At 38.8% G+C, this 72089-nt stretch overlaps 2 pseudogenes; both read left to right on the forward strand.

Moving 5' to 3' along the window:
- Positions 1 to 18921: 18921 nt before the first annotated feature.
- Positions 18922 to 24102, forward strand: LOC149748622 (protein TASOR 2 pseudogene; annotated as a pseudogene).
- A 3656-nt stretch (positions 24103 to 27758) lies between these two features.
- Positions 27759 to 57099, forward strand: LOC149748623 (protein TASOR 2 pseudogene; annotated as a pseudogene).
- Positions 57100 to 72089: the final 14990 nt, after the last annotated feature.

Below are 72089 nucleotides of genomic sequence, written 5' to 3' on the forward strand. Positions count from 1 at the left end.
ACTACTGATTTTTTTAAGAGTGTGAACTCTTCATATTCCAAAACTTGTCCCCAAGAACTGGAGGGAAAGTAGCATTGCATTGGCTCATAGTCACTGCTTCCCTCCCTTACTCTTCCCTCTCCTGCTCTGTGATAAGTGCTGTAGTTCTGCCGCAGACAACGTGCCTGTCAGCTCAGGTAACAAACATTTTTTGCTTATGTCAGATTGTGCCTCGCCATTGGTTTCGTGCCCCCATATCCCACCCTGTCTGGTGGATACTGCTGTTTAGTTTTTGCCTATGTGCTCTCAGTCTTCCTTACTTTACTGCTTAGAAGCCAGCCCTGCCCAACATCATAAGCTGTTTGATGGGGAGAGAATACAGGTTTTGATTGCTCACTGAAGTACCATTTATATTATTTGTCTTCTTAGTATTGCCTTTGGTGGTCCTGTTGATGAAGAGGCGGGACCTTGACAGCAAACATGTGTATATGTTCTTTATTAGGCTACTTTTAAATAAATCCTAGAGTCAGATTATTGCTATTTGAAAACATTTGATTAGTCTTAATATTTACATTCTAGGGAAGAGTCAAGTTTGTGTCTGAGAATTATACAACTAACTATACCAGCCCATCTTCTGGCTATGATTGCCACGTGGCTGTAAGTACTAACAAGTTTTCTCACAAGACAAGTCAGTTTCGCACCTTTGAACTGAATCAGGTATAGTCACCTGGGAATAAATCATTTCTAAATCTAAGGAGTTAAATTTTGGGGTTGGGTAGGGTTGAAATAAACTTGATGCACGTGGAATTCTGTAGTATTACCCTGATAATACTTATTTTGCTTCTTTCAGTATTACCTCTATGAACTTTCAGGCAGCACTGTTATTGAGCGACCCAGACAGATCTGTCCTTATGTGATTGTAGCTTTTCAGTACAGGGAACCTAAAAAGATGGCAGCACCAGCTCATAATCATAAAAGCAAGTAAGTAATTATGTACATACTTTGTTTTACTGGATTTCTTTCCTTTGCTCTTATAAAATATGCTTCTTTTTTTTCCCCCTAGACTTGAACTCAAAGAAGATGGTAAGAAATTATTTAATTGGTTCTTTTAGCTGTTTCTTTAAGTAAATGTTTTGTTCATAAATAAAATAATCAGTTTCTTTCTTACCCTCATTTCTCACAGTTCTCATCTATCCATGGAAAGGGAAATTAATTATTCAAGGCTGTCTGATGTGTGATATAACTCTTTGGTCCTCTTACGGCACATTGGTTCCAAAACAACTGTAAGTATTGAATAAGTGCCTTTACTGATGCTTGTATAATTTTTTGATTCTCATTTTGAGGTCTTGCTTGTTGGCACTGGTGTGAAATACAGCAACTGTACTTGGTTTTAGATTACTCCTGGGGAGATGTATAGAGCACAGGGCCATGACACAGGAGACCTAAATTCAGATATAAATCTGACCGTTGCCTTGAAATAAGTTAGTTTTATAATCTTTGACAAATCACTTTTTATATTTTAGTATCTTAATCTATTTATGGGAAAATGATCTCTCAGGCTAAATTAATTTACTTGATGCTAGAAGTTTGACTTTCCCCAAGAAACAACTTGGACTTGCCTAGATAACAGATGCAACAGATTCTAGCCACTGAATTCTATTAGAATCTTTATAAGGTTTGCAGTATCTAGCTTTTTAATTTTCACACGATTTTCCTAGACTAGTATTAGAGTAGCCTTTACATGTATTTACATTATGATGAATTACAGTACTTGCTTCTGCAGAGAGAACTGTGAAGGGCATCTTGTGATATCTTTTTGTTTAATCTATTCTTAGTTTGCACCCAAAACTGTTGAAAGTTAGACATGCTTTAATTGAAAAATAAAATGAAAACTGGTGTGCTATTAGAAATCATTTACTTTCTACTGGCCTTTTTTAAGAAGAGAGAGGGAATTTATAGCCCATAGAATAAATTAAGGATTCTGTGAATAAATAAATGGGAGAGAAGGGAAAGTTCTTTCTCACTGTAGAGTGCAACTAATAGGTATAGAAAGAGCGATGGAATTTGGAAATCACATTTTGGCAACATCATAATAATCAGTGGAGGCTTGATGTAGTAGGTGAAAGTTTGATGGTATTTACATATCTCGCAAAGGAAAAAATAAAGACTTTACAATGGAAGAAGCTACAGAGACCATCTTAACTAAGTGGTTAAGTTAATGTCACCAGGAGAGGAATAAACATCATGTGCTTCCTGATACGATGCACAGAGAATAACACGATATCAGTCTGTGGTGCTCCTGCCAATCTAATCAGGAAGAAAGGTTAGACATGCCCAGATTGAGGGACATTCTGCAAAATAAATGGTCTATATTATTCAAAAATATCAAGGTCACTGAAGATAAAGACTCAGAGATTGTTGCAGACTGAAGGAGACTAAAGAGACATACGTAAATGCAATGTGGCATCCTGGATTGGATCCTGAACCAGAAAAAAGTACCTTCTTTTGTTACAAGGGACCTTAGTGAGACAGTTGGCAACATTTGAATGAGGTCTGTAGGTTAAAAAATTGTCCTGTATCATTGTTAATTTGTTGATTTTTGCTAATTGTTTTGTGGTTATATAAGGAAATATTTTTCTTAAGGGTACACATTAAGAAGTATTTGGGGGGAAAGGAGGCATCTGTAAGTCTGCAAGTATTCAAAAATGAGTTTTAAAGAAGGAAAAGGTAGTCAGGGGAAATGATGCAAGTCTGGCTGCGGTTCATCCTGTGGCACTGCATGGTCGGCAGTCCCATATTATCAAAAGTTCTTACGTAGTGTAATTTCTAGAAGATTCTCGTTCCAATATGCATAATTCTTCCACATGTCTGGATATTTTGGTTATAACAGAAATGCATGCATTCAGAAAATGGGAACACATTTGCAGACCATGGTTTATGAGGTCACATACTCAAAAATCTATAATATTTATGAATATGTACATTATTTGATCTGGCGTTTATAGATTTAAGAATTTTTTGTGGTTATAATATTTTTGTTTGCTTTATATTCGAAAGCCAAAACTTATGAAGCTGTAGTTTCAGTGTTTATTACATCACATGATATTGTTATTTTGTTTTTTAGACCACACGAACTAGAGTTTAAGTATGTAATGAAAGTGTCGTCTTTGAAAAACAGACTACCAGAAGCTGCTTTTAGAAAACAGAATTACGTGGAGCACAAAGGTCTGTTCAGATGTCATGGTACACTGCATGTCCTGAGCTCTGTTCCAGTTCTTTTCCACCCTCTCTTTCATACACACATGCACGCGTGCATGTGCACTCTCTCTCTCGCCCTCTTACTTCTGTTTTCCCTTAAGTACTTCTTAAAAGGGTCTTTTGTGAAAGGTGTAGAGTAGCTCTGTGATTCAGTTCTTGGGAGGTTCCGCCTCTACCTACTTTCTGGAGAGTTTATATCGTAAATGGGTGCTGAATTTTCTCAAAAGCTTTTTCTGCATCCATTGAGATCATCATATGGTTTTTATCCTCCAATTTGTTAATATGGTGTATCACATTGATTGATTTGCGTATATTGAAGAATCCTTGCATTCCTGGGATAAACCCCACTTGATCATGGTGTATGATCCTTTTAATGTGTTCTTGGATTCTGTTTGCTAGTATTTTGTTGAGGATTTTTGCATCTATGTTCATTAGTGATATTGGCCTGTGGTTTTCTTTCTTTGTGACATCTTTGTCTGGTTTTGGGATCAGGATGGTGGTGGCCTCGTAGAATGAGGTTGGCAGTGTTCCTCCCTCTGCTATAATTTGGAAGAGTTTGAGAAGGATAGGTGTTAGCTCTTCTCTAAATGTTTGATAGAATTTGCCTGTGAAGCCATCCGGTCCTGGCCTTTTGTTTGTTGGAAGAATTTTAATCACAGTTTCAATTTCACTGCTTGTGATTGGTCTGTTTATATTTTCTGTTTCTTCCTGGTTCAGTCTCGGAAGGTTGTGCTTTTCTGAGAACTTGTCCATTTCTTCCAGGTTGTCCATTTTATTGGCATATAGTTGCTTGCAGTAGTCTCTTATGATCCTTTGTATTTCTGCAGTGTCAGTTGTTACTTCTCCTTCTTTCATTTCTAATTCTGTTGATTTGAGTCTTCTCCCTTTTTTTCTTGATGAGTCTGGCTAATGGTTTATCAACTTTGTTTATCTTCTCAAAGAACCAGCTTTTAGTTTGATTGATCTTTGCTATTGTTTCCTTCATTTCTTTTTCATTTATTTCTGATCTGATCTTTATGATTTCTTTCCACCTGCTAACTTTGGGGTTTTTTTTGTTCTTCTTTCTCTAATTGCTTTAGGTGTAAGGTTAGGTTGTTTATTTGAGATTTGTCTTGTCTCTTGAGGTAGGATTGTAGTGCTGTAAACTTCCCTCTTAGAACTTTTGCTGCATCCCATAGGTTTTGGGTCGTGTTTTCATTGTCATTTGTCTCTAGGTATTTTTTGATTTCCTCTTTGATTTCTTCAGTGATTTCTTGGTTATTTAGTAGCGTGTTGTTTAGCCTCCATGTGTTTGTATTTTTTACAGTTTTTTTCCCTGTAATTGATATCTAGTCTCATAAAGTTGTGGTCAGAAAAGATACTGGATACGATTTCAATTTTCTTCAATTTCCCAAGGCTTGATTTGTGACCCAAGATATGATGTATCCTGGGGAATGTTCCATGAGCACTTGAGAAGAAAGTGTATTCTGTTGTTGTTGGATGGAATGTCCTATAAATATCAGTGAAGTCCATCTTGTTTAAGGTGTTATTTAAAGCTTGTGTTTCCTCATTTATTTTCATTTTAGATGATTTGTCTGTTGGTGAAAGTGGAGTGTTAAAGTCCCCTACTATTATTGTGTTACTATGGATTTCCCTTTTTATGGCTGTTAGCATTTGTCTTGTGTATTGAGGTGCTCCTATGTCAGATGCATAATATTTACAGTTGTTATATCTTCTTGGATTGATCCCTTGATCATTATGTGGTGTCCTTCTTTGTCTCTTGTAATAGTCTTTATTTTAAAGTTTATTTTGTCTGATATGAGAATTGCTGCTCCAGCTTTCTTTCAATTTCCATTTGCATGGAGTATCTTTTTCCATCCCCTCACTTTCAGTCTGTATGTGTCCCTGGGTCTGAAGTGGGTCTCTTGTAGACAGCATGTACACAGGTCTTGTTTTTGTATCCCTTCAGCCAGGCTATGTCTTTTTGTTGGAGCATTTAATCCATTTACAGTTAAGGTAATTATCGCTATGTATGTTCCTAGTACCATTTTCTTAATTGTTTTGGGTTTGTTTTTGTAGGTGTTTTCCTTCTCTTGTGTTCCCTGCCTAGAGAAGTTCCTTTAGCATTTGTTGTAAAGCTGGTTTGGTGGTGCTGAATTCTCTTAGCTTTTGCTTGTCTGTAAAGGTTTTAATTTCTCCATCGAACCTGAATGAGATCCTTGCTGGTAGAGTAATCTTGGTTGTAGGTTTTTCCCTTTCATCACTTTAAATATGTCCTGCCACTCCCTTCTGGCCTGCAGAGTTTCTGCTGAATGATCAGCTGTTAACCTTACGGGGATTCCCTTGTGTGTTATTTGTTGCTTTTCCCTTGCTGCTTTTAGGATTTTTTTCTTTGTATTTAATTTTTGATAGTTTGAGTAATATGTGTCTTGGCATGTTTCTCCTTGGATTTATCCTGTATGGGACTCTCTGCACTTCCTGGACCTGACTGGCTGTTTCTTTTCCCATGTTAGGGAAGTTTTCAACTATAATCTCTTCAGATATTTTCTCAGACCCTTTCTTTTTCTCTTCTTCTTCTGGGATCCTTATAATTCAAACATTGGTGCTTTTAATATTGTCCCAGAGGTCTCTGAGACTGTCCTCAGTTCTTTTCATTCTTTTTTCTCTATTTTGCTCTGCGGTAGTTACTTCCACTGTTTTATCTTCCCGGTCACTTATCCATTCTTCTGCCTCAGTTATTCTGCTATTGCTTCCTTCCTGAGAATTTTTATTTTCATTTATTGTGTTGTTCGTCATTGTTTGTTTGCTCTTTAGTTCTTCTAGGTCCTTGTTAAACGTTTCTTGTATTTTCTCCATCCTATTTCCAAGATTTTGGATCATCTTTCCTATCATTACTCTGAATTCTTTTTCAGGTAGACTGCCTATTTCCTCTTCGTTTGGTCTGATGGTTTGTTACCTTGCTCCTTCATCTGCTACATATTTCTCTGTTTTCCCATTGTGCTTAACTTACTGTGTTTGGGATCTCCTTTTCGCAGGCTGCAGGTTCGTAGTTCCCTTTGTTTTTGGTGTCTGCCCCCAGTGGGTAAGGTTGGTTCAGTGGCTTGTGTAGCCTTCCTGGCGGAGAGGACTGATGCCTGTGTTCTGGTGGGTGGGGCTGGATCTTGTCTTTCTGGTGGGCAGGGCTGCGTCCAGTGGTGTGTTTTGGGGTGTCTCTGAATTTAGTATGATTTTAGGTAGCCTCTCTGCTAATGGGTGGGGTTGTGTTCCTGTCTTGCTGGTTGTTTGGCGTGGGGCGTCCAGCCCTGGAGTTTGCTGGCCATTGGGTGGAGCTGGATCTTAGCGTTGAGACAGAGATCTCTGGGAGAGCTCTTGCCGGTTGATGTTACATGGAGCCGGGTGGTCTCTGGTGGTCCAGTGTCCTGAACTCGGCTCTCCCACCTCAGAGGCTCAGGCCTGACACCAGGCCGGAGCACCAAGACCAACCATGTCAGCCACACGGTGGGTCTAGGGAGAAACGGAATTTTTCACAATAGCATTTTAAAATAGGAAATGTTCTGTGTTTCTGATTTTCTCCACAGTCTGTTGCCAAGATATGTGCTTCAATATGTATGAGGTGAAACTGTCCAACAAACAAGGGGAAAAAGTAGATAAACTAACAGAGTACATTAAAAGGGAGCAATTGGTAAGAATCATCAGTTTAAAATATTATTATTATGTTTTCCTTAAATTGAGAAATTGATATCTGTTTATTAGTTGGCTCTGCCTAGATTGAATTGTTTTAGCTTGCTCAAAAGGATTTTTTTTTTTTTTTGGTCACGCCACACAGCTTGTAGGATCTTAGTTCCCTGACCAGGGGTCAAACCCGGGCCCACAACAATGAAAGTGCCAAGTCCTAACCACTGGACCGCCAGGAAATTCCCTTAAGAGGATATTTATCATTTAATATTTATTGACATGATATTTATTGGCTAACATGTTCATCCCCTTTGTATCTTAGTTTACTTTTTCTGTGTCTCACTAGTCAGTTCATACTCCTGGTTTTAAGTATAGGAGGACAGTTTTTCTCAAATCCTTTTTTGTTGTTGTTTTTGTTTTATGATGGAAGAATTGAGTAGATCCCTGGTATTTCTGCATTAATCAAAGGAGATTGATTTGTGGGATATTTCTTTAAAAGTGACCCTTGTCAACACATAGGTGTATAAAGAAGAAAAAGTTGCTGCTTCTATTGTTTTCATAGCGTAGAAAAGCACGATTCTACTGAGAAATATGTAACATCCAAAGACCTCTCCACTGTGTTAACCAGGGCTCCTCGGTCTGAGGATAGGAGTAGATGCTGACCTTATAGTGAGTGATTCCCAAACATCCCAAAGGAAACAGTGTGCATGGTGGAAGTGAGCAAACAAGTCTGCTCAGCCCTTTAGTGGCACAACGGACTTATCCCCATAGTAGACAGTATGAAACCGGTAAATTAACAGAATAGATAGGTGAGCTGCCTTGGGGGAAGTGTCAGGTAAGATGCTTGAGTTGCACGTAACAGAAATTCAGACTGGCTTAAACAATAAAGAGTTTTGATAGGCTTACTTTTGAGTTTTAGATGGTAAAGCAAGTTCAAGTGCTGTTTGCTCAGGACTCTTTTTCTTTCAGCTTCTCCCTCCTCTGTGCAATAGTTCTGTCCTAGGCTGCCAGTCAGGGCTGCGTGCTTCCTTTTTGCATGCAGAGAGAACCCGTCCTCCAAACCATGGCTTCTGTCCTTAGACCAGTTCCATCATCTGCATGTCTCTCAGCAGCAACTAGAAAGGGAATGGCCCACACTGATTAGTTCAGGCCACTCAGAGCCCACCTTCCAGAACTGGGTGCGAGGTCAGGGCCCCCATTCTGCAGTAAGGAGGTGCAGTGGCTGACACAGGATGCTGAGCAGGTGACCACCGAGTATCGACGGGGACTACAGGCTATGTGTTTTCGAAGTAGTGTAGTTCATTTTATATTTGGAAATTCAAAGGAAGGAAGGTCAAAGATACTTTGAGAAAATGCATTAGTGAAGGGTCTACTTGTGAGTGCTTCTGGTATTGAACTCAGGAGACTCGGTGCCCAGCTTTACTTCACAGTTTGTGTGTTAATTACTTAACAGAAATTACTTATCACATAAGGTCCTTCGCTCTCAGTGCTCCAGGCTGCTTTTCCTGCCTCATTTTATAATGAATAATCTTTACATATCGGTCTCCCTACCTAGACATCGAGCTCCTTGAGGGTAGGTATCATGTCTTAAGCATCTTTGACACCTTGGTGCCTGGTGTATAGTGGACGAGCAGTAAATGTCCCTTGTACCTAAAACACTGGACTTCAAGAACAGTACTGAGGAAGGTCTCTTCTTTAAAAGGTGGTAAAGACATGTATGGCTGGATTTTTCTGTGTGTGAATGGAAAAGGCTAGAAGTAGATATTTCAAAGATTCTATGATTTTTTTCCCCACAGAGGTTAAAATAGGAATTTTATATAGCCCTTTCAGCGCATAATTTGAGAGACTAATAAGATACACTACATATTTGTTTTACGTGCACATATTTTGGAATAAAGAAATGTACAGTTTTAAGCAGATATAGGATTTTACTTTCATCTATATTACAAAACTAAAATTCAGAATAATGTAGCTAATTATTGTCACTTTTACTCTTTACACCGATAAAAAGATAAAACAAGAATTACATCTGTTTGCTGATAAATACCAAAGATATGGGTATATATAACTGTTGATACATTTATTCAGTAATTCTCTCTTGAGTGCTTACTGTGTGCCAGAAGCAAAAAGACAAATTGTCCCTGCCATCAAGGAACTTACAAGACTATAGGAGACAAAAATGTAAACCAACCAATGCATAGGGGCTGTGATAGAAATGTTTGGAGACTCACAATAGTGATTGTTCCTGTGGGTGAAGTTTCAGTCTCATAATTAGTTCCAATAAATAATTAGAAAAGAAGTCTTTTTTTCATACTTGAGTTGTTGAATAATTTATTGATTTATCATATTTGTAGGCTTATGACCTGTCAATTTTTGAAGTATGTTTTATCACTTTATAAAGTGGTATCTTTTATTCTGATTTTTTAACTGAGAAATTATTGTATGACATTGAATTTTATCTTCGTTAAGGGTATATAGGCTTTTGAAATGGTGACTAATGGGGAAGAAGAGCTGTTATCTCTGTGATTTAGAATGACAGAAGATGCCACTGAAGACTGTGGTAGAGGGAAAATAGAAGTATTTATTTTCATCTGCATTTCTTATAACCAGGGGACCTAATGATGTTATTTCCTTTTATTACTCATCTCTTAGGAAGCTGTAGAAAGGATTCTTTTAATGGATGGTATCTTCCAGTTTTTCTAGTCCCAGGATTCTGTGATATGTTTTGTATTAAAATGAGCTTAACATGTTAATCATAGGTCTGATTGACCTTGAATTTGTAGTGGCTAAATGGGAACAGAGCGGCTACTTAGCAGTATGAAATGTCCAACATGTCAATGAAAAAAAATGAAAGACGTTGTTTCTGATTGATTTGTTATGTAATTGAACACTATCCTAAAACTAACCCATGATGTTCTAGTTATTTATTATATGTAGCCATAACAAGGCCAAGATTACTTGAATGCTAAGGAGCTTGCAGTTTCTGATACTGGGGACAAAATTGTCCTGATTCCCATAAATACTGACATTTCAAGAATTTTTTTCTTTAACTTTTCATGAGCTTAAAAATCACTGAAGAATGTGGTAGAGGGAGAAGGAGAGAGGAATTGAATCTTCTTTCTTGCTCTTTTATGTTTAAGGCAATCGTCAAATGCTTAGAAGATCGAGAATTTTTCATTTTACTTACGTCGTCAGCCTTAATGTCAGAAACAAGTAAGAACAACTTTTTGAATAAATGTTTTTCAGTATGTTTACTTTTATTGTATAAGATCAGCAACCTCACGTTTCTTCTGATTCTCATTCTGTGTAGGTTTTGGAGAGGAGCAGATGGGTCTTCACGGGTTGCATTTATTCCATTCATCCCCGTCAGCAGGTAAGGACCAGGACTGGCAGTTCACTGCACCTGTGGGCCATTTTTCAGTCCTCATCTTAAACTCTCAGCAGCATATGACCCTGGTAACTCTTTTCTTCTCTTAAATAACTTTCTTCCTTTACTCTCCCTGGTTAATCCTTCATCTCCTTTCTTTGTAGGCTTATCCTTTCCTGTCTGCTCCATGCTCAGATATCCACCTGCCTATGGACATTTCTTTCTACTTAAATGTCTCAGATGGTCCTCACATTCAGCATGTCCAAAACTGGATTCATTTGTTATTGAACAACAAGAGCTGGGAGTTGGTTTTATCATAGTCTCCCCGTCAGTAGGACTTAAGGTCCTCACAGAAGCACTTCCCTCTGTCTGGACTACTTGTCTCCTTCCCCCTGATCAGATGATGTTGATCGCCCCCCAAGCCAGAACCAGGAATTGCCTGCTGGGGCAAAAAATATTGCTCCTGCAGTCTGTAAATAGATATACAGTATATCTGTGGTATTAGAATTTCAGAGGGCAGTTAGGAAACAAAGTCTAGAAAGGCTGTCTTTGGTGGGGGTAGATAATGAATAAAATTGGAGGAGAAGTGCTGGTCTAGCCACTTACCCATAGCTGTCAGGTGTCAGTTTAAATATCACTTTATTTATTCCCATCACCACTCTTCTTCCTTCAATGAGGACCCCTAGGCTTTTCACCAATATAATTTAAATATTTATTTTTATAATTATTTAATGCCTGCCTTTCTTGTATTCTACTGCATCCCTACTGCTTAACAATGTCAGGCACCTAAAAAATAATAAATGCTTGCTGAGCAAATAAATAAATTAAAGTAAATGAGTCATTTCTTTTTGTCACATGAGGAAATTTTCCTCATTGTTTTATAATCACACTGTGTATGTTTAAATATGATTTGTATATAGTATTTATAAAGCTACAACCAATCCAAAAAAATTTTTTAATTGATGTTTTTAAATTGTATTCAGCTACTCAAAGCAGAGAACTACTGGCATTACCTGTTTGGAATAAGCAAAATATTACCAGTTATAATAACATAATGGCGATAGCTGCTTGCATTTTTCAAGCATTTACTACATTGATATTCTGCTAGGCACAATTGATTTCACAGCCCTTAATAGGTATTTTTATTGTGACCATTTCAAAGATGAGGAAACTGAAACTTAAACTTGCCCAAGGTCAAACAGCTGAGTCTGAGCTGGCTTCCAGCTCTGTTCCCACACTGCCTCCCTCCGTATGCAGGAGCTCTGCCTTTATTCTTATTTTTAGGTGTACACTACCACCTGAATAAGAAACATTAGTTCCTGTACCATTTGGGGCTGAACAGCACAGGATTTCTTTTTGAGTAAACATTGGATTGTTGTGTTCAATGCTCACAGCCTCCTCTAGTTCGTTAAGACACTTTTCTATTTCTGGTCACTCAGAAATGTTCAGTGCTGTGGTTATTTGTTTTAAATTGAGTGACTCTTCGCTTAGCAGACTTAAAAAGTTCTTTTTCTTAGATTTCATAATAGCCTGTTACAAATCGTTCTGACTTCTGCCTTTCCAAATTCTTGAAATAATGAAGTTGTCTAGAAAACTGCTGCTTTATCGTGAACTGTTAGCAGTACATAAGAACTTTGTCATGTTTTATTTTTCCTTTTACTATCTAAATGAACTGCAGAGAAAGGAATTTTTATTTTAATGGCTAGCCACATTTTCCCATTTATTTTTATTTGCCATTCTTTTCCTGATACCTGCTCAAGTATAAACGTATTCAGCTAGGTGTTTCTTAATTTTGCAGTTACTTTTTCGTTAAAAAGAATGGTATACTTCAGTTTAGTAGGCACCAAAGGTCTTTATTATCTGTGGGTTTTTTATTACTGATAAATTACATTTTCTAGGATTTTATTACCTATTTCTCAGTGACCTGACCTTTTCTCTTTTTTCCTGTACTCTTTTCCTTTAGGTTATTGAGTTGCTGAAAAATTAGCATTTCAGTCAGAGAGTGAACCAGGGAGAGGAAGTAAAATACAGACTAGTCAGTCTAGTTACATAATATTAAAAAATTGCATTTGCTAGAGAAGGTGATGAAATATATAGCAGTAGTTACCATGAGAGTTGGGGGTTACTTAGGGTTTACTTTCTTTTAGTTCAACTGGTTTGTGTTGTAACTCTAGTTTCTTCCAGTTTTATTGAGATATTATATAATTGACATACAGCACTATATAAGTTTAGGGTTTACCAGCATAAAGATTTGACTTACATACATTATGAAACAACTACCACAGTAATTCTAGTGAACATCCATCATATCATATAGATACAAAATTAAAGAAAATAGAAAAAACATTTTTTCCCTTGTGATGAGAACTATTAGTATTTCCCTTCTTTTTCCTTCTTTGGCTGCGTTGGGTCCTCGTTGCTGCAGGCTTTCTCTAGTTGCGGCTAGCGGGGGCTACTCTTCATTGCAGTGCACGTGCTTCTCATTGTGGTAGCTTCTATTGTTGCAGAGCACTGGCTCTAGGCACGCGGGCTTCGGTAGTTGTGGCATGCAAGCTCAGTAGTTGTGGCTCGCAGTCTCTAGAGCGCAGACTCAGTAGTTGTGGTGCACGGGCTTTGTTGCTCCATGGCATGTGGGATCTTCCCAGACCAGAGCTCGAACCCGTGTACCCTGCAAAGGCAGGTGGATTCTCAACCACTGCGCCACCAGGGAAGTCCCAGTATTTACTTTCTTAACTTTCATATGTAACGTCAGCAGTGTTAATTATTTTTTATTATGTTGTACATTACATCTTTAGTACTTATTTATCCTATAACTGAAAGTTTGCACCTGTGACTACCTTCTTAAGAGAATTTGAAGTAGGTCATATAAGGTACAGATTAGATACATTTTAAAAGCAGAAGATGAGAATAGAAAAGTAATTCTGCCAACTCTAAATGCCGGTGCATTGAGCCCACGCTGGGCTCCTGGTCAGATGAGATGGAGCTGCAGGCGGGCCTGCCTTCTTCATTCTCACCTGGTGATCCCATCTGAGTGACTCTTTTTTGGTTCTGTGTGTGCGTGTTTTCATATATATGGAGATAATATATGTTCATTAAGTGCATCCATAAGTCTTCTATTAATTGCTATTTAGATTACCATTTGAAACACTGTATCATATTTAACCATCCTGTAATTTTGTAATCTAAAGCGTTTTTTCCTGCATGTTTTTGAAAAAACAAGAACTTTGGGTTTTTAATACATGTGTATATATTTTAGGGCTGAAAGACTTGAAAGTTGAAGATGACATCTCATTGAAGGTGGTACCTATTTTACCTGCCCTTAATTGTGCCCTGCTGGAAGCAAAGAAATCATTTTCTGAAAAAGGAATCTGTCCAAACACATTAGTAAAGCATAATCTCCAAGAACTGTACAAGGTGGACAAAAGTCCTTCATTGACTGCTGCTTCTCAGGATGGAATTAAAGAGACTGCATTCTTTGGCAAAGTGTCCAGTGGTTTTGACTTGACTCCTCCAGCTGAAAAGTGCCCTTTACAGTCTTTAACTCAGTTGAGATCTTATTCTTCAAATCCTAATGGGTACATTTTGGAAGTATCTACTGCACTAGACTTATTGGCAGGCTGTCCTCAGTCTCCATGTATTTCAGATGGAATTTGTGACGCTGGATTTTCTTTAGTTATGACTCCAAATGCTGAATTTCACGACTCAGCGACAGAAGTAAGAAAAGAAACAGAAACACAAAAGAATTCTGAAGAGATGTTTAAAGCAAGGCAGGGAGCTCTGGTCCCATTAAGTCCCGCATCAAATCTGAGAGTTCAGCGTAAGAGAAAAGCAGGCACGCTGCCCGTGGTACAGAGTAAAAGGGTGAAGTTGTGCCATCCCTTTCCCAGAAGAACTCGTGGTGGAGCAAAGAAGCGTCCAGACTCTCGCACAACTCTCAAGTTCCGTCAGAAAAGAGAAAACGGTAAGCATGGTCTGTATGGATTTTCAGCTGAGCAATTAGTAATAACTGTTGTGTGTTAACCCTGTTCCTGTGTGACCATCCTGGACTGTAGCTTGACAGTGTCCGTTAGCTCTCTCCAGGTGATCTGTGTGCATGCTAAAGTTGGAGAAGCGCTAATCTAGATAACATGAAAATCAAGAAATAGGACAAAAGCCCACCCACCAAAAGCTTGTATTTCACTTGTAAAACTGCTCAAATCATCACTCAGTTATTTACTTACCTGTCTAAGAAGTACGGTATTTCAGATGGAATTTATTGATGCTGGATTTTCTTTAGTTATGACTCCAGGTGCTGAATTTCACGACTCAGCGGCAGAAGTAAGAAAAGAAACAGAAACACAAAAGAATTCTGAAGAGATGTTTAAAGCAAGGCAGGGAGCTCTGGTCCCATTAAGTCCGGCATCAAATCTGAGAGTTCAGCGTAAGAGAAAAGCAGGCACGCTGCCCGTGGTACAGAGTAAAAGGGTGAAGTTGTGCCGTCCCTTTCCCAGAAGAACTCGTGGTGGAGCAAAGAAGCGTCCAGACTCTCGCACAACTCTCAAGTTCCGTCAGAAAAGAGAAAACGGTAAGCATGGTCTGTATGGATTTTCAGATGAGCAATTAGTAATAACTGTTGTGTGTTAACCCTGTTCCTGTGTGACCATCCTGGACTGTAGCTTGACAGTGTCCGTTAGCTCTCTCCAGGTGATCTGTGTGCATGCTAAAGTTGGAGAAGCGCTAATCTAGATAACATGAAAATCAAGAAATAGGACAAAAGCCCACCCACCAAAAGCTTGTATTTCACTTGTAAAACTGCTCAGATCATCACTCAGTTATTTACTTACCTGTCCAAGAAATAAGGTATTTCAGATGGAATTTGTGATGCTGGATTTTCTTTAGTTATGACTCCAGGTGCTGAATTTCACAACTCAGCGGCAGAAGTAAGAAAAGAAACAGAAACACAAAAGAATTCTGAAGAGATGTTTAAAACAAGGCAGGGAACTCTGGTCCCATTAAGTCCCGCATCAAATCTGAGAGTTCAGCGTAAGAGAAAAGCAGGCACGCTGCCCGTGGTACAGAGTAAAAGGGTGAAGTTGTGCCGTCCCTTTCCCAGAAGAACTCGTGGTGGAGCAAAGAAGCGTCCAGACTCTCGCACAACTCTCAAGTTCCGTCAGAAAAGAGAAAACGGTAAGCATGGTCTGTATGGATTTTCAGCTGAGCAATTAGTAATAACTGTTGTGTGTTAACCCTGTTCCTGTGTGACCATCCTGGACTGTAGCTTGACAGTGTCCGTTAGCTCTCTCCAGGTGATCTGTGTGCATGCTAAAGTTGGAGAAGCGCTAATCTAGATGACATGAAAATCAAGAAATAGGACAAAAGCCCACCCACCAAAAGCTTGTATTTCACTTGTAAAACTGCTCAAATCATCACTCAGTTATTTACTTACCTGTCCAAGAAATAAGGTATTTCAGATGGAATTTGTGATGCTGGATTTTCTTTAGTTATGACTCCAGGTGCTGAATTTCACAACTCAGCGGCAGAAGTAAGAAAAGAAACAGAAACACAAAAGAATTCTGAAGAGATGTTTAAAACAAGGCAGGGAACTCTGGTCCCATTAAGTCCCGCATCAAATCTGAGAGTTCAGCGTAAGAGAAAAGCAGGCACGCTGCCCGTGGTACAGAGTAAAAGGGTGAAGTTGTGCCGTCCCTTTCCCAGAAGAACTCGTGGTGGAGCAAAGAAGCGTCCAGACTCTCGCACAACTCTCAAGTTCCGTCAGAAAAGAGAAAACGGTAAGCATGGTCTGTATGGATTTTCAGATGAGCAATTAGTAATAACTGTTGTGTGTTAACCCTGTTCCTGTGTGACCATCCTGGACTGTAGCTTGACAGTGTCCGTTAGCTCTCTCCAGGTGATCTGTGTGCATGCTAAAGTTGGAGAAGCGCTAATCTAGATGACATGAAAATCAAGAAATAGGACAAAAGCCCACCCACCAAAAGCTTGTATTTCACTTGTAAAACTGCTCAAATCATCACTCAGTTATTTACTTACCTGTCTAAGAAATAAGGTCATTCATTTTCTGAACTGTCCTCGGACAAATTCGAGTGGAAGAAGAGGATCTGCTAAAATCAGGCACACTAAGAACAGATGGCAAAAACTGATAAGTGATAGCCTGAACATGTTTAAAGAGGGGGGAAAGTGCCTGGACTCTCCCAGAACTAGAGCATCCTGGGGCAGAATTTCTAATCCTTTGTGTGTTTTAAAAGTGGTCGTCTGGATCCTACTACAGACCTACTGAAACAAGGTCCAGTGGCCTCGAGACATATATATTGAAACAGTTCCTCAAGTGGTTTTGTTGCCCCCTGAAAACTGAGAGAGAATCAGCGTCCAGAGCCATTTAATGTTAGTCAAATGCACTTCAGTGAACAGAGCACGACAAATAACACAATTTTGGCTTAGAGTCATCTCAGATTATGTGTGGTGTATTTTGTTTAAAACTAGGGAACTTATGCTCTATGACCCCTTAGCGAAGAGGTGAGCAGACTTGGGCCAAAGGGTCCCTCAGGCATTACCTGTTGTCTCTGTACTTCACTGTGCTGGCACAGGTGGGCGGCTGTGACTGAGGTCTGGCCCTTCACAGAAAAAATTTGCCAACCCTATCTATAGTATTTTGAATTTTAAAATTCTGATGCCTAAAGAAGAAACACTGGAGGTGTGTGGATCCCCAGGATCCTAGATAATTAAGATTTTACCCTGTGGTTTAACAAGTAGTTATTTCTGGCCAATTATAGTTTGAGAAATTGTGTGTGTGTGTGTGTGTTTAGGAGGGTGGTAGAAAGAACGGCAGTATGAAGCAGCAACTCACACTTTACATTTCCTCACAAATTCCAGGCCAACCATATTGGGTTTCTCTCTATATGAACCATTTTAAAGGTATTAAATAAATTACCTATAATTCAACATATATGTTGTCACTGTTTCTCAAGTGTGCTAATTTCATCCACTATAAGAAATATGTTTTAGGGATGTCCCTGGCAGTACAGTGGTTACAACTCCACACTTCCAGTGCACAGGGCACGGGTTTGATCCCTGGTCAGGGAACTAAGACACAACATGCCACAGAGTGTGGCCAAAAAATGAACAACAACAACGATGTGATTAAACCAGCCAAGATGACTAAATATAATACCACAAAAGCTCAAAAAAAAATAGAAAAGAAATACATTGTATATTGTAGTCCAGTACACACAAATTCATACATTACTGAAACAGAAATTTCAGGAAGCATTTACCCTAACTATGTGTAATACAATCTGATATCTTCTGTTTCATTTAACAAAGAATTCTGGTTGCAGCCCATTAAGTTTATTTTATAATACACCCATGGGTTATTGCATGCAGCTTGAGAAACATGTCATTGAGTGATGCAAATAAGCAGGGCAGTCCGTGCAGGGTCACCTGTTTCGTGTTTCTCCTTTTCCTCGCAGGACCTAGGTTGTGAGAGATGTTCCCCTCCCGCCCGTGCAGATGTTACGCTTCCCCTAGTCTTGATCATCTCATCTTATTTTCTTTCTCTTCTTAATTTAGTCTTAACAGTTTTCCTGCTTGACTTATATTTTGCCTTTTTTTATGCTAAAAATTTTAGAAATTGTAACCAGTATAAAATCAGAAGTCTTACTCTAAAAACAAAACTGCTGCTTTATTGCCTTTGATAGTTTAGTAGGGAAGAAAATAATTAGACCCAGGGAAATGTACAACATTAAGAGAGTCTAAAAGCTTTTTTAAAAAACCGTTTATTTTTCTAACCTTCAAAAGAATAAAATGAAACTGGTCTCTTTTCTACATTTCACTAATAACCATCACATTCTGAAACTGTTTAATATGTTTTCTGTTCTCAATCAATTAGAAATAGTATTTTCCATATAACGTGATTTTAAAATATTTGCAAACATTCACACGTGTGATTATTTTATATCGTCAATGGGGAAAACGTTTTCACAGGGAACATTTATTAACATTTTTTTTAAACTCTTAAAGGATTGAAACACTTTCTGCGTGTGATACAAGCAGGTTGTTAATAGTTTTTTCTCCTCATGTGCCCCCACCTTTAGTTCTTTCCTTCCTTCCCTGCGAGAAGTAAAGCTGAGCATTTTGTAAGAGAAATGAGCAATTATAATAGATTTATAGGAAGTTAAATCAGAAGAGGACTTTCTTCAATGTACCTTCCTCTGTCTTCTCTTAAGAGATGATTTTTCAGGCAGTGTTAAAGCTTTGATATTTAGGTGTAGTGAAGGAAAATATGTAAGATGGCTCTTTGTGAACCTACAGTCTCTTCTCTACAGTGTGATCATGGTTTTAACCATATGGCTTTATGGGAGCTGTGTCGCTTTTGTGTAAATTGAATTATCCGTCACCCTGTGCTGTGAACTAGCATGTTCAGCCTTACCTGCCACATCAGTCAGCAAAGATTATGGAATCTTTTTTAAAAATTAAGTCATGCCTTGTTTCTATAAAGTTATTACTCTGATATTTTTCTCCTAATCCTAATTAGGGATATAGACCAACACTTAGCAAGTTCAAAAATCTTTTAATGAAATACCCCAAATTTTATATTTTATTCCCCATTATTAAAGTTTCCCCCCAAAACAAATCAAAGGAAAGCTATGCTGATAAATATGTGCGCCCCCTACCCCTTAGAAAACGGTGTCTTTTCTGCATAAGGTGCTGAAGTGCTGACTGCACAGTTTGTACAGACAACCAAATTGGATTGGAAAAACCAAGAAGCTCCTATTTCTAAAGATGTTCCAGGGTCAACGAATGCTAAAAGGGCAAGGAAACGAGAGACATCTCCAGTCAAAACTGTTCCAAGGGCTGAGCCACCTGTGAAGAATTCTCCACAAAAACAGAGGGAAAATATAGTAAAAGGCAATCAGAATCCCAGAATCAGAAAGCAGCCACAACCTGGTAAGAAGTCCTCTTCCTGTAAATTTCAGCACCGTAATACAGACTAATCGAGATTATAAAGTAGTATATTGAAACAGTATAAGATCAGTTGAAATCTGTCACGTTCTTGTGGTCTTCTTTAGTTCAGACACTGACAGGACAAGTAACTTGGTTTCCCATTGTGAATAAATAAGAAAGTGCCAAGATTCATACCTTCACTAAATAGACCCTACTTTTCATTCTGCAGAAAGCCTGAACATGAACTGTTTAGCAGAGTTAAAGTATAAATGGCCTTTTTTAATGACTAAATTCACAAGCAGGTAGCATCTGGCAGTATTTTTCTGGACCATAATCAGTTATAGAAGATATTATAAGTTTGTCCAGAGGGAACTGTAAAGACATGGTTCAAAGCAGTCAGTAATCTCGAATCCTGTATTTCACTTGTATTTTTTCTTGTTTTTTTTCGGTACGTGGGCCTCTCACTGCTGTGGCCTCTCCCGTTGCGGAGCACAGGCTCCAGACGCGCAGGCTCAGCAGCCGTGGCTCACGGGCCCAGCCGCTCCGCGGCATGTGGGATCTTCCCGGACCGGGCCACGAACCCGTGTCCCCTGCATCGGCAGGCGGACTCTCAACCACTGCGCCACCAGGGAAGCCCCTGTACTTGGTTTCAAAAGGCATTAAATTAATTTTAAAAGCAGTTTTACTTTTCTACTTCTACTTGTGCGGAAGTGAATAACCAAGTCTCCTTCTGTGAGCCAGCAGCTGACTGCTGGTTCCGTGTTCCACCTGCTGGAACCTCCTCGTTGCTGGCACGTTCCCTCATCACCGCGGACCTCACTTTTCTCCCAGCTCCATGTCCCTCTTCATACCCGTCTCTCTGAGTAGAGTGCAGCTCCACCAAGCTGCAAAATCTATACATTTTACAGTATCTTCGGTATTGAGTCCTACTGTGTTGTATGTGTGGTGGTGTTTTTTGTTTAGAAAAACCTTCATTTCCTCATATCTCTGTATTTCCATCAGTTTTCTGTCTAATCTCATGATTCTACTTTCTCTCATCTACCTTTAGGTTTTTTAAAAGCCTCAAATTTAGTGGAATTCAGGGAAAGAAACTCTTGTTTTGTTGGGGTGATGGTATTATGGATGAGCTTGGTTTTTTCTTTCCTCATTGTTTAAAAAAATTTTTTCGGCCACACCTTGCAGCATGTGGGATCTCGGTTCCCTGACCAGGGATCGAACCCACACTGCCTGCATTGGAAGCGCAGAGTCTTAACCACTGGACCACAGGGAAGTCCCTTTCCTCAGTTTCGCTAATGTTGTTTATGGCTGAAGATTTTTCTGAAAGCTCCTCAGTCATATCACCGTACAGCCTGTAGAGAGTCATACCCAACACAGCCTCTCTGCTTGTCTCCCCAGGCAGTTACGAGGTGGTCTTACCCACGGGTGCACATTTCTCTCCTGCCGTTTCCCAATGCGTGCCTTCCCTGCCAGGCACATGGTGCCACCCACACGAACCACGCCTGTTGTCACTCCTGTGCAGTCCCCTCTGCTCAGCTAAGTCCACCCGGAGTCATTTCCTGATGCTCTGATCTGCACTCATTTCTCCTTTTTTTTCCATTTCTTTTTTGGGTTTTTGAGAACGTTAAAGAGTTAATTCATACTATTTTCCAATCATCTGGTGTGTCTTGGTCCTGTCTTTCCAATTAGTTTGTAAACAGGATGAGTATAGATACATACATAATGCATTGTATTCCCAGCCTTGTCATTAGAATTCCTTGTGCTGAATTGGCTTCTATATACTTGTAGGCTAATCGATTAGTGGGAGGAGGTGTGCAACTGGGCATTGGCAGAAAAGTGAGCCCAGAAAATGAAAAGTTTCCAGAATGGGTATTCAGAAATAGGGCGATTTGTATTGCAAGTGTCTGTATATATTGTGCAGCCACATTCCAAGTTAAAATTTTAAGATTACCACCTTTTAAATAATGTGTTAATTTTTTCTTTTATTTCTTAATCACCCATGCTAATCCACTTCATTTCTTTTACTTGAAATATCAGAGTTTAAGAAGGCTCAATCATTTTGTTACTGAAACTAATGGTTTTCTGTCCTTTTTAAAGTTTTCAATATAGTTTTTATTTACTGAACTCTTTAATTTTTTATAATTTATTTGGCATCATTTTATCTATATTTCTTAAAAGAGATAGATGATCAGTATTGTATTTTTAATTAATTGAAAACCTCTAGCAAGTCAGTTATTAAATGATTTACCTGAAATGACACATATGAAAATGAACCCTTTTTCTTGACTCAATACAGTGTTCTCTAGATTCGACCTTCCTCATAGTGATACTCAGTGTAAGAACCATAGTATTTAAGGATAGAATGAACTTAGTGTCAGTAAACACATCAGATCCTAAAATGAATGTGTTTCCAGTACACCCGGAGGGTTCACGAGACAGCCCTCTTTGGGCCACTTTCTCGTACCTCACCCCGTTGGGCTTTGATATTTTAAATAAAAACTGGGCAGTGGTTGATTAATTTTACCCTCCTCACCATACACACACTCTTGTCATTCTGTTTGATGACCTCATAGGCCAGAGTTTTCTCTGTAAATGTACTGTCATTGGGCTTTGCAGACAGGTTAGTAATTTATTTCAGACCTGCTACTGCTAATTATAAAGAGGAGCACAGTTGGCTTTTCTGTCCATCCAGCCACCTGCTACAGGGACTCACTGCCCAGTATTGTTGAGAACTTTGTCCTTCATGATAATCACATTTTAAAAGGCTGAATCAAAGTCCTGAGAAGGCAAGTAAACCACCTGAGAATGTTAGTTTTCTGACCGAATGCCAGTGGGTAGATTTGAGTACCTGCTGTAAGGAGAATTATCAGTAGATGAGGAGATTTGCTTTTTTGCAGATAGAATAGAGAGGAAATGTTTTTAATGCAGAAACTGAAGTTTTAAAACTTGAAATTAATTGGCGATTCTGAATATTCTTACTTTTCTCATTTTTTATTTGTATCGTAACGTATTATAATTAAACATCAGTACGGTTAAAAATCATCTCTATTTTGAACTTAGGTGGTTTCTCTAATAACTTGCCAAGGGAAATGATTTCTAAGAAAGTACATTAACCTTCTATGATATACACTTTAAACTTAGAAATTCTTAGATTCTCACTAGATTGTAAGCTCTCTGAGGGCAGGAGTCTTGTTTTCTTGTTTTTGTTTTTTTCTCTTTGTATATTTCTTTAGCTGAGCAGTATGCCTTGTGTGTAGGTCAGTACATGCAGGTTTTTTTTTTGTTTTTTTTTTTTTTTTTTTGCGGTACGCGGGCCTCTCACTGTTGTGGCCTCTTCCGTTGCGGAGCACAGGCTCCGGACGCGCAGGCTCAGCGGCCACGGCTCACGGGCCCAGCCGCTCCGTGGCATGTGGGATCTTCCTGGACCGGGGCACGAACCCGTATGTCCTGCATCGGCAGGCAGACTCTTAACCACTGCGCCACCAGGGAAGCCTGAGTACATGCAGTTTTGAAGGGTGATTTCTTTTTAAATTAATATGCACATTCCTTAAGACTTGTTCCTTGGTAAATACATTATAATACATCAGGAAGTTGGACAAGACCTCACTCTGGTAATAAAAATTTAACATACAATTTATGCAACATATCAAGAGGTTTTTCTTGAATATGTTGACTTAACTGTTGATTTTCACTGAACCATAGGAATATGACAAAGAATTAATTCTATGGAAATCAAGTGTTATGTGTCTTTTTTTCTTTTATGCTGAAGCCAAAGGAAAAACTTCTTCACAGCTTCAATCAGAAATTTCAGATGGTCGAGAAGATGTTATTAGCATAAGTACAGCTCAACCAGAAAATATCACAGTGGCTCCAGAAGACCCACCTGAAAACTCCATTGTCAACTGTGACTCCCAGGCCCTAAATATGTTGGCTGATCTTGCATTAAGCGCTGCTACCTCTACCACACCATCCTCTGAGCCCAGAAACTTGCCCTGCTCCTCTGAATTGCCACAGAACGATGTTTTGCTTTCTAAAGAACATTCTTTGCGTGGTACATCAGACCATGAATATCATAGAAGAGTTAAAAGTCAAAAAGGTGGACCGTCATCCAAGCCCTCCTCTGATAAGAGTAATCTGACATCAGACCCCACGGTCAGCCAGGAGGAAGAAAGCTTGGTTGCTGGCATTCAGGCCCCTGCAGAAGCCCAGTCAGCACTGCCCGAGGAAACCCTAGAAAGTTCCGACGCAAGCCAAAGCTCTGTCATTGCTGTGGAGCGTTCCTATGCCCTGCTCCTTGCAGAACATTCAAAGAAGCATCTACAGCAGAGAGGGGCCCCAGGCCCTGCGTTTGCCAAGAATGGCACAAAAGGCCCTGAAGCGGGAACCCCAGTGGGGGAAGTGATGCCATTTCGGCATCAGCAGGTCACCTCCCCACTGCAGCAGCTTTCCGAGGCCCCAGCGCTCAGGCGCAGGAGCGGGGTGCTGCCCTCCAGCCTGCAGGACTTCTGCCGCTCTCGTACCGTATTCAGCTGTGACGGCTCCTTTAAGGTCACTTTCGTATGGGAAGCAGATTACGTGTTCAGCTTAGACGGCAAGTAAGTATACCAACAACCCCCTGGAGAAGACTGTAGTCAGAGCACTACACGGGTGAGTGGGAGTGACCCTGGATGAAAGTGGATGAACTTTTCTGTTGAGATAAATGTAGCGAGAAGGGATACTTGTGCTAAACTCTGGGGAGGGAGAAGGAAGTGTGTAAAATCCAGTAACTTGGGAATAATACCAAGCAGATTCACTGTAATTATTTGTTATATCAACTTCATTTTTATTTTACTCATTGTTTCATGTTCATGTAATTTTTAAAATAAAAATGAACACAAAAACTAAGGTTAATAATTAAGGCACTTACTTATAAGATAATCAACTAAAACAGTCATTTTCAATGATTTTGGTTTCTTCTTTCTTTAAAATCTCAGGCCTTGGAATACTGATTTACCAGATACCATGGAAGAAGTGAAGCTTTTACTTCATATGTGGGTAGCTCTGTTTTATAGCAATCAAAACAAAGTCATACAATCATCCCGAAAAGTAGTAGAACACAGCAACCCAGCAAAATACGTGTGCATAAATAGCACGTTAGAATCGTTTGAATTCAGTGAAATTGAAGAGTCCTCTGGTGTGGAAAGGTGCTCCGTAGACCCTCTGTTGGAGACTAATGAGGCTCCCAGAGGTCCTACTGCCAAAGTGTCCTTCCCAATCACTGACCCCCTGCTTCCTTTCATGAAACCACCGCCTGTGAGAGGCTTGGAGCTTTGGGTGCAGAATGAACAGAAAGAAATGTTTGCAACAGCAGGTCATCCAGAGACCCCAGAAAGCCAGAATTTCATCTATTCCTGTAATAATGAGGTAGGTAAAGCTGAATACTGTAAATGCTGGTGTTATTTTTGAAGAAATATTTTTTGTACGTAAAATCACATTCATAACAAGGCATTGGTTTCTTTTAGGAAAGTGGATTCTCTAGCTATGTAAAGGATTAGAATGCCAGAAACTTAGTTTACAAAGTCTGGATTGTCTGCAGGTGGAGCTTATCTACCATCCTGATTGAAGAAACAAAAGGAGGAAAAAAATCGTAGGCCTCAGATGATCTGGGAGCCAACCATAATTATGTAGCTTTTTAGTTGTATGATTTGGGGCAAATTACTTGTTCTCTGAGCTTATTATCTTTTAAAAGAGGTGAATAATACTTATTCTGTTTACCTATAATAGTGTTTATGGATCAAATGCAGTAATAATAAATATAAAAAATCTTTGATAAACCTTAAAGGAAACTAAAATTGAATATATTAAAAAATATTTTTAAAAACAAATCCTGAGGGCTTCCCTGGTGGCGCAGTGGTTGAGAGTCCGCCTGCCGATGCAGGGGACACGGGTTCGTGCCCCGGTCTGGGAAGATCCCACATGCCGCGGAGCGGCTGGGCCCGTGAGCCGTGGCCGCTGAGGCTGCGCGTCCGGAGCCTGTGCTCCGCAACGGGAGAGGCCACAACAGTGACAGGCCCGCGTACCACCAAAACAGAAAACAAATCCTGAGACAGTAAATAAAATGCCAGACCTCTCATAGTCTGCAGATAACTGTTTGTAAATATGAAAAATACACTTTGTTTCATTTCACTGTTCTCAACTGATAGGACGGATAATCGAATTTTTTTTTTTTTTTTTTTTTTTTTTTTTTTTGCGGTATGCGGGCCTCTCACTGTTGTGGCCTCTTCCTTTGCGGAGCACAGGCTCCAGATGCGCGGGTTCAGCGGCCACGGCTCACGGGCCCAGCCGCTCCGTGGCATGTGGGATCTTCCCGTACTGGGGCACGAACCTATATTCCCTGCATCGGCAGGCAGGCTCTTAACCACTGCGCCACCAGGGAAGCCTGATAATCGAATTTTAATTGGAGCAAATTAAAAAGTTGTATCAAGATTCTAAGTAAATGGATTGACAAAATACCTGCCTTTTTAAGCTTTCAGAGCAGATTTATTACAGAATAATTTTACATGGGTTTGGGCACCTTCAGTGCCTGTGTTAACATTGAGTTTCTGTACCTGGGCTTCCGTGGGGATTTGCAGGTCCAGGGGTGAGCCTCAGAGGGTCTGTGAGTGTCTGCAGATGCTCATCTTCATCAGAATGAAGACTGGTGGAACGCTGTGGGCCAGAGACTGGTCTGAGCCCTTCACTCGCATTAGCTCAGTTAATTCTCACACGGCCGGGTGAGGTAAGGACCGTGCCACCCATCTTATAGGTGAGAAGACTGAGGATGGAGAAGTACAGAATGGCCTGGAGGCACATAGTAAATTGTCCGGCCAAGACTCAGATCTGGACACTCTAGCTGTTTCTCAGTGTCTAATTCTGTGGATGTATTTATGTATATATATGCACATATGTGTGTTTATATGTGTACACATAAAATATATGTTACGTGTGTATGCGTTCTTTTTCTGAGGATGGGGTTCATAAATTTCATCTTATTCTCAAAGAGATACATAAAATCACTACCTTAGAATAAGAAAGTATTTATGTTTAGTCAGGCAGATTTTAATTATTACATATATATTTATACACACACTAGTTTCTTATAAAGTATTTTCGGTCGTGGTAATATATATTAACTTACTTTAGTAATGTCCAATTAGGAATGATTTTCTTGCAAACATGAAAGAGTATTAAGTAGAAAGTAGAATGTTAAAATTAACGATTCCTAACACTTTCTATAGCATATACTTAGAAATATGTTTCCGTCATCTTCTTGAATACTGTACCCATACTTTAAAGGTGCACACACCTTTAAATCCTGTACCACTCCCTATTCTAGGGCAAACTAGGATTATCAAAGTTTTCATTTCACTAAGAGCACAGGCATGGTGAGATTCTCGACTATGGCCCAACATTATCAGCCACAGTACGATTGGGAGGGTCATAGAACTGTTCTCAGAATGAGTGTGCCATCAAGAGTTTTCTACGCTTTGTATCTGGCCAGTCGTGTCCCCTTAAAACCAAGTCTCAGCTCCTCCCTGCCAATTGCTCAGGTCAGTGTCTTTCTTTGACTAAGGCAGAAATGTTTTTAACAAGAGATTTGAAACACAGGTCCTGACTTACAACACGACTGCTTCAAAATCTGGCAGGAAATCTGTGGCCGTAGTGTTCCAGAGCTACAGGTGTAGGTCAACTGTATGGTCAATCCACTTTACCATATTCTGAACAAGACCATTCTTCAGCCTTTAAAAAAAAGAAGAAAAGAAACAGCCTTTTTATGAGGTTATCAAAATTGTCCAGAGGTATTTCTGTTACTGTTTATGCTAAATCCTTTCTGGTACTGTTTAAATCAGTCCTTTTAGTTGAGTTTATTAATGCAAGCTGCACTGTGTTTTCTGCTGCTTTGTTGAATAGGGAGGTATTAAAATGAGAGAGAGATTATGTCCAGTTATAAGCTAAGAAGACAGCTAAGGGGTAAGGGACTTTTATTTAACAGGATAGAGATTGATACCTTGGGAAAGCTGCTTATCAGTGTATTCTGAGTACAAGAGATAATAATTAGTGTTTCCTCATGGGAACATTCCAGATGACAGTGCATTTATAGTCTAATTGAAAGCTGGTGTTTAAAATAAGTTATTCTTTGCTTTAAAGATTATCTTTTAATCTTACTAAAAATAATTTAAATTAATTGAGCACTTTTTCCTCTACTGCTGCATTTCTGAATTAAGTGATGCTATTTAGCAAACAGTCTGCATTTTCAAGTCTTTAAATTGCCAGTGGTCTAGCCACTTTTCTTCCCAAAAGTCCATTAAAAATAAAACAAAAAAAACAAGGCTGTGCAACTAAGAAAGTTTTGGAGTTCTCGTGTGTGTGTATTTAGATAAAACAAATTCCTATTTGGGGGGTATTTTAAGCCTAAGAAGAGAGGGATTTGCTTGATCTCTACCCTATGAAGATTCAAAAGAACAGAGCAAACTAAAATTGATCTTTGTCTGTTCTGTTCTTCACATATGTAAATGCTTGAAAAAAAGATCTATTTGGCCCTTGATTTTTTAAATTAATTTATTTCTTTTGCTTTTATCATTTCAGATAATTGGGGGGAAAGCCGAACAAGAGTCATCAGATAAACTAGAGACCTCTAATCTGGTGCTTTCTAGCATTGGAAGTACCCAAACTAATGGATCTTCTATTCCTGCTGAAGATAAAACCTTTGAGCCACTTGATGGCACACAGGTGACATCTTATAATGATACTGTCACACAGTCCACATTCGCCAGGACTTACGATGGGATCAGCAATCCGTCAATGATTTTTCAAAAGTCTGTGTACAGCACCCTTGAAAGCAAAGTTGATGTTTTTCATGCAAAAATGCAAACAAAAACAGGTGCTTTGCAGGGCTTTATCCAGCATAGCAGCCTTATAATCAAAGAATGTCAGTCATCCTTGGAAGGGGAGGATGATACGGAGTATGTAGTGATTAATCTGGAACGAGTTACATTCAGTTTTGAAAAAAATGCCTATGCACCGATACAGACAGAAGTTGTAAACAGAGCTGATAAACCTACACCCTTTAATGTGGAGTTGATTAAACAAGTATCACCTGCTACAAGCCTTAGACATCCTGTGTCCGCATTTGAAAAGACACAGGGTCTTAGGGACGTTCCCTCTCTGGCAATGTCAGGACAACAAGGCGCTAAGTACCTTTGTGCCTTCTCAGTGAGTAGAGAGATACTTGCTAAAGAAATGTGTTCATTACAGAAAGGGCAGGCTGTTGCAGGCTCACCATCGCCGTCTGATAATTGCCTTGTAACAGAGGCATTATCACTAGTTAAAAGTTCTAGTTATTTGTTACCCAGAGAAGAAATGAAGCTCTCTCAAGAATGTTTTCCGTCGACCCAGAGTCTCTTCAGCATCTCTTCGGAAGACACTGTAGAGTCGTCCCAGCTTGAAGAAGTAGTCTCATCGTCAGCTTCTGATCCCTTGGAAGAAAAAGATTCACTTGACTGCATCCCATCAGTGAGGAATGCTTCGGATGGCTCTTCAGAACTAAAGAATGACAAGAGTGGTCTAAACAGTGAACACATGAGTTTTGAAACATTTAATTCTGCATTTACCAAACAAACCAGCCTATCTGTGAATAGAGAGGAAGTCAGCCTCGAGTTATCAGAGGAGGATTCTGACCTTGACCTCACTCTCACCATATCACCGCCCACGAGTCCCTGGGAAGAAGCATCCGCTGGTGAGATGGAGCAGCAGCAGGAGGCCCCGTTACCCTGCTTAGAGCTTCAGGAGACAGCGGAAGAAATAATTGAGCCTGAAGAGGTGCCTGATGTGAACTCTGCTGATCACACGTCAATGAAACCACGAGAAAGTGAGAGAAAAGGTGATAACTTACAGACAGTGGCTTTCATACTTTCGAAAGAAACCTGTGCCCTTGAGGTTGCAGAGGAAGTTCAAGTTGGTTCAGACTTCTCCTTCAGTTGTTTTTTTTTGTTTGTTTGTTTTTTGTTTGTTTTTGTTTTTGTTTTTGTTTTTTCCCTCCTTCAGTTCTTTAATTAAAGAAGTGTCACCAGCTTCTAGTCCTGACTGCCAGGTACCAGGTGAAGAAGCACAGCCAGCTTGGGCTGTATTTCCAAGTAGTTTTAAACTCTGTGATGCACACTATGAGAAAACTGACAGATCCTCCCAGGTTGAAACAGTAGATTTGGCCATAACAGAAAAAGAAAATTCTTTTGTTGGTCCCACCCATCCAGTGGGACAAGATAACTTAACTCAGATATAGAAGGAAAAATACCAAAATTTAATAACGATGATATTTTGTGGGATTTTAATTTTATTCTTTATGTTTTCCCTGTATTTTCTACAGTCGGAATGACTACTTTTACAGGCAGAAAAAAATAATAATGATTAGTTTTGTTTTTTTTTTAAATCAAAGTAAGAAATCAGCCAGGTTATTACAATTCATTGTCCAACTTCTTACCTCGCCTCAGCCATGTAAAACGGGGGTTGACCGAGACTTGGAAGAACCACCCAGACTGGCAGTGGCAGCATGGCTGTGTGAATGAAATGCAATGACTTTTCTCCGGTAACTTGCGGAGAAGACCTAATAAAAGCATCTTGAATAAGGTCATTACCCCTTCAAAGGAGGAGGAAGGCTGTGTCATAGCCTGACATGCCTATTTCTAGTACTCGCCTTTGTGTGAGAACAGCATGACTGGATTATCAGCAAAAGAATCTTAGGAAAAGGCCCTGCCAATAAGGAGTCAAAGTCATGTGAAAGGGTCAGAGGAAGAAAGACCAAGGACTCAGTGTGGGAGGGACTTCCCAGACATACTGTACAACAGACAGAAAATAGGCACCTTCCTCACCGTCATGAGGAGTAATTCACATCCTGTGACATTGCTTTCTGTCCTTGATTATCTCAAATACAAGAAAATATTATCAATCAGCCTTTCTGAAAAGTACCAATACCAATGATCCACATTTCCTTTTCCTTCATTTGTCTGTTAACAGTGTTGATGTAAACCTTCCTGAAATAGAAGCCAGCACATTTCTTAAAATATTTTTTTGATGAGTGGTGCTCCCCACTTTCCCTTTCCTATTATTTCCCATGCCTCTCACAAGAAAAAGAAAAGAATTCAAAATTTTTTCCCCAATTGATCATGCTTTGGTTAGCGGGGGAGTTTTAAAGCTACCTTTCCCAATTTGGGTTATTTCCATAACAAACAAAAAGAACTATATTGCCAGTATTACTAAGAACATGCATAAAAGGATGCTTAATCCGTTTCGATAAGCTATTCACAGGCATAAAGAAACATTCAGAGAGGTTAGTCATTGTCATGAGAAGCTCAGGAAAACTATCACTTTCAAATGCAGTATTTAGGACACACTCCCGTGCATTGAGTCATCCCTCCAGCATTTGCAGAGCTGCCACTGACTAAGCAGAGGGGGTTGGCCGAAGGAGCTAGCCTTGTGTGACATGCCAGCCCAGGCCTGCCGATGAAAAGCATGTAGAAGGACATCGTGGAAAATTCCTAGGTCCTGAAATCCCAGCGCCAAGTAAGGGGAAGTTGCAGAGGTTGCAGTGCGGGTGCACAAGAAGGAAGGCTACAGAAGTACAGCACAGAAAGACTTCCAGGGCCCACGCTGCCAAAATGAGGCGTGGAGAACATTGATTTGCAGAGCAGCAGGACCGATGCCTTTCGAGATAGGGTACAGTGTTTCTGGATGCTGATGGAGCCTCTTGAAAGGTAGATCAATTTCTGGGGTCCCTTTTAGGGAGACTCTCACCCCGGGCAGGCTGCTGACCATCACCGCTGACCTGAGCACAGCTATATACAGAAGGATGACACCAGGAAGCCTAGGTCTGTGCCTTTGGAAAGAAAAGCATCACACTCAGAGAGTCTGGGGAGCTTTTATTGATATTAAGCAACAGATTCACAGGTGTCAATATAATATAGAAGCCAAACTTCATTTAAAGTCTATAACTGTAGGAAAGCTTATATATGACTTCCAGATCCTCACAAATCCATTTGTTTCAGAAAAGATTCTAAAGAAGAAGTCTGGAAAATCCTTAATTAAATTTTGGGATTTAGATGATGATGGGATACAGAATAAAGGAGGTCTCACAGATCTTTGGGGTTGATCGGAGGAAGGCCACATGGAGGAAGTGACTTAGGAATTTTCTTGTGAAAGTGTTGGAAACATACCAGCAGAGAGGTCTGAAGACAGTGAGGCTGTCCACAGCAGGCACGGGCTGGAATGCCCACAGGCGGCAGGTCAGTCTGCTTCATGCGCGGGTCTGGAGAAGAGCAGATCTGCTCAGAGCCAACCTTGGAATGAAGACCCCTGGCTGCTCTGGGTTGGCCTAGGGGATGTTCTGAGTATGACTACATTTCCTTTCTGAAGCAGAATCTGCCCTATTCCAGGAACCTAGGGTCTCTCAGAGATAAGGTTGTTCAAGAGAGACAGTAGCCTCCTGGGGATGCCTGGGATTAGGGAGTTCGGTCAGTGTGCCTCAATCTTTAAACTCATATTTGCATGGGTATTAAGTTTGTCCAAAAGGTGGGGATCAGAAGTTGTACAAAATGAATGATCTGCAATGCTCATTAAAAGGTACAGAGAGATGGAATTCCCTGGCAGTCCAGTGGTTAGGACTCTGCAATTTCACTGCTGAGGGACCGGGTTCAATCCCTGGTCGGGGAACTAAGGTCCCACAAGCCACGCGGCATGGCCAAAAAATAGGTAAATAAATAAATAAATAATTTTAAAATAATAATAATAAAATCATTGAAGAGCAATCCGCCTCTTCTTTGGTGGAGTCTGAGAGCACACAGGAATGCTGGTCAAGCCTGGAGGTTGTGCTGAGAACTTAAAAAAAAAGAAAAATGATACAGGGAGAAAAAGGAAAGATATGACAGAGGAAAGCATCTGAAAGAATAGATAAAATAGATTGAGCTAGAATAACAGGATTTAGTTTACTCTTTAAATTGAAGGCAAGCAATTAGCAATGAAGGGTAAATTTTCTAGTCCTTTCTACTCATACATTCAAAAGATGTAGAGTAATCAAAAATGCATGATATGTTCTCTGTTGTAGTTATCAGAGAGAACCAACCCCCGCACACACATTAAATCAGAATAAAGAAAAAAATGCTTCTGTGTGCAGGGAAAAAGAAAAAAAGGTCAATGCCAAGCAGAACAGGGTTACCTGGTGGTCCCAGAGGGGAACCTTTACCATGGCCCATAATTCAAGGTGGCTGATACAGACTAAAGGGGTTTAATTCCAGTGGACCAACATTTAGTGAGCACCTACTAAGCCTAAGGGCTGGAGACTGTGGAAACACAAAGATGAATAAGAAGACACTCCTCCCTTCTCAAGTTCACAGCCATCTTTTGGGAACCAGATCAGAACAGGAATAAGAAAGATATAAGTGAATCCAGTCTTTAGACATGTAATAAACCAACCTTAAAAATGCCAAACCGTTTGTTCAGAAGAACAGCAGTCTGTTCAAATGTAAGCCAAAGGCCGTAAGCTCTAAGGCCTGGCCAGTCTGCCAAATAGACATCACTTGTGATTTTAGGGATTCTGTGTTAAAAACATCAAATCACAACCCCTCTTAGTCCCCTGGAAACTCATAATCCACTGTTCAGCCTCGCTGAAGGTTTTCAGTATCTTGAGCAAGTCGTAATGTCTGAGTGCAGGCTCTGGAGTAAAGCCTGGATTCAAACTATGGCTCCCCTATCTGTTAACTGTGTCCTTGAGTAAGCATCTTCCCCTCTCAGTGCCTCAGTTACCTTATCTGTAAAATGGATACCTTCATCACAATATTGTTGAGAGAATTAAGTGACCGAACACTTGGAAAGCATTTAGAAGCATTTCTGGCACATAGTTAGCACTGAATAAATGTTAGCAACTTTTACTGTAGAGGCCCCTGACTAGGAAGTTCTCACTAATCCTTATCAACCAACACCCAAATAGGAAAGAGCAAGAAGAGCTATAGGTTTAGGAGGCTGGAGGTGAAGAGAAGCGGGGTTAAAAGAGTAGCAGGCTTCCCTGGTGGCGCAGTGGTTGAGAGTCCGCCTGCCGATGCAGGGGACACGGGTTCGTGCCCTGGTCCGGGAAGATCCCACATGCCGCAGAGCGGCTAGGCCCGTAAGCCATGGCCGCTGAGCCTGTGCGTCCGGAGCCTGTGCTCCGCGGTATTATTCATCATAGCCAAGAACTGGAAATAATGCAAATGTCTATCAACAGTAAAATGGATAAAGAAAATGTGCTACACCCACCCCTACATATATAGCAATGAAAATGAAAGAATTGTGTACACAGAAACATGAGTCTCACAGTGTTACTCCAAAGAAACCAGGCACAAACCCATTCAGTTTATATAAAGTTCAAACCACAAGCAAAACTAAATGATAAAGTTTAGGGATGCATATTTAGGCAGCAAACCTACTAAGAAAGGAAAGGAAGAGATTACCATGGAAGTTAGATTCGTTGTTAGGTTTGATGGTAGGTAAGGGGAGTGGGTATTGATCCATAGGTGGCGCAAGAAGGAACTTCTGGGTTTTTGGCAATGTTCTATTTCTTTTTTTTTTTTTTTTTTTTTTGGTATGCGGGCCTCTCACCGTTGTGGCCTCTCCCGCTGCGGAGCACAGGCTCTAGTTTTAATGTTCTATTTCTTGACCAGGGTGGTGGTTTCATGAATATTTGCTTTGTGATAAGCCAGGGAGTTGTACATACTGGTTTTATGTACTTTGAAAACATCGGCTGTACCTCAGTCTCTGCTTCTACAGCCAACCTTCCTCAGTTCTTGAACACAATTTCATGTCTAGGACTTTTGTACTTACTTTGTCTTCTGCTTGGAAAGTTCTTCCTCCTCATCTTCCAAGAACTAATTTGGTCTGTTTTTATCACTGAGGTTTGACCTCAATGTCCCTTATTCAGTGAGACGTTGTAGCTCTGCCTTTTCTGCTCTGGCCTCCAGCCTCCAACCCCATCCTCAGCATTTCTGGCTTGTTTTCACTGCAGTTATTATTAAGTTCTGTTCTGGTGGTGGTGGTGGTGGTGTTACTTGTTACTGTTTGTCATCCACCTCTAGAATAAGCTCCACTCTGTGCAGGGTCCTTATCTGGCTTATTCATGACTGTAATCTTAGTGCCTAATTCAGCACCTGGCCACAGTAAACAATAAAAGATGCTACTGAATGAGTAAATTATTCTATTCCCATAGTGTGGCCCAGTGTCTGGCTCACGGTTAAGTGCATCACCTAGTATCTCTGATTGGTATAAGTAATGCTATTTGTGGTAACAGCATTGCTATAGTAATGCTATTCCCTTAACTCTGCATGGAATAGAAGCTTCTAGCGGTGTTTTCCTAGGGAACCCACCACATAAACAAATGTTACATGGATCAACGTGATTTCGTAAACGTCGCTTTTGGGCAAGACAAGACAAGCGACGCTGCGGCAGCTGTAGCAGGAGACTCAAGGAGGTAAATACTCCCAACGGTGAGGCGAAAGACGCGCGCCAACACATTCAACGCCGTCGTGGCCGCGCCTCCGCGGTTCTCCTTGCGCGCCTTCCGCTTCCGGTGACGCGTCAGCCCCGCGAGACGCCCAGCTCCGCCCGCCGGGCAACCGCGCCCGCCAGAATCCTTTGTCCAATCCCGGGCCCCGCCGCGGCCTCGCGCCTGCGTAGAGGAGAGAGGTGAGCGCCGCGTGGACGAGGGCCGCAGCTCGCGCCTGCGCGTCGGCTTCTCCCCAGCGATTGGCTCCTGCCTCCTAGGGACGCCACAGTTCAGTTTTCACTTTCTCTTCCCCCCACCTCCGCTTCCTGTGGGCGTGGGGTTTTACTTCCGGGTTCCAGCGTCAGTCACTGAGAAAGTCGACTTGTTACCTCAGGTGGAGCGGAGTTTCAGCGTTCGTGCCTTCCTATGACCCTCTGGGGCAGGAGCAGCGTTTGTTTGGCTGACGAGCGCGGCGAGGCCTGCAGGCTCCGAGCCTGGACGCCGGGTCCGCGTCACTCCCGCCAGCGCCTCGGAGCCGCCCCGCGACGCCCGGGCGGCTTTCTTGGCACAAGGGCGGAGAGGAAGGACTGTTTGCGACGTGGAGGGTCCCGCGCGCCGCTGACGAGCCTGTGCGAACGCGGGCCCTATGGAACCGGGAGGAGGGGAGTCGCTGCAAGGGGCGGCCCGAAGGCTCCCCGGCCCGGGGAGTTGGCCCGGGCGCGGCTGGTTGGCAGGGTCCGACGGGATCTGTCACGCTTGGCCTCGAGGGCCTGAGGGGAGGAAGCGCGTGTGGAGGCGCGGACAGCATTTTAGCATGGAGAGGAAACTGAACGCTTATCTTCGGTCCGCGGGGGCGGCGGCGGCGCACAGGACAGGTGAGACTGCCTCTCGTGGACGCCCACCCAGAGGGCAGGCGAGAGGAGCCCGTCCTCCGGGGCCGAGTGCCCGGCGTGGCCGCTCGGGTTGTGCGGGGTTCGTTGTTGTCATTTTATTTTTTAATGAAAAATTGAGTTCCAGTCGACTTTGCATGCTTCTCCTGGATGCTGAGTTGACTCACGCGTTCTTGCCTGGTAGCGCTGCTCTGGGTGGGAGGGGCGGGGGTCGGAGATTTTCAGAATCGCTTTTGCTTTGCTGCTTCGGCTCTGACTCCACCTGTGGCCGCTCTCAGCTGCTAACACACCGATCTGCACCTGTTTCTAGTCAGTCAGCGTCTTCCAGGTGTGTAAGGCGTCAGAATTCCTGTTTCCCCTTTCGGAGGCGGGAAGTGTAGGGCGGTTCAGCACTTCCTTTGAGTTGCCTGTGAGAGGACCGCTGCATCCTCGTGGACGTTGTTAAGAAGTGGCCAGCTGAAGCTTTCTTTGCTCCTTGGGTTGGGACTGGCAGTGAAGTACTTTTCTAAGGATTCTTGGTTAAGGCCGCACCTCCGCTTTCCTTCTGCATAGACTTCATTGGCCGTGTGTGACCTTTTCTTTTTTAAAGTAGGCATAGAAGAGGTCTTTCCCCAGGGAGGGTCATTTAGCTGAAAACAGAAGTAGCGCGTCATCGTAGGTTGGTCCATTCAACCCAGCAGTTTGTCTGAAGGTGGCACCAAGCAGCATTTGTGGGAGAACGTGGCACATTAACCTCAAAATTGGGGGGAAGATCCTTTGAAAATCCTCAAGTTTCTCTTAATCACCACTTGTCTATTTGAAATCCATATATTTAAATACACCTCTTTTACCCTTTATTCTCCCTGTAAGGTAAAATTAGAACAGTTAGGTTTTTGAAAATATATTCCAGACGTTAAGTGCTGTGCAAGCGTACGGTGTTATTGCAGTAACGTTGGTGATCCAAGGGCCCACGGTGTTCCCCTGAAAAAGCATTAGAAGGGGAAAGGGGTTTGGATATATTTAATAGTATAGGCTCTGAGATTGGTAGTAAGCTTACTCAGGAGGTTTATAACAAAGCTGCTATTCCTTAATAGTGTAAAAATACTTTTCTGTTGAAAAACTGCCTTCTAGAACCAGATAGCTCTATACAGTATACTCAGTACAACAGTAAATAACTCAGACTGGAGAAAAATTAAAAGTGACACAGTGTTCACAACTATTTTAAGGAAGACAAAGAACAGTGTTTGAAATTTTGTGTTTTCAGGACATTTGTCCAAGTGTAACCAGTTCTTTTTTAAAAAGAGCTGTATCAGGAGCATCTCCTGTAATCCAGACATAGTTGCTTAAGTGAATTAAAATCTGCAAAGTGTCTAAAAACTTAACTGAGACGTAGTGTTTGTTAAATAAATGCAGTGTGATATATCTATTTAGTGTAATTAAATAGATATGACATCTGTTTGTCAAATGAGTCTTTCATTCCTCTACTGATGGACGTTTAAATTATTTTCAAGTTTTCCCTTATAACTAAAATGCTGCAGTGATTTTTTTGCCATTATAAGCAGTGTTTCATGCGCTCATCATAGTATTTCTATGAATCGTAGACTTGATTGCTTCTGAGAGTGATGGATAATAACGCTATTAAATTACCCTCAAATGATTGTACCTTTTTATATTCACTTTCTCAAAAGATGTGTTTTGTCTCCCCACTAGCCAGCACCGGATGGTAATATTTTACTAATTTTCTAATAGTTGAAATAACATCTCATTTAAATGTTTATCTTCCTTGGATAGTAGGAAAATTAAGCATTTTTGGCCAGGTCATATACTTTGCTGATTTTTTTTTTTAATTGAGTTCTGAATTTTCTTCTTTTCTTTGACCCATTTATCTACTACCACACTGTTTTAATTATTGTAGCTTTATAATATAGTTTGGTACTTTCTTTTGAAAAAAGTTTTGGGCTCTTCTTTTGCATTTTTCTTCCAGATGAAATTTAAAATCATCTTTTCAAGTTCTGTAGAAAATCTTGCTGGGATAGATATTGTTTGTGATTGCATTGAATTTATAGATTAATTTGAGAAGAGACATTCTTTTGAGTTTTTTCTTCTAAGAGGATAGGTATGCCTCCTTGTTTCTTCTGTTAAAATTTTTGTTGTGAAATATACCATTTGTATATACTGTTTTAAAAAACAAAAACAAAAAACTGTATCTGTGTACTCTGCTTAATAGACCATCACAAGTACCTTAGAAGCCTTTGGTGTGTGCCTTTCTCCAGAAACAAAGGATTCTCTGCCCCCATCACCATGGTCGTCCTGAATTTTGTGTTAATTATCCCTTTGCTTTTCTTTACAGTTTTATCAACCATATATGTATCCTTACCCAACATATTGTTTCCTTTCACCTGTTTTTGAACTTTAAGTAGAATCATATTGTGTACTCTGTGAATTACTTTCGTTAAACGTTATGTTTCTGAGATCCATCCCTGTTGAAGCATGTACCTATAGCTCAATTCAGAAACTTGAGGACTCCTTCACAGTTCTAGGAAGTATTGAGGACCACAAAGATCCTTTGTGGATCATATTGTGGATCAATATTATATTAGATATTGAAACCAACCAATTTTAAACGTAGATATTGGTATATTTACATATACCATTAAGTATATGGTGTATTGCTTATAGAGGTGTATACCTCTAAAAAATACTACTACTAATAATAGTAAACCTACTACATCTTAAACAGCATTTTTAATGAAAAATAACTGTGTTCCAAAACCCAGAATAAGTTAGTGGCAAGAGTGTTTTTGTTTTACGTTTTCGCAAATATATTTAATGACTAGAGTCTCATGTTTGCTTCTGCACTCAGTTAGTTGCAATATACTGTTTTAGTTGAAGTATATGAAAAAATCCGGCCTCACTGAGCTGTATGTTTAGAAGAGGGAGGAATATTTTAATATTCTTTTAAATAGTTATATTTTTCTTTAATACTCATCAAAACCTAATAGTTTCTTAAAGGTTAGCTGAAGTATAGAGTTTGGAATCAATGAACTTCTCAAACTATGCGATATTAAAACCTATTGGTCTAGCTTGCATTTTTTTAAACATCTTTATTGGAGTATAATTGCTTTACAATGGTGTGTTCGTTTCTTCTTTATAACAGAGTGAACCAGCTATACATATACATATATCCCCATATCGCCTCCCTCTTGCATCTCCCTCCCACACTCCCTATCCCACCCCTCTAGGTGGTCACAAAGCACCGAGCTGATCTCCCTGTGCTATGCAGCTGCTTCCCACTAGCTATCTGTGTTACATTTGGTAGTATATATAAGTCCATGCCACTCTTTCACTTCATCCCAGCTTACCCTTTCCCCTCCCCGTGTCCTCAAGTCCATTCTCTACGTCTGCATCTTTATTCCTGTCTTGCCCCTAGGTTCTTCAGAACTTTTTTTTTTTAAAGACTCCATATATATGTGTTATTGCACGGTATTTGTTTTTCTCTTTCTGACTTACTTCACTCTGTATGACAGACTCTAGGTCCATCCACCTCACTACAAATAACTCAGTTTTGTTTCCTTTTAGGGCTAAGTAATATTCCATTGTATATATGTGCCACTTCTTTATCCATTCATCTGTCAGTGGACACTTAGGTTGCTTCCATGTCCTGGCTATTGTAAACAGAGCTGCAGTGAACATTGTGGTACATGACTCTTTTTGAATTATGGTTTTCTCAGGTATATGCCCAGTAGTGGGATTGCTGGGTCGTATGGTAGTTCTAATTTTAGCTTTTGAAGGAACCTCCATACTGTTCTCCATAGTGGCTGTATCAATTTACATTTCCACCAACAGTGCAAGAGGCTTCCCTTTTCTCCACACCCTCTCCAGCATTTATTGTTTGTAGATTCTTTGATGATGGCCATTCTGACTGGTGTGAGGTGATACCTTATTGTAGTTTTGATTTGTATTTCTCTAATGATTAATGATGTTGAGCATCCTTTCATGTGTTTGTTGGCAATCTGTATATCTTCTTTGAGAAATGTCTATTTAGGTCTCGTGTCCACTTTTGGATTGGGTTGTTTGTTTTTTTGATACTGAGCTGCATGAGCTGCTTGTAAATTTTGGAGATTAATCCTTTGTCAGTTGCTTCATTTGCAAATATTTTCTCCCATTCTGAGGGTTGTCTTTTCATCTTGTTTGTGTTTTCCTTTGCTGTGTAAAAGCTTTTAAGTTTCATCAGGTCCCATTTGTTTATTTTTGTTTTTATTTCCATTACTCTAGGAGGTGGGTCAAAAAGGATCTTGCTGTGATGTATGTCATAGAGTGTTCTGCCTATGTTTTCCTCTAAGAGTTTTATAGTGTATGACCTTACATTTAGGTCTTTAATCCATTTTGAGTTTATTTTTGTTTATGTTGTTAGGGAGTGTTCTAATTTCCTTCTTTTACATGTAGCTGTCCAGTTTTTCCCAGCACCACTTATTGAAGAGGCTGTCTTTTCTCCATTGTATATTCTTGCCTCCTTTATCAAAAATAAGGTGACCATATGTGCGTGGGTTTATCTCTGGGCTTTCTGTCCTGTTCCATTGATCTATATTTCTGTTTTTGTGCCAGTACCATACTGTCTTGATTACTGTAGCTTTGTAGTATAGTCTGAAGTCACGGAGCCTGATTCCTCGAGCTCCGTTTTTCTTTCTCAAGATTGCTTTGGCTATTCGGGGTCTTTTGTGTTTCCATACAAATTGTGAAATTTTATGTTCTAGTTCTGTGAAGAATGCCATTGGTAGTTTGATAAGGATTGCATTGAATCTGTAGATTGCTTTGGGTAGTAGAGTCATTTTCACAATGTTGATTCTCCCAATCCAAGAACGTGGTATATCTCTCCATCTGTTGGTATCATCTTTAATTTCTTTCATCAGTGCCTTATAGTTTTCTGCATACAGGTCTTTTGTGTCCTTAGGTAGGTTTATTCCTAGGTATTTTATTCTTTTTGTTGCAGTGGTAAATGTGAGTGTTTCCTTAATTTCTCTTTCAGATTTTTTATCATTAGTTTATAGGAATGCAAGAGATTTCTGTGCATAAATTTTGTATCCTGCTACATTGCCAGATTCACTGATTAGCTCTAGTAGTTTTCTGGTAGAGTGTTTAGGATTCTCTATAGTATTATGTCATCAGCAGACAGTGACAGCTTTGCTTCTACTTTTCTGGTTTGGATTCCTTTTATTTCTTCTTCTTCTCTGATTGCTGTGGCTAAAACTTCCAAAACTGTGTTGAATAATAGTGGTGAGAGTGGGCAACCTTGTTTTGTTACTGATCTTAGAGGAAATGGTTTCAGTTTTTCACCATTGAGAATGATGCTGTCTGTGGGTTTGTCATATATGGCCTTTATTATGTTGAGGTAAGCTCTCTCTGTGCCTACTTTCTGGAGGGTTTTTATCATAAATGGGTGTTGAATTTTTTCAGAAGCTTTTTCTGCATCTCTTGAGATGGTCATATGCTCTTTCTCCTTCAGTTTGTTAATATGGTGTATCACATTGATTGACTTTTGTATATTGAAGAATCCTTGCATTCCTGGGATAAACCCCAGTTGATCATGGTGTATGATCCTTTTAATGTGCTGTTGGATTCTGTTTGCTAGTATTTTGTTGAGGATTTTTGCATCTATGTTCATCAGTGATATTGGCCTGTAGTTTTCTTCCTTTGTGACATGTTTGTCTGGTAGCTTGCACTTTAAAGGGATCTTTCACCCATGCATTGGTCATGAGGAAGATACTAGTTCACTGAATTATGTAGATTTCCCAAATGATGGCACATTTCAATATATAATACCAAAAACTCACTTACATTATCATCACCACTTTGAGAACCACACCTGTGATTCATTCGTTTTTGTTGAAGTATAATAATCTACTCTAAGAATATATTATACGTTGATCCATTTTATTCTTTATGAACATATTGGTTATTACCAACATTTGGGCCATTATAATTAGTGGAGCCATAAATGCTCTCAGTCATCTCCAAGTGCATATACACAGTACTGTTGATCGGGCATATTTGTAGTGGAAGTGCTAGATCCATTGGGAGGATATTTGCATGTTCAATTTCATTAGATAATATCTAACTTTCCCCAGATGGTGATTCTGATTTATACTCCACCAGTTGTGAATGAAACCTCCCTTTGCTCACCATTCTCTCTACATATGGCATTGTCCAACTTTTAAAATCTTTGCTGGTCTGGTAGAAGTGAAATGATATATTACTGTGGTTTTAAACTGCATTTCTCTGATTACTTAAAAGAAACGCAGGGCTGTTTTCTACAGGCTGCTTGTTTTTTCTTACTAATATCTACGAATTAAAATGAAATATGTTATATGTACTAGTTGATGAACTCTTCCTGTTGCTAAAAAAGTTACTAGGATCATTTATTTAAACAATTTAAAAACATGTAAAGGCATACGTTGAAGAAAGTCTTTCTTCCCTGTACCTGTCCAGCTCATTCCCCCAGTGTATTTTTTGATATTCCTCCTTCTTACTGTAATTTCTGCTATTATGCTCCTTTATTTTGCTCCACTTTTCAGCATATTCTAGAAGTCTTCACAAATCAGTATAGAGGAAGCATACTCATTCTATAGAGTAGGAAAAGCAGTTTTCTACTTTGTGGCTGTACCAGTTTTACCTAATCTGTAGTAGATAGAGTATTTGATATTTTTCTAATCTTTTGCTATTAAAAAAAACAAAACAGTGGTGCATGGAGTAACTTTGTAGAGTTGTCATTTTGTATGTGAGATTTCTATACAGTTAATTTCCAAAACTGATTGTTGGGTCAATATGTAAATGCTTTTGAAATTTTGGTAAATATTGCCAAATTGCTTTTCCTTGGATTCTGCACTCTTACCTGCAGTATACCTAAGTGACTATTTTTCCTAAAACCTCGCCTCACGGAATATGCTTATACATTTATAGGTTTTGATAGTGTGATCAGTGAAAAGTGGTATCAGTTTATTTGAATTTACATTTTCTTGGACTGTTTGAGCATCTTTATATATGCTTAAAGGTCTTTCCCCCCTCTTTTTTTGTACTAACTGCTCATATTCTTTGTCCATTTTTCTGTTTTTTATTGGGTTGTTGAACTTTGGGACTTCTTTACATACTCTAGGTACTAATCTTTTGACAGTTAAGTAGGTTGCAAATTCTTTTTCTCTTTGTGGTGCTAGTAATTCTTAATTTTAAACATTCTTATTTCATGTCTGTATATTTAGAATTGTTATTTGTGGGTAGTTTGGAGTATAGCTGTAATTTTAACTTTATTCACATATGGATAACCAGTTGTGGTAGAAATTACCATTGAATCCACTTGGGTTTGAAGTTTTGGTGGTGGCAGATTCTTGACTAGTGATTTAATTTTTTTAATAGTAGCAGGATTACTTAGATTCTTAAAGAAAATTATGTCAGTTTTGGTAGATTAGATTTTTTCTAGGACTCTGTCCATTTTGTCTAAATTTGTAATATTTATTGGTACAGAGTTGTTAAAAGTGCCCTCTTCCTATTTTTAATGTCTGAAGAATGTGTAATTATGTCTCCTTTTTTCATTTCTGATAATGCATATTTCTGTTCCCAACTCCCCTCCTCCTTTTCTATTAATTCATCTTGCCTGTAGTTTATCATCGATCTTAGTCTTTTTAGTGAATCCTGTTTTAGCTTTGTGATTATCTCTATCATGTCTTTGTTTTTATTTTTTAATTCTTTTTTTATTTATTTGTTTATATTTTATACTCAGCTGCGTCGGGTCTTTGTTGCTGTGTGCGGGCTGTCTCTAGTTGCGGTGAGATGGGACTACTCTTCGTTGTGGTGTGCAGGCTTCTCGTTGCGGTGGCTTCTCTTGTTGCGGAGCACAGGCTCTAGGCTCGCAGGCTTCAGTAGTTGTGGCACGTGGGCTCAGTAGTTTGGCTTGCAGACTCAGTAGTTGTGGCACATGGGCTTAGTTGCTCTGCAGCATGTGGGATCTTCCCAGACCAAGGCTTGAACCTGTGTCCCCTGCGTTGGCAGGTAGATTCTTAAGCACTGAGCTACCAGGGAAGTCTTATCATATATTTCTTTTTGTGTTTATTTTTTGTTTTTTCATTTATTAAACTATTTTTGAGATAGCTATAGATTTGTATGCATGTGTATGCTTTAGATATGCTTATTTTAAAGAGCATCAGTTGGAATTTTAATGCAATTTTCAAACATGTTTAGCTGGGATATAGCCTATTTACATTTGCTACAGTTGCTCTTATTTTTGCTTTCTATTTGTCCTGGCTGTTTTATATTTCTTTTTTCTCCTTTTTTGTTATTTTTTTAAAATAGCTATTTAATATCTTATATCATTTCATTTTCCCCGTATATTATTTCAGAAGTTTTATACTTTTTTCTCTTTTTATAGTTATCCTAGAAATATCATGCATCCTTGACTTTTCAAAATCTAAAAATAACCAGTAGGGCTTCCCTGGTGGCGCAGGGGTTGGGGGTCCGCCTGCTGATGCAGGGGACACGGGTTCGTGCGCCGGTCCGGGAGGATCCCACGTGCCGCAGAGCGGCTGGGCCCGTGGGCCATGGCCGCTGGGCCTGCGCGTCCGGGGCCTGTGCTCCGCAACAGTAGAGGCCGCGGTGGTGAGAGGCCCGTGTACCGCAAAAAAAAAATTTTTTTAAATAATAAAAATAACCAATATCTTTACCTTCCTCTTAGATAATACAAGAACCTTAGTAGTTTAATTTTATTCAGCTCCTCATGACTTAACATGTTATTATTATGTAGTTTAATTTTTTTTTAATATTCTTACAAGACAGAAGGAGACCTGTTTAGAATGGTTATTGTGTTTTGCCGTCAGTCCTTTTTTATATTTCCCACATTTTTGCTACTTTCTCTATTATTCATTGATTGTTTTATCTTTTAGACCATCCACCTAGGGCCATTTTCCTTCTGCTTAAAGTCTATCCTTTAGAATAGATGAACTCTCTTAGTTTGTGTTTACCTGAAAGTGTCTTTGTTTCACCATCACTTAAGGGAGATGTTTTTGCTGAATATGGCAGTTTAGGTTGGCAGTTATTTTCTTGTAGCAATTTGAAGATCTCATTCCTCTGTCTTTTGGTTTCCATTATTGCTATTGAAAAGTCACCTGTCAGTCTTTCAGTTCCTTGTCTCTGGCTGCTTTAATATTTTTCCCTTTGTCTTTAGCTTTCTGCTGTTTCACTGTATCTATATTTATCTTGCTTGGGTTTATTTGGCTTTTTTAAGTCTGTAAATTGGAGGTGTTTTGAAATGTGTTTATTGACTTATTCATAATTCCTAAACTGTGAATTTCCATTTTTATGTTCTGTTGATCTGTTTGTCTTAATGTATAAATAAATCTTTTATAACCTTCATAGTAAATATTTTCTCCTGGTCTTTTGCTTTTCTTTTCCTTTGTTTCCCACAGTTTCCCCAACAGACTGCATTGCCAAACTCGTGGATTTTTGATAATCTGATAAGTGAAAAGTGAACCTTGACAATAAAACTCTGGAACTGGTCTTTTGAGAGGAGTAGGACTGCAACTACTCTTTCAGTTTTTTCATCGTAATTGGTCTATTCAGATGTTTCTTCCACTTAGACCAATGTTAGTAAATTATATTTTTATAACTTTCAAATTTATTGGTATAGTGTGTGATAATTTATTATTTTAGAAATTTTTCCCTGTATTTGTGGTTAGCCTCCTTTTGTTGATATTTAATTTTTTCTCTTTATTGATTATATTTGCTAAAGGTTACTTATTCCAAAAGAACCAGTTTGGGGACTTCCCTGGCGGTCCAGTGGTTAGGGCTTCACCTTCCAATGCAGGGGGTGTGGGTTCAACCCCTGGTGGGGGAGCTAAGATCCCACATGCCTCATGGCTGGCGGGGGTGGGGGGGGACAAAAACCATAAAACAGAAGCAATATTGTAACAAATTCAGTAAAGAGTTTTTTAAAGAAATGGTCCACATTAAAAAAAATCTTTTTTTTAAAAAAAAGAACTAGGTTTTGGTTTTTATTGTTTAACTCAATTGGCCTTTTGTTTTTAAATTTGGCCTCTCTTTTTATTTATGAATTTTCTAAGAAGTGTCTGGGGCATACTTTCTGTTTTCTCTTAAGAATTGAGTAACACTTAATTGGATAACTAAATCCCTTGGTAATATTCTGTGTTAAAGACTCTGCCCTCCTTGGTACGGTGAAATAGACCCTGTTTAGAACCTTTGGGTACACCTGCTTCCTCATTAACTATTCAAGACCCCAACTCCTGAGGCCTGTTTTGACCAGTTGAAGCACCTGCTTCACCCTGTGGTTATCCTCCACTTCTCTATGAGCCACCTTTAGTAAATAGGCCTATTCTCTGCCCAGGGCATTTGTGATGGGATATATCTAGGGGTGGTGGTGATTAAAAAAAAATCATTGTTATGGTATGGATTAGATGTCACTTTCCCTTTTGTTATATGTGATAATCAAAATAATCTAAAGCAGGTCTTAAAATGTAATTGACCCTGAGAGAAATTTAGTCTTAGGATTTTCTTGGAAGAAGGACAAAACTACTTAACAGTATCTTTGTAGTGTATAAATACAGTAATGAGTTTAATGCAGCCATTCATTGCAGGCTGATAGTTTAATGCTGAAGCACAAATTAGTAAACGTGGTTTGATGAGCCAGAGCAAAGGCCGGTTCCTTTATACAGATGTCTGAAAATGGCACCATATCAACTTCGAAGTGATTCTAATAAAAAGTGCATAATCTTGAATATGGAAAGTATGTTCTCCAAAGAATCTGTTGACTTTTTACACAGCATAGCAAGAAAGAAAACAAAATATGATATGAGATTATAAGCATCTGTCTGATATATAGAAATCTTTTTTATAGTAGAAATGGATTTTGAAAATGTTCAAACAGTCTTCAAAAATTGAATATTAAGTCTAAAAGTAAGCCACAGTTAAATGAAACAATCATAGTACAAAGGGATTTTTAGCAATGGAAATAATTTTTTTTTACTTTTGAATTTTCTTTATATTTTTATATAGCAGGTTCTTATTAGTTATCCATTTTATACATATTAGTGTATACATGTCAATCCCAATCTCCCAATTCATCACACCACTACCACCCGCAGCCAATTTTCCCCCTAGCAGTGGAAATAATTTTTTAAAGTTTTTAAGAAGAAGGCAGTTGCTCTCCCATTGCATATGTTAAATATGCAAAGTGATTTTGCTATTTTCAATAGTAATTAATCTACGTGATTCTTTATGAATTTAAGTAATTTCCTTTGTGAGTTAAGGTCTTCCTGTATGTTTTCTATTTGTACAATACCATAGCGGCAATGATTCTCTAGGAGCTCCTGATTAGTTTTCCGCTAGCAAGTGCAGATACGGTCCAGGAAATGCATATGGATGTCTTAGATTACTTGGTTAAAACATAAGCCAAAAGGAAAGACGTCCTTAGATCAGGCCAAACACCACACACACACACACACACACACACACACGCACACACACGCACACACGCACACACGCACACACACACTCCAACTTTATTTTTCATGAGTTTTGTTAGGGCTGTGTGGCTTAGTGGGAGGGACAAGCACCCCATCCCAACCCTGGGTGCTGGTATCAGCATCTCCTGGGCATATATGGAGTATCCAAAACCATATTCAGTAGACCTTTCATTTTTGTAAATTACAGAGCAAAGCCCCATGAAACTATAATCAGCGAGTTTACTAGACAATAATGGGAAAGCTTTATAGCAGCGGTGAGTTAGAATAACTTGGGGTCACTGTGGTAAAAAGACATGGATTTCGGTTTAGGTCTAGGATTTGCAATCCAGAATGGTTACTGAATAACCTGCAGGCAAGACCTTCGAGGGAATTGAAGCTTGGAGCGATCGTTGTAAAATAACAATAAAACTGTCCACCTAAGAGTATTGGGAGACGTCAGAAACAGGGAACTGAGGACACTCTGCTTGTCCAGCCCTCGGACCAGACTGCGGCTCCCCGAGCCGGCGCACGGCCAGGTAGCCTGGCTGTGCGCGTGTGCGCGGCTCGCGGTTCGCCACCCGCCCTCGTTGACTTTTAAAGGCACAACCCGCGCCGCCCCCGCCACACTGGCTTTCGCTGGCAGGAGGGGGCCGGAGGGGCCAGCTGGGCAGAGGGACAGCCCCCTCCGCCACACGCCATGAGGTGAGGAGGAGGGGCCGGCCCTAACCCCCACCCAGCCAGGGGCTCCTGGAGACACCTGCGTCTGGGGCCTCCCACCTGGCCGGTGAGCTGCCTGCCAGACAACTGGGTGACGAGGAGACTGGGAGAAGGGACGGACTAGGTGTCCCACCTTCAGGGGGCTTTGGGGAGTGAAGCTTTGGTGGGGCCGCCGAGGTAGGTGGTGAACAAACGGTTGTATGTACTTAAGGGTTTACGGAGCGCCTTTGCCTCCTGACTCATGGGATTCTGCGAGCGTGGAGTGGAGAAACCCTTGCCGAACTGCCAGAGAGATGGCATCACTCTTTACAACTCTTCTGTGTGTGTAGACTTACAGTATTTTAGGAAATCTTTTGAATTGTAAAGCAGTGATTCCAAATGGAGTTTTGCACTTCAAATAATAGCAAGGGTATCTTGGTTTTTATTCTTTCTGTGGGTGATTATCTTGACATTAGAAAACATTTAAACTTTTGTACATGGTAGACTTTTTTTAATTTAAGAAATTTTTAAAGTTTAAAAATTTTTAAGAACTTAAAAATTGTTATAAAAATCATACATTTCTCATTCTGTAGTATTTTCTATTTTTTAATAGAGAAGCTTTATCTTATGGGTCTCTTACTGTTTTGGCTTATGGGAAATGCTATTTCCATTCATTTACTTTGTGTTCATTTTAAAAACTAACTTGCTACTACTTAGGGCCATGGAAGATCTTTTTTTCCAAAATGAAAATAGCTTTAGTTCCCCAGATTATATTTATGCTTACGTAAAATTTCAGATAATACGTAAAGCTGTAAAAAGAATGAAACAGGAATTACCTGTACTTGACCTACCCAAAGATAACTTGGTAGAGCGTTGAGTACTGTGGTGCTAGGAGCTCTGCTGGGTACTGAAGGTCTTTGTGAGCAAGACAAAGAGTATCTGCCTCTGTGGACCTTACATTCTGCTGGGGAAGATGGACACACACACACACCCAAAAGTAAATTGACAAAATAGCTGTATGTTGTAATGAGTGATTTAAAGAAAATACCTACTTTAGGTGGGGTGATCAGAGGAGGTTTATCTGAGGGAATAACTTGAGATTTCACTCAAAGAAGAGAGGGAGCTAAGCCGAGGGCAAAACAGGAGAGCGAGCGTTTCAGTCAGAAATAACAGCAAGTGCAAAGGCCTGAAAAGAGCAAAGAGCTTGAATGGAAAGACCAGGGTAGCTGGACCGTAGTAGTAAGCCAGAGGAGGGAGGATCAGGTGAGGTGGAGGAAGCAAGCAGGGGTCAGATTTCACAGGGCCATGGCAGGGAGTGTGTGTTGTATTCTGGGGGCAACGAGAAGCCGCTAAGGGTTTAAGTAGAGAAGTGAAGTGATTTGGAATATGGATTGATTCATTCAATACATGAAATGTTTATTGAAACCTTACTGTGTACCAGGCACTGTTCTGGGCACTGGGGTACAGCATGGAAAAGGATAAATTCCTGTATTCATGAAGCTAATAATCTAGTGGTGGGCGCATAATCAAATAAACAAGAAAAACATCAGATAAGCATTATACAGATGATGACCATTGTTTAAATCATAGTATATGTTCTTAAGACTTTGTGTATATATATACATACTTCTCCTTTGTTATCAGCTTTTCTTTCCCCTAAACAACTTATGGTAGGATTTTTTCTGTGTTACATTAAATGAACAGCTTTCTTTTATTTGGAAGCATCAATTTGTTTTGTAGATTAAGTATGGCCAAAATAATACTACATAAATGAAAAAAATACTGTGCAGCAACAAAAACTTATCTAAGTCATCTGTTTGGAAAGAAGTATATAGTAACTTCCTTTGGACAGTCTGACATGTGGCTCTCCTGCCTCATCCCATGTTCCAGCAGCCCCTCATGATAACTTTGACCTGTTAATGTGGTTAGTTAAATTTATGGATTTCCTATTTATTGAACCAATTCATACATTCCTAAAATGTACCTTAATTGACTTCTGTTATTATATTAGTGTCCTGATGGATTCCCTTTGCCAATACATATATTTTAGGATTTTAGTATCAATATTCGTGAGATCTATAGTTTCCTTTCTTAGTATTTTCTTTGTCAGATTTTGGTGTTAGCATTTGACTGCTTTATAAAAAAAATCGGGAAGCTCTTTTTCTGAGTTTTGGAACAGATTAAATTGCATAAGTATTATTCTTTCATTTAATTATCAAATACATATTTACTGAACATTCACTGCGTGCCAGGCATTGGGCTGATGCTGGGTAATCACAAGTAGACAAAACAGACATGATTCCTGTCCTCATAAGGCTTGGTTTATTAGGTAAATAGACATTAGTGAAATAATTATGATTATGTAATTATAAACCATGATAAATACTCTGAAAGAAATCGTTGAAGATCTACTTTGACTGTTCTTTTCATGTATTTGAGTAAATGGTTATTGCGTTAATACACACTAAAAATTAATTCTTTTAAAATTAATATTTGTTGAAGATTTGATATGTAATTAGTTCTGTGATAAATACATAAGTAAATAAAATGAGGTCTTCATAATTATAAAAGTTAAAATAAAAATAATGGTGATAGTAGCTACCATGGTAGGTGGTATATTGCACATTTTTTGATTGAAGAAATTAAGACTTACATTAAGTAGACACTTCAGTTATGTCTGTGACACCTCCAGTTGTACACTCCTCTGGAAATTCCACTAAGATCATAGTAACAGAGTAAAGATATAAATCCACAAAGATCAAGAGAGTGAGAAAGGAGAAGATAAATGAAATCAGTATTTGGGAAACTACAAAAGAAGGTGGTCAATTACTAAATGATTTAGTGGATTAGAGAATGCTGAAGGCTGAAGAGAGGTAAGCCAACAAGAGAAGCAAGCCGATTCCCTCCACAGAATCTGGAAAAGGCTCAGGATTTAGAGGTACCAAGTACTTCTCAGGGCAGGAATATGGGTGGAATAGAAATAGAAGTATCTGTAAACTGTGGTATCTTTTAAAAAGAAAAGAGAAAATACAACTTACGTAAAAGAAGAGATTCTTTTTTTAAAAAAGGGAGAGAAATTATTCAGGAAGCAAGAAAGGATTAGATAATAAAGCTGAAGAACTCTCCTAAAAAATAGAATAGCCACAACAATTAGACAAAAAGAGTGAGAAAGTATTTAGAAAATAAAGGTCCAGTCAAGAAAGTTTTTCATCTAATCCAGTGGCAGGAAGAAAAATCTATAACGAAATCAGTACTATAGATATGTGGGAGAATCTGGAACATGATACAGTGGGTAGCCAGTGATACCAACAGCCAGTGTCATTGAGATGGGATATGTCATGAAAGGTTTCAGAGAGGTACTGATACCTGAAATCTAAGTAAGTATTCAAATGATAAGCCAAAAAAGGGCACTAGTGTATACATTTTCAGGGCAATAGAAATAGCAAATGCAGAGGTGGAAACACGATACACATGAGGAACTGCAAGCAGTTCATTATTTGAGAAATTCAGTATACTTTACAAAAAATAGCATGTATAGTTTTATAATAGTACACCTTTTTTCAAAAAGGATTTGAGGTAGAACTGTGTGAATATATTTAAGATTCTTTAGAAAAAGTAGCAATATTGATTATATCGTTCATTATGTCAAGAGGGGAGAATTAAATTGGGATTCAGGAGACCAGGATTCTAGTGCAGACCTACCACTAACTTGTTGAGACCTTAGTGTGATAATGTTGTTGACTGCCTTCCCAGTAATCACCTCCCTTTTTCTTCCCTTCCCCCAAACCACAATTTTGTCTAGCTTTTGGGGTGATCCCATGCTTCAGGAGCAGCTTGGGCGGGTGAGAGTGGGGGGCTGTGTGACTCTTAGTTACTCTAAGCTCATTATGGTAATTCCACTCTCTTTGGTTAGTGATTGTTTTAGGAATAAACGTGTGACTCAGTTCTGGCCAATGAGTTGAGAATGGGGTGCCTGCAGAGAGAATTCTGGGAAAGCTTTCTCACCGAGGACAAAGGAAAAGATGCCCTCTCCCTGCCTTCATCTTATTCTAGCTCTGAAGATGTGTTTGAGCCCAGTGTACGGATGCAACAGAGCAGTTTTCAGGCTTAAGGGTTCCCTCCTCTGCTCCTGAAGCTGAGGATTGTTTTTAAAAATATGGTGCCTTTGTTGCTACTCCTTTTCTAAGTTGCAAGTGTAATCTGGTTTGGGAGGGTCTTTACTTCCAGCTCTGCTTTCCTCTTTGAGACCACTGTCACCAGGAGATACAGCCCTTGCTTTCCAAAGGTCACACACTCACTCTAGGAGTATTTTGTGAGCGCATTCTAAGATCTCCAGGCCACCGGGACACTTTCATCATAGAGACTTTTTCTCGTTTGTCTTGATAAAATGCAGGGTATAGCATAGTACTAGGCACATAATAGTCATCACTAATAGTTTTGTTTAATGAAGGGTGAATCAAATATTACTTATGTAGGGGTGGGGAGAGGTTTTATTTGTGTTCTATTTGATTTTATTATTTCCAGCCAGTAGAACATGGGTGTGGTTCTATAATCTGTGCATTTTGAAAGGGTTTTTTCAATGAGGCAAAATTGATTCCTGTTTATCTCTGCGAAGAAAATTTTCTTTAGAAATTAAAGAATTGGGGGAAAACCACTTCAATCTATGTGTGTTACTACTTCTTATACAGCAAATTTAGCCTTTAGCTCTGGAGACTTGACAAAGAAGGGAAACATTACAAAATTGTACCTAATGCAAACTAGATGCTCAGTAAACATTTATTTATATAGTAGATATGCCTGAAAGAGAACTATTCACTTTATGATTTAATTTTTTCTTTTTTCATTTTAGCATTTATGACATTAGCAGAGAACAGGACTATGTCAAGAAGTCCGGGGGTATACTTGGTGCAAATGAATTAAGACCACCCTCCCAGCTCCATTCCCTGTGAGAGAAGACCGAGACAAGGTTCATATCAGAGAAGAGTGGGTATTAAACTAAATGCTATAAGCTATTACTAATGAATCCAAAGCTGCACAGTACAGTTTTTTAGATTTTAATTTAGATCATGTAAAATGAAAGGACTTTTTTAAAAATTCTAACTTCCAGTAGCTACAGATTTCTTATAATTATTAGTCCAAAATTGATAGGTGATTAAGTTTGCAAATTGCATCAGAAAAGGTGTGTGTGTTCAAGAGAAATTGTCACACTCCTCTATTTGTATTTCTTTGAAACTATGATTTATTTTACTTGATTTTAAATTGAGATATTTTAAATAGTAGAAGTAATACATGCTTATGTAAGAAAAATCTAAATTGTAGTGATATATATAAGGCAAAAGTATAAGTTCTCCTTTTTGTCCACTCCCCAATCACCATTGGTGTATATACTGTTAACGGTTGGATTTCCCATCTTTTCTACATCTTTTTCTGTATACTTCCAAACACATAATTTTTTATGGTTTTTTTTTTTACCAAAATGACAGATAATACATATTATTCACTCAGTAGTATACAATAGATATCTTTGTACGTCAGTATATACAGATTTACTTTGTTTTTATTTAGTAAGTGCAAGGTGTTTCCCTATTGATGGCAATTTAGGTTGTCTCCAGTGTTTTTGCTGTTATAGGTGTTGGTGCATGGAACACCCTTGGACATATAACCCCTGCACTTATGCTAATATTTCTGAGGAACAGATTCCCAGAAATGGAATGGTTATTTGGTATGCCCATTTAAGTTTTTGTTACTTTCTGCCAAATTGTGTTCTAAAAAAGCTGTATATATCTTAAACTGGCAGTCCTTTGATATCTTAAAGGTAAGGGTAGTACATTTTAGGATTAGGTGATTAAAGAATGGGCTGTTCCTTCAACAACTGTCAAATGACCTACTTAGAGGAGATACAGTATATAGGCATGGAGAGTATTAAAAGGTGTAGGTTGCCTTCTACTAATAAGGGCCTTTAATGGCACATATTGTTGGGTTCTTAGTGTTTCTGTCTCTGATAAGTGCTATTGCTTAATTCACAAACAGGAGTTGTGGTCATGTAAGTCTGGGGGAGATGTAGAAGTGGCTAGATTCTGTTAGATTACTGTGACACCTAAGTTGTTGACGTTTGTTCATCTCATTATTTGCTTTCAGACCAGATGCTTATAGAATGGAAAATAGATACCTGTGGTATAGCATCAGAAGCTGGTTTATAATTTTTTTATCTCTCTTATTAGAAGTTATAAAGAGAGAAAAAAGTGTCCCGAAATCAGACACTCAGTATCCCTGTCATGGATTTTGAGATGGGGGAGATTGATGCAGGGCGCTTTGAGCAGAATCCAACTTGTTGTGTCAAGCTTGACCTAACTTTTTTTTTTTTTTTTTTTTTTTTGCAGTACGCAGGCCTCTCACTGTTGTGGCCTCTCCCATTGCGGAGCACAGGCTCCGGACGCACAGGCTCAGCGGCCATGGCTCACGGGCCCAGCCGCTCCGCGGCATGTGGGATCTTCCCGGACCGGGACACGAACCCGTGTCCCCTGCGTCGGCAGGCGGACTCTCAACCACTGTGCCACCAGGGAAACCCAAGCTTGACCTGACTTTTAAGATCCAATCCACAAATGGCAGAGAAACGTGCCCAAAGCCAGGTGCTACAGGAAAGAATATTAACTCAGTTTTCAGAGCCATTTTGATTCAACTTCAGTTTTTTCCATGTGCTCTTTGTTGATCACTTAAACAGTAAGGGACACTCTTTATGCTTTACAGACAGGTACTTTTCAAGTTACCTTCTTAGATGTTGCTTTAGATTTCTTTGTGGAATAGCCCCCTCTTCTTTCTCTTAATATTCTGATCATCTTGAATGTTAAACTAGAGCATGTGCATTGCTCAGCAAAAAATGAAACTATCCATTTATTTAATGCTCCTCGTTTTGTACGCTTGTTTTAGGCGGTTAAATGAAAGCGCATTGTGTGGGAAGAGACAACGTCAAATGATTTATCAGTAAAATTCTCATTATGTCCTTAATTATAGAGCAGGAAACTTGTGCTTTCTTGAGAGTATAATTGAGGTCATTTATTATGAAGTCATGAAAGATTCAGGGTTTACTGTGGTTTTCCATTAACTTCTCTTTTGATATGCTTTTCCTTCTGCCAACTGTAAAATTATTACTTTTCTAACATATGGCTATTTGGAGAGTGCTGACATAAAAAGGAAGCATTTTTAACCATAAATAAATGGTTTTAGAAGTTACAGTATAAAAGTACAAAATAAGTCATTTCTTACTTGTTCCTCCTTGTTTATTTTAAATCATTACCATTAGTCCTAGCTTTATTGGGAGCAGTACTCCCCACATTGTATTAGATGGGGTCTTTTAAATTGCATTATTTCTCACAGTTTTCAGTTTATTATTGTGCGTTGATGCTCAAAATTGGGGATATATGTAGTATTCAGTACTTGTGAAACTTATAATCTATTAACATCTTGCAGAATTTAGGGAAGTTGATAATCATAGATTGGTCATTTCCAAAGCTATGACAACTTTTATTTCTTTCACTTGTAAGCAACATCTTTCACAAATATTGAGCCTCATGGTATAATTAGATTCTTTAAATATTATATTGCCTTTTTAAAAATTTAAATACTAGGTTTCCAAAATTATAATTTTTAAAGGAATCCTGATTTGCATTTGAGCTAGCTGTACAGATTATTTGTAAAAGGAGTTTGCAAGTGCATAGGCTTCCCAGTTTGTTTTGAGGAAGTAGCTAAAGAAAGCCATAATTTTTAAATTGTTATCACTGGTGTTTTGCTGTTTGAATCTCTTTAGAATATCCATATTTTTCACAGCACTGGTATACCGATATTGAAAGAGAGAAGGTGAAACTGAGGAAAAATCAAAGTCAGATACAATCGATATAGATCAGATGTGCCAACTTCAGAATATTCTTAAGTGTTTCATCCTCTTTTCTTTCTTTCCTTGCTATTTATAATCTTTTATTTTTGATACGATGAAGTATTATTATCAAAATCATTTTTAAATTACCTTGGGAATTGAAGCATTAGGACAGTTTAGTCCAAATGAATTTTACTGAAATGTTTGTTTTGATTTCTGTAATAGTCTAGGGTTTTTTAATCTGTTGTTCATAAATTAATTTTAATTAAAAAGCTTATGTTTTCTTTAACTTTTGAACTCTAGTGTAATTGGCAGAGTCCTGGTATAAGTAGGAAGCCAGATTAATGTACTTATTTATACTGTAAGGCCCAAACTTCCAGTCTTACATAAATTATTCTCTCTATTATTTACAAATAATCAGTGTGTATCCGCCCCCCCAACCTTGTTAAAGAGAATAGAGAGGATGTAAATAGAAAGGAGTAAACAAATCAAATAGTTCAATGTTATGAGAACTCATTAGGCTCAGTTCTTGCTAAGTGAGGACTGGTAAAATCAAAAGACACAAGGGCTCAATCAAGAGAATTACTGGATTGAGTCAGTAGTTCTCAATTAGGAAGCATGCCTCTCATGGGAGGGGTATACCAGCATCTTTGGGATAACACATGGGTATGGTTTGAAGAAAGCACTTTCAAGAAAAGTAATAAAGTTTTATTTTTGTAAAATGATGATTTTATAATACAGCCCATAAGAAGTAAATTTTAATAGACATGTACAGGCTGGTGAGGAAGCCCCAAAGAAACATGATTTCTAATGTGTTTGCTGAGTGTGCAGTAGTAGGCTCCTTCCAAGGAACCTAACAGACTTCCTTGGGGATTTGGTGAGAAGACAGGAAGGGTAAGTTTATCAAAATGTGGCTTAGGTTTAAAAAAATTTAAGAATGAGAAGAATTGGTCTAAGCAGTTGCTGACCACCAACTTGACACTACAGTTGCATCTGCTTTTACCCAGTGTGGCTACAGCGCCCAGCTTGAAACCAAAAGGGATTTATTCTTGCATTAAAAGTCATTCACCCTCAGTTATAATCCATTTAGGTTATTTTCACATGTGAGATCTTTTAAGATAGTCCAGATATGGTAGCCAAAACACATTGTAAATGTCTTAATCATACAGGAAGGAAATAGATGATTATTTCCTATTATCATAGATGATATATTTCCTGTATCAGTATTCAGTGATATTTAGTGTGCCACTTTTCCCCATCCTTTGGTTATCTTAAACAGTTGCATTATTTTTGTTTGTGTTTTGCAGTTTTTGAGACAGTGTCCTTGAGTTCAGACTCTCTCTTCCAGAGGGCAGTTTCAATTCTCCATACTTCTTACTTGGACTCTGCATCTGAGCATGGTTTTCAGTACAGTCAAGTGACTGGTGAAAAATGACATTTTCTTAAATGAGGTGAGGTGCTTGGTACACACTGTGTCTGTTTTATTTTAGTTTTAAAGAAAGAGACCCATTATTTTTGATATATAAGCCTAGTTCTTTTTAGCTATCCCATTTCAGCTGAAATAAAAGATCCTTGGAAATAGTCACTTGAAAGGTAATTATAATATATTCTAGGGAATAGAAAAATAATAAATGTCATTAGTCTTTTAGCAGGAGGAATTCAGATGATGCATTTTTAAAAGTTAATTTTCAAGGCAAAATAACATGTTTATAACATTTGATTATTCTCTCCTTATACGGTACAAAACTCTTTACCAAGAAGAAAAAGCAAGTAACTGTACTCACGAAGAACTTCAAGAAACTTACGGGTTTCTTCTGTTTGAAACTGAAAATCAGGTAAGGGAATTCGATCGTAGAAAAGTAATTTTGTGATGTTAATGTACAAAATTAATTATATCATTAAAGTTAAATATTGGTATTTTAGGTCTATAAAGTTTGTAAGATTACCAGTTCATCAGTCTTTTTTGTTAGTTTGGTGGCAATGTAAATGACAGTGAAAGCTTGTCATGAAAGAGATTGGATTTCTACAACTTTCCATAGGTTTTCTTTAGTTTTATCTTGAATACATTTGTAAGCTCGTGGTGAGATTTTGATTAATACAGATTCCTTAAGTATTAATAATGACTTTTAATGGAGTGAATGGATATTTTCTATTCTCGATCATTGTTTAGATAGATATTTTCTATTTCTTGTGGAGGTTTTTCAAGTTTAAATTACATGATTTTGGGGACAAGATGAACACGTTCAGCATTCTAGTTACTTGGAATTGTTTCATGCCTTATTTTGAAAATTGAACATCCATATTGTTGGTTGTACCTAAATTGTGGAGAAGGAAACTACTGTGTGCAGGTATGTCTCCAGAGATGTGTGTGGCTTCTAGATACAGTTCAGCAATGCTAGAGATCTATAATCCAACTTAAAGTAATTCCAAGGTAGTATTTCGGTTGAGGTCATGATTTTTAAAGAACAGGGATAGATTTGCTAAAGAATAATTAACATTACCATATAACTTATGGATTATATAGTAATACTAGAGAGTTTGTTTAACTTCCAAATAAGATATGTTATGGATTCATACTAAAAAAAAAAAAAAAAAAAAGCATTTGCGGAGAAGACATTTTCAAATTTAGTGATTCCCAAGCTGTAATTGAAAAAGAAATCTTCAAGAGAGGACTTATCTGTGAGCTTGTTTAATTTGGTTTTGCTGGTGACATTTTTGTTAACAGAAATAATAAAATTTCACGAAAAAGTTTGAGCTGTTAATATTAACTAAAACACAATTGCCTTACGTAAGCTTGCTTTGTGCCATGAATGCATAGAACGTACAGATTCTGTATTGAAAGTCTGTATATAGATTATAGAGTTATTTCATGGACCCTCCCAAGAACGATATGATAAGCAAAGTACGCTCTTTTGTTTAAGGCAAAGTTGGTATGTCAGCGTGGACTCTGTGTTGGCAGCAGTGCTATCAGCACTCTGGGTGACCCAGGGAAAGGTACGTCTGTAAGGAAAAGGAATCTCTTTTACAAGGTGAAGTGGGGTTTAGTTAGTTACATAAGATACCTATGTTAAATGCTAGTTTCATTGATGATAAATAGTGATCTTTGGAAGCAGACCTTTAAACATATAAATGAGCTTTGAGTCTAAGACTTAAGGTTTTCTAATAGGAGTTATCTTTTTTAAAAGGATGGTTGGACTAGAAAAGGTACTGAAGGTATCTTTCAGTGCCAAGAGTTTAGTGCAGTCATCTGGGGCTAGTGAGGATTTCTTCTGAATTATCATAATGGCAGTAGGAACACATAATAGAGGGAACTGACGCACCTTGGCAACTGTGGAATGTGAGGAGTAACAAAGAATCAAATGTAAGGTAACTTACACTGCACTGATATTGTCAGTAGAAGAGAGACACGGAGGAGAGGAAATTGTAGGGAAGCTGTTGAGTTAAAAGAGAAAGGTAATCTTACTGTCAAGAATGTGGATTAGCACTAATTTCTTTAAGCTTCACTTTCCTCATCTGTAAAATAGATGAAACTATCATCTAGATTTGCTGTGAGGATTACATGAGACTGTGTCAAGTGCTTAGCTTGGAGCTTACACCTAAATGAACACTACTACTTCAGTGAGCTAAATTTGAGAAATAATGAGGTGGTCATAAGTGTTTCTGAAAGCTGTCCTGCTGGTGGTAAAAATAGTTGGAAAAGGGATTAGAACTGGAGGTTGGGGTTCAAGGTGGCAGCGGGTGGGTGTTAGCTGAAGCCAAAAACATTGTTACATGGGGCAGCAAAGATGGCAAGAGCAGAACTTTCAGGTGGTTATGGGAGCAAGGGATGGGGCCACGGGGCAAGGCTAGGAAGAGGGAGTTGAGAGCAGTCCAGGGGATGAAGAATCAGGAGGTGGAGTTTCACAGAGAACAGAAGGCTGTAAGGAGGGGTGTTAGCAGTGTCAGATGCTACAGAAGTTGGAGATCAGCACTGAGAAGGATTACTGGGCTCCATGGCTACATTCCTGCTGACCATTTCTTTTAAATAACAACTTTATTGAGATAACATTCACATACCATTCGTTTCACCTGTTTAAAGTATACAATTTTTTTTAGCATATTCACTAAAATGAATATGCAGCCATCAGCACAATCAATTTTAGACCATTTTCATCAGTCACTCCCCACTCCCACCAGCCTAAGCAACCAGTACTCTACTTTTTGCCCCTATGGATTGGCCTATTCCAGACATTCCATGTAGATGGGATCGTATATGACCTTTTGTGACTAACTGTTTTACTTAGCTTAGTGTTTTTGAGATTCATCCATGTTGTAGCATATACTTCATTCCTTTTTTGACTGAATAATATTCCACTGTACCGCATTTTCTTTATCCATTCAGCACTTGATGGACATTTGGTTGTTTCTACTTTTTGGCTATTATAAAAAAATGGTACTATGTACGTTCTTGTCCAGGTCTTTATGTGGACATGTTTTTTCATTTCTGTTGGGTTTATACCTAGGAGTGGAATTGCTGGCTCATATGGTAACTCTGTGTAAAACAAATGTTTTTTTAAACTTATATTCAGCTCTTCTAAAGGACATGAAAGGGGATAAGTTCATAACCCCAATAACAGTTTACCTAAAACCTTTTTTTCCTTCTCCCCTACTCTTTTTAACCCCCCCCTTCTTTTCATTATGAAAAATGCTAACATAGAAAAAGTAGAGAGCATAGTATAATATACCTATCACCTACGTTTAACAGATAATGTTTTGCATTATTCTCTTCATTTGTTTAAAAAAGTTTTTTTTTCTGAAAATTGTGAAAGTGAATTACAAGCAAACACCTCAGCTTACATCTCTAAAAATTAAGGCCATTTTTGCGCTTTACTGCAGTCACATGAGTTTATTGTTGATGTTTGAGAGGCTGGCTTCAGTAGGGTGGTGGAGTAGATAGAGGCTGGATTGCTCCTATAAATACACAATCTTCTTCATCACATGTACTGGGGGTAATAATAAAATAGCACTACTGCCTGTGTGTGTTCTATAGTTTTGGGCTCAAATAGAAATGGATAGTTCTGTGTATGAAAGTAATCCTTTATATTACTGTAGTGTATTATAGTTTTAAAAGTTTATGGATCTTTTTAAATCTTCCTGAGAACCCTGTGATTTATGTATCTATACTCATGCCCACCTTGCCCGCTTAAGTGACATACTCCTCAGTCACATGGTTATTATTAGCAGTAAGTGAAAAACCTGGAACTGGAACCCAATCTTCTGGCCACAAGTTTATTGCTCTGTCTGCTATATCCATGTCCTCACCATTGTCTTTTATGTTTCAAAAGAGATACTTCAGGAATATCTCTGAAATGTGTCCTTTCCTCCTTATTCTCACTGCTGCTGCCGGGTGGGGATCCTCTTCTCCTGTCGTAACTTAAAGGAGTCTCTCCCCTCTTGAGACTCACTTCTCTATTAAGCTGCAGTGGGCTGTGATGTGGCTACAGTGGTGAACAAAACAGATATAACCCCCGCCTCCCTGGAATTCACAGCCCAGCAGAATAAGCTGCTTGAAGGCAGGACCTCGTTGTATTTCCCTTTGTGGCACTGCTGCCTGGCACACAGCTGCAGTGTAGTAGACCTCAGCACACATTCTTAAATATGAGTACTTACTGAGATGTTTTGCAAAAAATAACTTGAGAATCAGATTACTATAGGCCTTTTCACTGAATGATTGCATGGAGAAAAAACAGACTCACGAAGACTTTTCCAAACATGTGATACTCTTATCCCTTTTCACTTACCATACCCAAGTAGAAAACTGGTTGTCGAACAGATGTATTGTATCTTAGCTCTAATGTTTCCATACCTTTAGAATATCTCAAATAGTTTTTAAAAGGTAAGCAGTTTCAAAATAGTTTTTTAATGTTAGCATTTATTTGTCTTTTGTGTTGTCTTGTTCAGTTAAAGGTAACCCATGTGTAAATAATCTTTTTAAAGTGTAAATTAATCTATTTTTATACTTTTATAGGTGTATACATTTCCAAATACTCAGACTATCTTCATGCAAGACCTTGGTATCATGGGAAGTCTGGTTATGTTGTAGTTTTTAATCTAATTAAGGTAAAGACTAAATGTGCTTCTATGTAATTTTTCTTTTAAAAATGAAAGATTATCAGTCTGTGATAATGTTCTTTGCAGATCATTTGCTACACATAGTCCTTGCCAAAGACAGCTATCTAAAGTCAGAGAAAATAACTGCTTTTTGCTTTCCTTTACGGACAAAGCTTTTTTTAAATTCATTTTATAGATGATCTATGAATATGTTTTTTTAAAAAAAGCTTCAAAATAATACAACAGGTATTCAGTGAAAAGCTTTCCTCTCACCCTGTCCCACAATGCCACTTTTTAAATAGTAAATAACAGAAAACGAGTAGCTGCTTATAAAGCAGTGTGATTTCAGTTATAAGAGATGAATTTAGAAAGCAACATTCATTGATTTAAGTTGTCAAAATGAGAAACCTTTATATATTTTTTTAACCCCTAAAACATTGAGACCTTGTTCACAGTTTCATGGGGCACCTGCAACTGATGATCTCAGAAATTTTTAAATGCCCTTAAATAGTCCAGTATAAATGAATCACGCAATTAGAATTTTCACTCAAATAGTAGGAAAACTCTAATTTTAGAGGTTGGGGGGCTTTTTGAGGACATATTCTGTGGTCTTGTTTTGGTTTTGCTTTTGTTTTAGCTTTCCTACTATCTTAAGTTCTTTGGTTATAAACCTAACACTACTGATTTTTTTAAGAGTGTGAACTCTTCATATTCCAAAACTTGTCCCCAAGAACTGGAGGGAAAGTAGCATTGCATTGGCTCATAGTCACTGCTTCCCTCCCTTACTCTTCCCTCTCCTGCTCTGTGATAAGTGCTGTAGTTCTGCCGCAGACAACGTGCCTGTCAGCTCAGGTAACAAACATTTTTTGCTTATGTCAGATTGTGCCTCGCCATTGGTTTCGTGCCCCCATATCCCACCCTGTCTGGTGGATACTGCTGTTTAGTTTTTGCCTATGTGCTCTCAGTCTTCCTTACTTTACTGCTTAGAAGGCAGCCCTGCCCAACATCATAAGCTGTTTGATGGGGAGAGAATACAGGTTTTGATTGCTCACTGAAGTACCATTTATATTATTTGTCTTCTTAGTATTGCCTTTGGTGGTCCTGTTGATGAAGAGGCGGGACCTTGACAGCAAACATGTGTATATGTTCTTTATTAGGCTACTTTTAAATAAATCCTAGAGTCAGATTATTGCTATTTGAAAACATTTGATTAGTCTTAATATTTTCATTCTAGGGAAGAGTCAAGTTTGTGTCTGAGAATTATACAACTAACTATACCAGCCCATCTTCTGGCTATGATTGCCACGTGGCTGTAAGTACTAACAAGTTTTCTCACAAGACAAGTCAGTTTCGCACCTTTGAACTGAATCAGGTATAGTCACCTGGGAATAAATCATTTCTAAATCTAAGGAGTTAAATTTTGGGGCTGGGTAGGGTTGAAATAAACTTGATGCACGTGGAATTCTGTAGTATTACCCTGATAATACTTATTTTGCTTCTTTCAGTATTACCTCTATGAACTTTCAGGCAGCACTGTTATTGAGCGACCCAGACAGATCTGTCCTTATGTGATTGTAGCTTTTCAGTACAGGGAACCTAAAAAGATGGCAGCACCAGCTCATAATCATAAAAGCAAGTAAGTAATTATGTACATACTTTGTTTTACTGGATTTCTTTCCTTTGCTCTTATAAAATATGCTTCTTTTTTTTCCCCCTAGACTTGAACTCAAAGAAGATGGTAAGAAATTATTTAATTGGTTCTTTTAGCTGTTTCTTTAAGTAAATGTTTTGTTCATAAATAAAATAATCAGTTTCTTTCTTACCCTCATTTCTCACAGTTCTCATCTATCCATGGAAAGGGAAATTAATTATTCAAGGCTGTCTGATGTGTGATATAACTCTTTGGTCCTCTTACGGCACATTGGTTCCAAAACAACTGTAAGTATTGAATAAGTGCCTTTACTGATGCTTGTATAATTTTTTGATTCTCATTTTGAGGTCTTGCTTGTTGGCACTGGTGTGAAATACAGCAACTGTACTTGGTTTTAGATTACTCCTGGGGAGATGTATAGAGCACAGGGCCATGACACAGGAGACCTAAATTCAGATATAAATCTGACCGTTGCCTTGAAATAAGTTAGTTTTATAATCTTTGACAAATCACTTTTTATATTTTAGTATCTTAATCTATTTATGGGAAAATGATCTCTCAGGCTAAATTAATTTACTTGATGCTAGAAGTTTGACTTTCCCCAAGAAACAACTTGGACTTGCCTAGATAACAGATGCAACAGATTCTAGCCACTGAATTCTATTAGAATCTTTATAAGGTTTGCAGTATCTAGCTTTTTAATTTTCACACGATTTTCCTAGACTAGTATTAGAGTAGCCTTTACATGTATTTACATTATGATGAATTACAGTACTTGCTTCTGCAGAGAGAACTGTGAAGGGCATCTTGTGATATCTTTTTGTTTAATCTATTCTTAGTTTGCACCCAAAACTGTTGAAAGTTAGACATGCTTTAATTGAAAAATAAAATGAAAACTGGTGTGCTATTAGAAATCATTTACTTTCTACTGGCCTTTTTTAAGAAGAGAGAGGGAATTTATAGCCCATAGAATAAATTAAGGATTCTGTGAATAAATAAATGGGAGAGAAGGGAAAGTTCTTTCTCACTGTAGAGTGCAACTAATAGGTATAGAAAGAGCGATGGAATTTGGAAATCACATTTTGGCAACATCATAATAATCAGTGGAGGCTTGATGTAGTAGGTGAAAGTTTGATGGTATTTACATATCTCGCAAAGGAAAAAATAAAGACTTTACAATGGAAGAAGCTACAGAGACCATCTTAACTAAGTGGTTAAGTTAATGTCACCAGGAGAGGAATAAACATCATGTGCTTCCTGATACGATGCACAGAGAATAACACGATATCAGTCTGTGGTGCTCCTGCCAATCTAATCAGGAAGAAAGGTTAGACATGCCCAGATTGAGGGACATTCTGCAAAATAAATGGTCTATATTATTCAAAAATATCAAGGTCACTGAAGATAAAGACTCAGAGATTGTTGCAGACTGAAGGAGACTAAAGAGACATACGTAAATGCAATGTGGCATCCTGGATTGGATCCTGAACCAGAAAAAAGTACCTTCTTTTGTTACAAGGGACCTTAGTGAGACAGTTGGCAACATTTGAATGAGGTCTGTAGGTTAAAAAATTGTCCTGTATCATTGTTAATTTGTTGATTTTTGCTAATTGTTTTGTGGTTATATAAGGAAATATTTTTCTTAAGGGTACACATTAAGAAGTATTTGGGGGGAAAGGAGGCATCTGTAAGTCTGCAAGTATTTAAAAATGAGTTTTAAAGAAGGAAAAGGTAGTCAGGGGAAATGATGCAAGTCTGGCTGCGGTTCATCCTGTGGCACTGCATGGTCGGCAGTCCCATATTATCAAAAGTTCTTACGTAGTGTAATTTCTAGAAGATTCTCGTTCCAATATGCATAATTCTTCCACATGTCTGGATATTTTGGTTATAACAGAAATGCATGCATTCAGAAAATGGGAACACATTTGCAGACCATGGTTTATGAGGTCACATACTCAAAAATCTATAATATTTATGAATATGTACATTATTTGATCTGGCGTTTATAGATTTAAGAATTTTTTGTGGTTATAATATTTTTGTTTGCTTTATATTCGAAAACCAAAACTTATGAAGCTGTAGTTTCAGTGTTTATTACATCACATGATATTGTTATTTTGTTTTTTAGACCACACGAACTAGAGTTTAAGTATGTAATGAAAGTGTCGTCTTTGAAAAACAGACTACCAGAAGCTGCTTTTAGAAAACAGAATTACGTGGAGCACAAAGGTCTGTTCAGATGTCATGGTACACTGCATGTCCTGAGCTCTGTTCCAGTTCTTTTCCACCCTCTCTTTCATACACACATGCACGCGTGCATGTGCACTCTCTCTCTCGCCCTCTTACTTCTGTTTTCCCTTAAGTACTTCTTAAAAGGGTCTTTTGTGAAAGGTGTAGAGTAGCTCTGTGATTCAGTTCTTGGGAGGTTCCGCCTCTACCTACTTTCTGGAGAGTTTATATCGTAAATGGGTGCTGAATTTTCTCAAAAGCTTTTTCTGCATCCATTGAGATCATCATATGGTTTTTATCCTCCAATTTGTTAATATGGTGTATCACATTGATTGATTTGCGTATATTGAAGAATCCTTGCATTCCTGGGATAAACCCCACTTGATCATGGTGTATGATCCTTTTAATGTGTTCTTGGATTCTGTTTGCTAGTATTTTGTTGAGGATTTTTGCATCTATGTTCATTAGTGATATTGGCCTGTGGTTTTCTTTCTTTGTGACATCTTTGTCTGGTTTTGGGATCAGGATGGTGGTGGCCTCGTAGAATGAGGTTGGCAGTGTTCCTCCCTCTGCTATAATTTGGAAGAGTTTGAGAAGGATAGGTGTTAGCTCTTCTCTAAATGTTTGATAGAATTTGCCTGTGAAGCCATCCGGTCCTGGCCTTTTGTTTGTTGGAAGAATTTTAATCACAGTTTCAATTTCACTGCTTGTGATTGGTCTGTTTATATTTTCTGTTTCTTCCTGGTTCAGTCTCGGAAGGTTGTGCTTTTCTGAGAACTTGTCCATTTCTTCCAGGTTGTCCATTTTATTGGCATATAGTTGCTTGCAGTAGTCTCTTATGATCCTTTGTATTTCTGCAGTGTCAGTTGTTACTTCTCCTTCTTTCATTTCTAATTCTGTTGATTTGAGTCTTCTCCCTTTTTTTCTTGATGAGTCTGGCTAATGGTTTATCAACTTTGTTTATCTTCTCAAAGGACCAGCTTTTAGTTTGATTGATCTTTGCTATTGTTTCCTTCATTTCTTTTTCATTTATTTCTGATCTGATCTTTATGATTTCTTTCCATCTGCTAACTTTGGGGGTTTTTTTGTTCTTCTTTCTCTAATTGCTTTAGGTGTAAGGTTAGGTTGTTTATTTGAGATTTGTCTTGTCTCTTGAGGTAGGATTGTAGTGCTGTAAACTTCCCTCTTAGAACTTTTGCTGCATCCCATAGGTTTTGGGTCGTGTTTTCATTGTCATTTGTCTCTAGGTATTGTTTTATTTCCTCTTTGATTTCTTCAGTGATTTCTTGGTTATTTAGTAGCGTGTTGTTTAGCCTCCATGTGTTTGTATTTTTTACAGTTTTTTTCCCTGTAATTGATATCTAGTCTCATAAAGTTGTGGTCAGAAAAGATACTGGATACGATTTCAATTTTCTTCAATTTCCCAAGGCTTGATTTGTGACCCAAGATATGATGTATCCTGGGGAATGTTCCATGAGCACTTGAGAAGAAAGTGTATTCTGTTGTTGTTGGATGGAATGTCCTATAAATATCAGTGAAGTCCATCTTGTTTAAGGTGTTATTTAAAGCTTGTGTTTCCTCATTTATTTTCATTTTAGATGATTTGTCTGTTGGTGAAAGTGGAGTGTTAAAGTCCCCTACTATTATTGTGTTACTATGGATTTCCCTTTTTATGGCTGTTAGCATTTGTCTTGTGTATTGAGGTGCTCCTATGTCAGATGCATAATATTTACAGTTGTTACATCTTCTTGGATTGATCCCTTGATCATTATGTGGTGTCCTTCTTTGTCTCTTGTAATAGTCTTTATTTTAAAGTTTATTTTGTCTGATATGAGAATTGCTGCTCCAGCTTTCTTTCAATTTCCATTTGCATGGAGTATCTTTTTCCATCCCCTCACTTTCAGTCTGTATGTGTCCCTGGGTCTGAAGTGGGTCTCTTGTAGACAGCATGTACACAGGTCTTGTTTTTGTATCCCTTCAGCCAGGCTATGTCTTTTTGTTGGAGCATTTAATCCATTTACAGTTAAGGTAATTATCGCTATGTATGTTCCTAGTACCATTTTCTTAATTGTTTTGGGTTTGTTTTTGTAGGTGTTTTCCTTCTCTTGTGTTCCCTGCCTAGAGAAGTTCCTTTAGCATTTGTTGTAAAGCTGGTTTGGTGGTGCTGAATTCTCTTAGCTTTTGCTTGTCTGTAAAGGTTTTAATTTCTCCATCGAACCTGAATGAGATCCTTGCTGGTAGAGTAATCTTGGTTGTAGGTTTTTCCCTTTCATCACTTTAAATATGTCCTGCCACTCCCTTCTGGCCTGCAGAGTTTCTGCTGAATGATCAGCTGTTAACCTTACGGGGATTCCCTTGTGTGTTATTTGTTGCTTTTCCCTTGCTGCTTTTAGGATTTTTTTCTTTGTATTTAATTTTTGATAGTTTGAGTAATATGTGTCTTGGCATGTTTCTCCTTGGATTTATCCTGTATGGGACTCTCTGCACTTCCTGGACCTGACTGGCTGTTTCTTTTCCCATGTTAGGGAAGTTTTCAACTATAATCTCTTCAGATATTTTCTCAGACCCTTTCTTTTTCTCTTCTTCTTCTGGGATCCTTATAATTCAAACATTGGTGCTTTTAATATTGTCCCAGAGGTCTCTGAGACTGTCCTCAGTTCTTTTCATTCTTTTTTCTCTATTTTGCTCTGCGGTAGTTACTTCCACTGTTTTATCTTCCCGGTCACTTATCCATTCTTCTGCCTCAGTTATTCTGCTATTGCTTCCTTCCTGAGAATTTTTATTTTCATTTATTGTGTTGTTCGTCATTGTTTGTTTGCTCTTTAGTTCTTCTAGGTCCTTGTTAAACGTTTCTTGTATTTTCTCCATCCTATTTCCAAGATTTTGGATCATCTTTCCTATCATCACTCTGAATTCTTTTTCAGGTAGACTGCCTATTTCCTCTTCGTTTGGTCTGATGGTTTGTTACCTTGCTCCTTCATCTGCTACATATTTCTCTGTTTTCCCATTGTGCTTAACTTACTGTGTTTGGGATCTCCTTTTCGCAGGCTGCAGGTTCGTAGTTCCCTTTGTTTTTGGTGTCTGCCCCCAGTGGGTAAGGTTGGTTCAGTGGCTTGTGTAGCCTTCCTGGCGGAGAGGACTGATGCCTGTGTTCTGGTGGGTGGGGCTGGATCTTGTCTTTCTGGTGGGCAGGGCTGCGTCCAGTGGTGTGTTTTGGGGTGTCTCTGAATTTAGTATGATTTTAGGTAGCCTCTCTGCTAATGGGTGGGGTTGTGTTCCTGTCTTGCTGGTTGTTTGGCGTGGGGCGTCCAGCCCTGGAGTTTGCTGGCCATTGGGTGGAGCTGGATCTTAGCGTTGAGACAGAGATCTCTGGGAGAGCTCTTGCCGGTTGATGTTACATGGAGCCGGGTGGTCTCTGGTGGTCCAGTGTCCTGAACTCGGCTCTCCCACCTCAGAGGCTCAGGCCTGACACCAGGCCGGAGCACCAAGACCAACCATGTCAGCCACACGGTGGGTCTAGGGAGAAACGGAATTTTTCACAATAGCATTTTAAAATAGGAAATGTTCTGTGTTTCTGATTTTCTCCACAGTCTGTTGCCAAGATATGTGCTTCAATATGTATGAGGTGAAACTGTCCAACAAACAAGGGGAAAAAGTAGATAAACTAACAGAGTACATTAAAAGGGAGCAATTGGTAAGAATCATCAGTTTAAAATATTATTATTATGTTTTCCTTAAATTGAGAAATTGATATCTGTTTATTAGTTGGCTCTGCCTAGATTGAATTGTTTTAGCTTGCTCAAAAGGATTTTTTTTTTTTTTTGGTCACGCCACACAGCTTGTAGGATCTTAGTTCCCTGACCAGGGGTCAAACCCGGGCCCACAACAATGAAAGTGCCAAGTCCTAACCACTGGACCGCCAGGAAATTCCCTTAAGAGGATATTTATCATTTAATATTTATTGACATGATATTTATTGGCTAACATGTTCATCCCCTTTGTATCTTAGTTTACTTTTTCTGTGTCTCACTAGTCAGTTCATACTCCTGGTTTTAAGTATAGGAGGACAGTTTTTCTCAAATCCTTTTTTGTTGTTGTTTTTGTTTTATGATGGAAGAATTGAGTAGATCCCTGGTATTTCTGCATTAATCAAAGGAGATTGATTTGTGGGATATTTCTTTAAAAGTGACCCTTGTCAACACATAGGTGTATAAAGAAGAAAAAGTTGCTGCTTCTATTGTTTTCATAGCGTAGAAAAGCACGATTCTACTGAGAAATATGTAACATCCAAAGACCTCTCCACTGTGTTAACCAGGGCTCCTCGGTCTGAGGATAGGAGTAGATGCTGACCTTATAGTGAGTGATTCCCAAACATCCCAAAGGAAACAGTGTGCATGGTGGAAGTGAGCAAACAAGTCTGCTCAGCCCTTTAGTGGCACAACGGACTTATCCCCATAGTAGACAGTATGAAACCGGTAAATTAACAGAATAGATAGGTGAGCTGCCTTGGGGGAAGTGTCAGGTAAGATGCTTGAGTTGCACGTAACAGAAATTCAGACTGGCTTAAACAATAAAGAGTTTTGATAGGCTTACTTTTGAGTTTTAGATGGTAAAGCAAGTTCAAGTGCTGTTTGCTCAGGACTCTTTTTCTTTCAGCTTCTCCCTCCTCTGTGCAATAGTTCTGTCCTAGGCTGCCAGTCAGGGCTGCGTGCTTCCTTTTTGCATGCAGAGAGAACCCGTCCTCCAAACCATGGCTTCTGTCCTTAGACCAGTTCCATCATCTGCATGTCTCTCAGCAGCAACTAGAAAGGGAATGGCCCGCACTGATTAGTTCAGGCCACTCAGAGCCCACCTTCCAGAGCTGGGTGCGAGGTCAGGGCCCCCATTCTGCAGTAAGGAGGTGCAGTGGCTGACACAGGATGCTGAGCAGGTGACCACCGAGTATCGACGGGGACTACAGGCTATGTGTTTTCGAAGTAGTGTAGTTCATTTTATATTTGGAAATTCAAAGGAAGGAAGTTCAAAGATACTTTGAGAAAATGCATTAGTGAAGGGTCTACTTGTGAGTGCTTCTGGTATTGAACTCAGGAGACTCGGTGCCCAGCTTTACTTCACAGTTTGTGTGTTAATTACTTAACAGAAATTACTTATCACATAAGGTCCTTCGCTCTCAGTGCTCCAGGCTGCTTTTCCTGCCTCATTTTATAATGAATAATCTTTACATATCGGTCTCCCTACCTAGACATCGAGCTCCTTGAGGGTAGGTATCATGTCTTAAGCATCTTTGACACCTTGGTGCCTGGTGTATAGTGGACGAGCAGTAAATGTCCCTTGTACCTACAACACTGGACTTCAAGAACAGTACTGAGGAAGGTCTCTTCTTTAAAAGGTGGTAAAGACATGTATGGCTGGATTTTTCTGTGTGTGAATGGAAAAGGCTAGAAGTAGATATTTCAAAGATTCTATGATTTTTTTCCCCACAGAGGTTAAAATAGGAATTTTATATAGCCCTTTCAGCGCATAATTTGAGAGACTAATAAGATACACTACATATTTGTTTTACGTGCACATATTTTGGAATAAAGGAATGTACAGTTTTAAGCAGATATAGGATTTTACTTTCATCTATATTACAAAACTAAAATTCAGAATAATGTAGCTAATTATTGTCACTTTTACTCTTTACACCGATAAAAAGATAAAACAAGAATTACATCTGTTTGCTGATAAATACCAAAGATATGGGTATATATAACTGTTGATACATTTATTCAGTAATTCTTTCTTGAGTGCTTACTGTGTGCCAGAAGCAAAAAGACAAATTGTCCCTGCCATCAAGGAACTTACAAGACTATAGGAGACAAAAATGTAAACCAACCAATGCATAGGGGCTGTGATAGAAATGTTTGGAGACTCACAATAGTGATTGTTCCTGTGGGTGAAGTTTCAGTCTCATAATTAGTTCCAATAAATAATTAGAAAAGAAGTCTTTTTTTCATACTTGAGTTGTTGAATAATTTATTGATTTATCATATTTGTAGGCTTATGACCTGTCAAGTTTTGAAGTATGTTTTATCACTTTATAAAGTGGTATCTTTTATTCTGTTTTTTTAACTGAGAAATTATTGTATGACATTGAATTTTATCTTCGTTAAGGGTATATAGGCTTTTGAAATGGTGACTAATGGGGAAGAAGAGCTGTTATCTCTGTGATTTAGAATGACAGAAGATGCCACTGAAGACTGTGGTAGAGGGAAAATAGAAGTATTTATTTTCATCTGCATTTCTTATAACCAGGGGACCTAATGATGTTATTTCCTTTTATTACTCATCTCTTAGGAAGCTGTAGAAAGGATTCTTTTAATGGATGGTATCTTCCAGTTTTTCTAGTCCCAGGATTCTGTGATATGTTTTGTATTAAAATGAGCTTAACATGTTAATCATAGGTCTGATTGACCTTGAATTTGTAGT

The sequence above is a fragment of the Delphinapterus leucas genome, chromosome 8 (assembly GCF_059928025.1).
Source record: "Delphinapterus leucas isolate spDelLeu-1000000601 "Yukka" chromosome 8, BTC_Dleu_Yukka2, whole genome shotgun sequence".
Taxonomy (NCBI): domain Eukaryota; kingdom Metazoa; phylum Chordata; class Mammalia; order Artiodactyla; family Monodontidae; genus Delphinapterus; species Delphinapterus leucas.